Below are 72089 nucleotides of genomic sequence, written 5' to 3'. Positions count from 1 at the left end.
AAGTAATGCAATTTTTTATTTTTCTATGCAATAAGGTGAAATGCAAATGAATAATATGAAATGTATGAATCTATACAAGATGTTTATGTATGTAGCTAACATCTCAAAACATACATACTCGATCAAAGAAATGATGAAAAATAGATGACTTATCTAAGAAATGATGATGCTTTCAACTCTCATTCAGAAGATAAAGAGATCATTATTATACCGAAATCACTCTAAATTCACAAAATACAGAATGAAATGCAAAATGAGATGCAAAGTGAAATGCAACCTAAACCTAGTCACTGGATTTCAATGCTAAAGTTTCATCACCGAGCATAACAAACATAACAAGCAGATTAGAGTTCCTTTCTTTTCAATGTGCAATTTTAATTATCTTGTCCATAATGACCCTTTTTTTTGTTCATATCCTTGGACAAATTTTGTAGGGACCCGAATTGCATGATAAAGAAATTCCCTCAAAATAGACAAAGAAATGACGTGGACCTCCCTGTAGCATTCAAATAAGTGGAGTCGAGGTATGTGTGGTGATTTCACCTTGATGTGAAGGCTCTTATCATAGACACCAAGATAATTAGATGTTTCCAGATCATTGGGATCATTCCTACAAGCAGAAAAGAAAGAAAATATTATGCCCCCAATCCTTGCCCCTCTCAGTCACGATAGACTTCCTCGAGTTACTCAGAGGGATAATAAGTGAAAACCAATATAAAAGACAACACACAAAGAAATTTTCATGCATAGCTAAAATTGTTTAGTGATTGTTTTTCGTTATGTTGTTTTACTTGTGTACTCAGTGATAAAACTCTTCAGTAGTTAGGAGACATGTGACTGACTCAAAGTGGACAACCAAGTTTCACTAACAGAAAGATGACTTGGTTGATATTGCTTAGGACACTTAAATTTCTCAGTCAATTACCCTAAGACTAGGACATTGATCAGTTCCAAGCCATGAGGGTTTCAACGAACCAGAATGTCACAAAAAATGACTAAAATATATGTAAAGCGAAAGCGTAGATGCAGGAAAACGAGAATGTCAATGTTGCGTTGATAGATGGAGCGCTTGAGTACAAGAGGCGCCTGTTTACCAGGTTTTCACCTACTTGGCAGAGATTCTTTTTTTTTACCAAGGTGCTTGTTTACCAGGTTTTCACCAAGGCATTTTCTCTCTCTTTTTTTTTATTATTATTATTATTTATTTATTTATTTATGATTTTTAGGACATTTTCCAGTTATATAGGTTGCTGGAGCAAAGAATGCTAAGTGAAGAATTTATTCAAGTGGATGGTGTTAATCGGTTCACGAAGCTATTCTCCTTCTGATGTCAAGAGCTGATAGGCACCAGAGCAAAAGACTATAGTAACGATGTAGGGACCTAACCAGTTGGGTTCAAACTTCCCTTTGTCATCTTGAAACTGCTGATTTTTTTGGATTTTCTCTTAAAACTAGGTCACCAACCTAAATTCTCTTTGTCTAACCTTCTTATTATATCCTCTAGACATTCTCTTTTGATATACTCTAAGATGATCGAACACCACTTGCCGACGTTCATCCAGCAATTCAAGTTCTTGCAATCTAGATATTCTATAGTCTTCATCAGTAACAAGACCTTGCAAAGAAACTCTTAGAGATGGTATTTCCACTTCAATAGGTACTACTGCTTTGGACCCATACACCAAAGAAAAAGGTGTAGCCCCAGTAGGTATTCTGATACTTGTTCTATAAGTCCATAATGTAGGATTGAGCTGTAGATGTCAATCCTTCCCAGATTTGTTTAGTGTTTTGTGCAAGATAGTCAATAGGTTTTTGTTGGATGCCTCGGCTTGTCCATTACCTTGAGGGTAATATACTAATGACCAATGTTGTTTAATTTTGAATTTCTCACAGAGCTCGTCTAGGTCTTTATTCTTTAACTGTCCTCCATTATCAGTCATGATGGATGAAGGTATCCCATACCTGTAGATGATATACTTTAGGATGAAGAGAGCTACTTGTTTACCAGTTGCTTTGATGAGCGGAACCACTTCTACCCACTTAGTGAAATACTTAGTGGCAGTTATGATAAATTTATGTCCATTAGATGATGCTAGATATATCTGACCAATGAGATCAAAGGCCCATTGCTGAAAAGGCCAATGTGTAATGAAGGGTATGAGATCCCTTGCTGGAGCATGTATGAGATTTCCATGTAGCTGACACTTCTCACAAGTCTTAGCAAATTTAATAGAATCTTTCTCCATGTCTGGCCAGTAGTAGCCAACCCATAGTAGTTTCTGAGCTAAAGTAAGACCATTCAAATGAGATCCACAAATACCTTCATAGACTTCCGATAATGCACAATTATATTCTTCAGTTTCTAGACACCTAAGCAATGTATCGTCCAAATCTCATCTAAATAAATCATTAGCAATGATAACATACCATGAAGCATTTCATGTTAGGTTCCTTTTCTCATTACGGGTAAGATTTTTTAGGTATAATTTGGTCTCGTAAATAAGAGTAAATGTGGTTGTATCAAGATGAGTCATGTCTAATAATAGAACATACTATTTGGGTCTTAGGAGAATCATAGGTGGGGTAATGTAACTCTTCCACTAGGAATTCAAAGCAAAAATTGGATTCTTGTAACTCAGGTATAGACGCCAAGGTGGCCATAGCATCTACTACTCTGTTTGCGGATCTGGGAATCTGTTGGAATGATACAAAAGCAAAATACTTCTTAAGATCATCAACCATTCTCTTATAAGGAACCAGTTTCTCATTTTGAGTCTGATATGTGTCATTGATTTGATTGATGATCAACCGAGAATCTACATAGATGTGTAATTCTACAACCTTCCATTCAATAGCTAGTTTTATCCCATTTACCAAAGCTTCATATTTTACAATGTTGTTTGTGCAAGGGAACAAAATATTATAAGACTTTGGGATTGAATACTTATGAGGAGTAATAAAAAAAATTCTAGCACCAGAACCATTTTGAGTAAAAGACCCATCGAAGAACATCTTCCAAGGTTGTTGAGTAAGATGCATTGTTGATTCATCTAGAAACTCTATATGCAGTGGTTGAGTGTCTTCAAGTAGAGCTTCAACAAGTTGATCAACAATTACCTGTCCTTTTATGGCTTTGCATTCCACATATTCAATATCAAACTCTGTTAGGACCATGACCCATTTTTCCAATCTTGTTGTAAGTGTTGCTTTGCTGAGAAGATATTTGAGTGGATCAATTTTAGCCACCAGCTTGACTGAATGTGCTAACATGTAGTGTCTCAATTTTTGTGATGCAAAGACTAATGCCAAGCATGCTTTTTCTATTATAGTGTAGTTCATTTCATAAGACACCAATGTTTTGCTGATGTAATATATAGCTCATTCCTTTTTATTGTCATCCTATTGTGCCAGAAGTGCCCCTAGTGATGAGTCAGTTGTTGATATGTATAAGATTAATGGTTGACCCTGAATTGGTGGCATCAATATTGGTGGATTGGATAGGTATTCTTTCATTTGTTGAAGATGTTGTTCACATTCCTGATCCCAGTTGTATATTACTCCTTTCTTCAATACCTTTGTGAATGGTTGAGCTTTGTTTGCTAGCTGAGAAATGAAGCGTTTGATTGATTGGAGATGTCCCTGTAAACTTCTCATTTGACTGATGTTCTTCAGAGGTGGCATTTCCATTATAGCTTGGACTTTCTTAGGATCAACCTCGATTTCTTTCTTTGAAATGATGCAGCAAAGTAATTTTCCAGATGTCACTCTGATTGCACACTTTTTTGGATTTAACCAAAGTTTGAATTTTTCCATTCTATCTAGTATAGGGCCAAACTCTTGAATATGCGTGGATCTCTTCATAGTCTTCACTAAGGTGTCATCAACATAATCTTCCATATTCTTATGCATCATGTCATGAAAGATAGTAGTTACTGCTCTTTGGTAGGTTGCTCCTACGTTCTTTAGCCCAAATGGCATGACATTCCAGCAAATGGTTCCCCATGCATAGGTGAAAGCTCTCTTTTCTTGATCCCCAAGAGCTATTTTGATCTGATTATATCTGGAGAATCCATCCATTAGTGAGTACATCTCATACCCAGCAGTCATGTCGACTATCATATCAATGTTTGGTAATGGAAAGTCATCCTTCAAACAAGCTTTGTTGAGGTCTCTGAAGTCACTGTAAACTCTGATAGATTTTTCTGCCTTTGACACAGGTACTTTGTTTGAAATCCATTCGGCATAGTCTATGGCTCTGATGAATCCAACTTTTAGCAGTTTTTCTAGCTCAGCCTTGACTAGCAGTGCCACATGAGGGTGCATCTTACAAAGTTTTTGCTTGACCGGTTTAACTCCTGGTGTGATAGAAAGATGGTGCATGATAAGATCAGGATCCAAGCCTAGCATATCAGAGTATGTCCATGCAAAATTGATCTTCTTTTCTAAAAATAGATGAGTGAAATCTTTCAATTCTTCTGTCGATAGTGATTGAGCTACATGAATGATGTGTGGTGTCTCTTGACTCCCAATGTTCACTGGCTGAGTTGGCTCAATCAATATAGAAGACCTTTCCTGAAAATGACTTGGTAGTATATCAAAAATCTCACCTTCAGGTGCCTTAGAGAGGTTTTCACCCTTAGGTACAACCTTTATTTTCTCTTTTTTAGATTCTGACACCACCACAATATGGTTTTCGCCATCAGATCTTTTATTTTTATTTTTCTTATTTTTGCGACTAAGATACTTGATATCTGTTTAAGTCATGTTTTCACTCTGTTCACTGGTGGAAGAGTCCATAGGTTCAACTCCATTGAGATAATAGGATAACGTATAGTCATTGCCAAAAGTAGGTATATTCATGGGTTGGTTTTGTAAAGTACAGTCAATTAGTTCTAGATGTAGTAAGGATAAATGTTGGACAGGTTCAAGGGCATTCACGGTATTGTCATCACAATGTCAGATTGAAAAGTCGAGTTCCAGAAGAATACCTTGCATAAATGTCTCGAGACCAGGAAGAGTCAGAACATGATTATTAAAGTGCATGTTAATATTTAGTTGACCTAATCCAATAGAAATACTTGTAGCATTGTTCCCTATGCCAGACTGGATGTCATATCGTGGTTCGACAATAATAAGATCAGTAGACAAATTTTCATCAGATGATTCAAAATTTGATGCTTAGTAGATATTATCATGAATAGGACTATTGTCAGAGTCATCAGAGTCATGGAATGAAGTTTTCGAGTCTTCTTCAAGTGATTTAGTGAGTATATGTATGGTATCAACACCAACATATTTAATGTTGCAAGTTCCTTCAAGCTCTGGCTCATTTGTCATTTGTATTTGACACACGTGTTGACATGATCTTGATGTTGCTGTGATTCCTTGTCGTCTACTCCATTCAGCTTCTTCTGGACTGATGACTGGTTCTGCTTCTGTTGCTTCCAATTCTTCCTGTGTAGTGCTATACCTGATTTGTTCTATTTTATTAGAGGGGTACATAGATGAAAAGTTTTCTGGTATTCTTCCTTCCTTTAGTCCTTGTTCATAGTTTTCTTATCTCTTTTGTCTAATTTCCTGTATTTCCTTCTCTAGTTTTATGCGCATCAATTATTGAGTATCATCTGTGGTACTAGTAGACTCTTGTGGAGTTTCCGTAGTGGATGTATCTAAGAGGTGATATGAACCCCATTCATACTCATTTGATTCAGTCTATAAATCTTCTACTTGTTGCCTACCAATGTATGTAACTGGGATTTTCAGTGGTGTAAATAATTCCCTAATTCTTTCTACTTCCTTTTGCATATCTTCTGGACCTCTACTTCTTGTAGTATTGTAGCTGATACCATCAGAGCTTGAGTACTAATTGTTTCTTCTCCCTTGATTGCTAGCTCCTCTTGTTCCGTTTCATAGCTTGCCTTGAATGTTTACTTCCTGTAATGTTAAAGGCAATGTCTTTTTCTTCCACTTTGTCTTAGAAGCATGCTTTTCATCTGATGTTTTTCTCAGATTGTATCCCAGTCTAGCTTTATCATTTGTGGACTTTGTTTGCAGCTGAATCGGTTCAATGATACCCTCTTTTTGTTTGCCTAGGGTACTAGTACTTGAATATCCCATGTGTTGAATCATTTTGTAGCCAGGACCGTATTGGGTTGGGGAAATCTCACAATGTCGTACTTCCTCATTTTGACTATCTTCCTTAAAGAGCCAGTTAAGCACATCATCCTCTTCTATTTCATCTGCCAAGGAAGTAGAAGACTGTACAAAGAGACCATCATATATGACATCCAGAGTTGAAGTTTGTGTTCTCATAGCCTTTGATGGTTTGCCCAACTATTTTGGTGATGGAGAGAGAGAAACTAATGAGAGTACCGGTTCTATTTTGAAGCCATCCATGCCAGTATTTGTAATCTTCAATTTCTTTTCCAAGTCTTTCATCAGAGCTTCTGGACTTTCAATTGTAGAGGTTTTCCTATTGTGAGGAATAAAAGTATCAACACCTTTTGTTAATGCATTACAGTGGAGATTTGTATCAGCAGGAATACTGACTTCTGTTCCATTATAAGGAAATTTTAAGCATTGATGGTATGTTGATGGAACTGCCTTCATTTCATGAATCCATGGCTTGCCCAGTAAGATATTGTATGACAAAGGAAGATCAAGTACCTAAAAAAGGACATCTCTTTCTACAGGTCCCACCCTGATTGGTAATGATACCAGACCTTTAGAGGTCCTTTCTTCTTCATCATAGGTTTTAATTGTTATTTTCTTGGTGGGATCAATGACATTTTCAGAGAATCCTAGTTATGTAAGCAAACTGTAAGTACATAAATTCAACCCCGTGCCTCCATCTATCAAAACATGTTTAACTCTATGTTTATGGATCATGGCTTCAATATGCAATTGCTGGTTATGTGGATGATTTAGCAAGTTGTCATCTTCTTTAGAGAAGGTCAGATAGTGAGGTGAAGTTAGATGACTCACCATAGACTGACACCGATCAATATCTAAATATTTGGGAACATTAGTGGTGAGAAATGCTTTTTCTAGGATCTCTTTGTGAGAAGAAGAGAGTTTTAGTAATTTAAAGATTGAGATTTGAGCATTTGTCCTTTTTAGTTGTTCAATAATGCTATATCCAGAGGATGATGTTGAAGTTAGCCTTTTAAATTTATCTAAGGTTGATTCTTTTTGTTTATTTGACGAGGCTGGTGTGTTCAATATTTCTTGAGTCGAGTTGGAAGAACTAGCTCTTTGGAGAGTGACTTTCCTTTGAGAACGGGTCAGACTCTTGCATATCGTGATTCATTTGGTTGGTCTTGGACTATAATCACATTGCAATATTTAGATTGGGAAGGCTCAATCATGTTGATGATGTTGTCATTGCTGGTATAAGTATAATTTACTTTAGCACCTCCTTTGGTCTTTGAAGAATCACCTTGTTCATAAACAGGTAAAGGGTCCTTAAATGCTTTGTGATCAACATTGGTTGGGTGATTCCTAACAACAATTTTACAAGTGTCTATGAGATATTGAATCTCATGTTTGAGCTTCATGCAATTGTTTGTGTTATGACCTTTATTTTGATGGAAGTCACAGTATTCATTTTCTCTCTACCATTTTGGTTTGATTTCTAGATCATATGGTTTGGAGTTATCTGGTAGCATTATCAGGTTGTTTTCCAATAGAGTCTTGAAAGTGGATTCATATGATTCTTCAAGAGGAGTGAAATCATGCTTAGGTTTGGAAAGCCAAGGCTTCTCTTTGAACCATTCTTTTGTTTTCTTCGGAGGGTTTTCTGCTGCAGCTTCAGCTGGTTTGAGTGCTTGTGTGCCACTAGCCAAGTTGAATATCGTGGGCTGTGAGTTGGTTTTAACAGTGTCTACTACTTCGTCATTAACAATGTTCTTGTTGTTGTCTTTGCCAAATTTCCAATACTTGTTCTTCTCTTTAGAGCTAGATCCTAGTTGTGTTTCTTTCCAAGGTGAGATATCCTCCTTCTTTATGAGCACATCTTTCATTTGAATAGCATTATCTATCATTTTGTTAAATGATGGGTGTACTTGCATTTATATACTATATTTTAGTTCTGAGACCAAGTTATTGATAAATATATCCATTTTCTCAGAATCTGGGATAGGTCGTGAATACTTAGAGAACATATTTCTCCAAAGTTAGAGGAAAGTAAGGAAAGACTCCCTTGTTTTCTGTTTAGTATTGCAAAGCTTGATCATAGTCACAGGATGTCGAATGTTGTATGAGTATTGTTGTAAAAATAGTTGGATTAGCTCTTCAAATTTTTTTATTCCTTTAGGTAGACTTGAGAACCATTCCATGGCTTTTCCTCCCAAACTCCTTGGGAAAAGTTGCATGAGATACGTTTGATCGTGCTTGAACTTCATACAGGTAGCACAAACTTCCCTAACATGATCTTGAGGATCTGAGGTACCATCATATTTGTCAAATTTTGGGATCTCAACTCATGAAGGAAATGGAGACATGTATAGATTCTTGTCAAATGGAAAGGGGCATATTGTCTCCAGAGAATATTGTTTTGGGGACTTATCCTTATTCTTCAGTTCTATTATCTCAGTCTATAAGGCTTGTAATCAACTGTGTACTGCGAGTATAGGTGATTCTTCCTTTTTAGTAACGAGTGTCTGAACATCATATCCAGTAGCAAGTTTGGCACCTTGTTTTGCTAGTTCTAAGAAATAGTCTTCCTTTTCTCAAGCCAGGATAGCTTTCATCATTTTTTGGAAGTTTTTATCCTTTTGACAGTCACAAATATCTTTTTCTAGAGGTTTAGTGTCTTCTTCAGCTTCACTTGATGAGGAGTCATTATCAGTTTCGTGAATACTAAGGTTGTCTTTCTTATTGTATTCTGTCTCATGTATGGTGGGAGATTCAGGTTCATCAAAAACTGGTACCCTTGATGACGAAGGTTTGTCAGTGAGTGGGTCCTTCATGTAGTATGGGTTCTCTTGATATGTGAAGGATTGTCCTTTGCCTTTGGCTTCTTTCTTACGAGAACTCTTGGTTAGTAGGCATTTTTATGGATTAGTGTGACTTAAAGTTGTTTGTGATGCAGAGGTCAAGATCAAATTCAGAGCTAGTTGTTCGGTTAACATATTGTTTGAGAGAAGCAACTAAGACTTAGTCTGGTTTCTGGAAAGATCTATCCTGTATAAGATGTTTATCTAAGTTGATTCTAGAGTAGTGACTAAGAGTTCCGTTTGGTTTCAAGAATGATCTATCCTGTATAAGACGTTATCTAAGTGACTTAGGTTTGATAGGTAGTTGATTGAACTAGTTGAAAGATGATCGACCAAATCGTGCAAAATAAATGGTAGGGGTACACTATCTTGATCTGTTCATGCTTTGAATGATGATAACCAGTATTATGTTCATTGTAGACTATTTTTAGGCAAGTTTGACTGCTTTGTACTGACAAAACCAAAGATTTGTACGACATGATTTACTGAGCCAGATGACAATTTAATAGCTTCAAGATGATAACAGTTTTGTTTCGTACGAGTTGTTGCCTAGTATCATATGACAAATGGGTATGTCCAAGATGACAAAAGATTCAGTGCGATCATGTATCGTACAACACATTATTTAGCTTCATATGATATATTGTTGGGTTTTGTACGACAGAGGATTGAGCTCAGACGACAAATTATCAGGCTCATATGACACAGGATATGGAACAGGACAATAAATGATCAGATTCGTATGACTGTTAATAGGATAGAGACAAAAATTCAGAGTTTTTCAATAGCTGAGTATGACAACTGAGTATGATGAATTCTGAGATGGACTGAGTTTTGACTAGGATAGACTAGTTTTGGACCGAATTTTGACTTAGGATGGACTAGTTTTGACACAGACAGAGTTTTTGATCACTAAGTTGTTTCTTGTTTTCTCCAATTTTGGTATTCTAGTTTTAGTTTGAGGAATGAAAACACAAAAACACATAGTATGAATAGTAACTCCAATTACAACATGCAAGCCCTATGAAATTTGGTGAGAGAAGAAAACCTTTGCTTGTAGACTCAGGTAACACCCAATAACTAATTAGAATACGGTCGCTAAGTCTCACGCAATGGATTCTCAACGCCATATTATCCAACTCCAAACGTTAATGGGGGTACAAAATGACAAGTATCTTGAGAGAGTTACTATCTCTCTTGCACAAAGATTATCCCCCTTTCAGAGTTGAACCCGATAGCTTCTAATTTAAATTAGATCTAATAAGGGGTCTGTTCAATGCGTCGAGGTATAAACTCAATTAAGAGGTCTCTCAGCCCTTGAAAACCAAGGTTTAATATACTTGAAGGTACGAAGGAGAGCTATTCCTGAGCACTATCGTTGACTTGATTTTCATCAAATAACATTTATTTTATAGTGGGTTGGAGTACTTGGCATTTAGCCGTTCCCACTTAGGTCGTTCCCCTCACACCAACCGTAACAGCTTTAAGAGTTTTTAAACTCCTCAGGAGGGCAGGCCTGCTAAAGATGTACACATCTCAAACAAAGAAAAAGCCTCAAGGGTCTGGATTTCTGATTTTCTAGAAAAGGACAAGAGCATACTCTCCTACCTCTCAGAATCTTCTAAAAACATGAAATACAGATTTGTTCTTTAACCAAATAGCAATTTAGGTGCCTAAAAATGAACTGAAAGAATACATGATTTTTGGTTGACTCTCCTCAAGCAACTTGCAAAGACAACGAATCAATAGTCATATTGTCTTTGTGCGACAAGCATATTCTTCGACAAGCATTCTACAAAAACTGATTAGGCTGTGAACAATTCTAAGATAGATAGAGAAACAACTAGGGTCAGTCGTCAGAATAATCAATTTGAATAGAAAAAAAAAATCATAAAATTTTCTTTTTTGTCTTTTTAACCAGAAACGTACAATAGAGTTTAAGCTTGTACGATACAAGATTCAAGTTCGTACGATATAGGATTCCAGTTCGTATGACACCTGCAGTTTGTCATTTTGGCCTATGAGAAATGTCATACGATATGACGTAGAGACTATACAAATGAAAATCTGAAAAGTCAAAAATATGAAAAATAACAAAAATAAAAAAAGGCAATCTTGGAGGCCAAAAAATGTAGTCTTCGGCCCCACGGTGGGTGCCAGAAATGTGTGTGTGAAAAGTGGAATAAGGATCTATATTTGCAAGACACAACACTTCAATTAAGTCATTACATGTATGGTTAGACAAATATAATCAATAAATAATAAAACCATAACAAATCGACCAATTGCCTTCTAAAAGATGCGAGTATAAGATTGCTCTCAGATTTTTTATAAACAATACCAGTGACTAGACTACACCAAGACGAAGGATTTAATATATATGAGCATGCTATTAAGCTAAAATGGATGCAAGATGGATGAATAATTCAAGCAATAATGGATTCAAGCAATATGGATGCAAATAATCTAAAAAAGCACAATATATTCAATGACTCGAGAGCAAAAATCAACGTAATAATAATCTCCAAGCGTATTCTCAAAAATCTCTGGGGTGATTCTCAAATAACTCTGGGGTGATTCTCAAATATCTCTGGGGTGAATTGGATGAGAACTGAAGGCTAAATTTATAGAGAATTACAAGAGAGATGATGAAAAAGCTCAATTTAGGATTAATTGAAAATAATTGAGAAATCAGGTTCAGTTAACCTTGAGATAGATTCCAATCATAGTTTAATTGAAAAGCATTTAGATAGGAAGTTCAAGTTGCATTAGAAATAATATTAAATTAATTCCATGCATTTGTGATAAAAATAGATAATTCTTTGATTTATTCAAGAAAAGAGTCTTTTCAATGCAACTGAACTTCTTTTTCTGAAAAGCTTTGAGTTTCAATTTTAGAGAATAATCAATAATTCAATTAATTGCTTTTTTGATTTCAAGTTCTCAATTTAGAAAAAGAAATAATATCTCAAGTTTGATTTCTCTCTCAATTCAATTCTTTTTGTTTTATTTTCAATTCAATTCTTGCTTTGTAATTAATTCCTCTTTTGTAATAAATTAATTCCTTTTTTTGCATGATTAATGGCAAATTTATTAATTAATTAAATATGCTAGGATATTTAATAAATTAAAATAGGATAATTGATCAAAATGATATCCTTGAAATGATTCAATTAATTAAATAAATATTTAATTAATATAGAATAATTGATTTGCCATGTGATATTTGATGATTGAAGAATTAATAATGTGTTCAAGATTGATTTAATTGCCTTTGGTTAGGACCTTGGTGATGTTGTCGAGATTAGGGGCCCATGGTTTAGATGACCAATTTTAGGGTATTGTAGTACCCTAAGCTAAATCGATTGTCCTAAGTCCATTTTCGAGATTGAAATCAAAATTTGACGTCAATTCTGTAGTCAAAATTTCACGATGTTGACCACTTAGCACTTTCATCCTCAAGTCAATTTTTGAATCATTTTGTGCTCAATTCTAATTCTCAAAATTCTCAAATCAACTCTGATTTTAATTCTTCAACATCAATCTTCATGCTTAAATACTTATCATCGCTAAAAATTGCCTACAATCATTGTACCCTCTCTATCTTTCGATTTCTCTTTCGAGGGGGCATGCTCATAACACCTTTTCAATGATTATCATCATCTAAAGTCGAGAAATTTTTTCAAATCATCTTCATCCAAAGCCGAGCAAAAAAATCTTTTCAAACAAAGAAAATCAACTAAACCTTGTTACTAGGGGCATCTTAACTAAATCACGTTGTATCAAGTTGAGATTCTTCGATGTCAAATAAAGCAATCTCTAGGGGCATATCAATCTTTTTCCTTCTCTGAATCAATCTTCAAATTGATGTTCAGTTTCATCACATCAAATCAAGATGGACATTTTCTCTTGCTAATCAATTCTTATTCAATCAAGTTCATAATCAACTGCGTCTCTTGCTCAATCTAGTTCAATCAAGTTCTAGATCGATGCTTGTTTCTTGATCAATCAAGTTCAAGAATGGTATCTTTCTCTTTGTCGATTCTTGTTCAATCAAGTTCAGGATCAATATCACTTTAATCAATCTATTCAGCTTCATTGCTTCAAATCAAGCTGAAAATCCTACTCTTCATCGGTTTGTGATCCATCAAGTTTAAAACTAATATCTATTTGACATCAACTATTCTTTGAACCAACGTGCTGGTCACACATTAATTCAAAGAGGGGCAAATGTAATACCCTAAAAATGGTCACCTAAACCATGGGCCCCTAATCTCGACAACATCACAAGGTCCTAACCAAAGGCAATTAAATCAACCTTGAGCAACTAATTAATTAATTCTCAATCATTAATGTTAAATGACAAATAAATCACTCAATATTAATTAAATATTTATTCAATTAATTAAATCATTCCAAGTAAATCATTTTGATCAATTATCCTATTTATTTGATTAAATATCCTAGCACGTTTAATTAATAAATAAATTTGCGATTTAATCATAAAAAAAAGGAATTAATTTACAAAAAGAGATTAATCACAAAAGGAGGAATTAATCTGCAAAAGAAAGAGTTAAATTGAAAACAAAAGAAAAGAATTAAATTGAAAGGAGAAATCAAACTTAAGATATTTCTTTTTCTAAAAGTGAGATAACTTGGAAAATCAGAAAAACAATTAAATTGAATTAATCATTTTCTCTAAAATTAAAACTGAAATCTTTTGAGAAAATAAGTTCAGTTGCATTGAAAAAGCTTTTTCTAAATAAAAATCTTGAGCAAATTAAAGAAAAGTGCATGGAATCACCTATTTTTATCTCAAGTGCATGGAATCAACTAAATTTAATCTCCAATGCAAACTCAGACTTACAATCTGAATGCATTCAATCAAACTATAATTGGAGTCCATCTCAAGATTAACTGAATCTAATCTCTCAATTATTTCAATTATCCTAAAATGTGCTTTTTCTTGAATAATCTCAACTGCTCATTGCTAATTGATCTTGACCGTTGGTCTCTCTTTTGAATCTCTATAAATTTAGCCTTCATCTCTCATTCAAAACTGATAGACTTATAAAGCACTGAGAGTGGGGGGGGGGGGGGCAAATCAGTGACACAAAAAACAATACTACTTTAAACATTAACCGATAGATATACTTAACAAGTTTTCTCAACACTATGCATGCAATCCAAAATGATATTAAAGCATCCACACAAATTAAAACATCCACCATAACATGTGTTTATACATGGAAAACCCAAATGGGAAAAACCACGATGAGATGAGACTCACAAGTTAACTATCTGCAGTAATAGATAACTGACCGGTTAAGGTCTACAAAAGTGCTCTGCTAGGAGCGAATCCTGTTAAAGATCCCAAAGCTCTGTTAGGAGCTATACCATGTTAAAGGTAGTAGCTTGTTAGGAGTAACCTCGATAGAGGATTTCTAAATCCAAACTAATGGATCACCTTGTTAAAGGATTTCTACAATGAAGCTTGTTAGAGCTTACCCGGTTAGGGGATTTGACTGTTGTAATGATTCTAAAGAAAACAACAGGTGGTGTGATCTAGAAGTAGCACAACTTGCTAGAATAGATCCTCTTCTATGCACTCAAAACTGCATCACCAACATACTCTGCAATTTAACACTTCTATCTTCGGATCAAATCATCTCATATCATATCACATCACATACATAGAATAGTTCATCATAATGTCATTATATAGACATTTAGATTTCATGTAGGCCTTATAAATTATATCACAATTTCCTAGGTGTAGTGTATCTGGACAATCAAACATAACTCATCACAAATTACCGCTAAAATGTCAGTTAGGATAGCTCATCACGATTGGTGATAACTCATCACACAATTAGTGAATACCGGTTGGAACATTGATACCGATTGGAGTTAACCTATGTCAACATGTAAACCGATTGTCCTTCATTTCTTCTTAGATAATCTCTGCTGGATCTTCAGGTTGATGTCAAGTTATCTCCTGCATATACCGGTTGACTCCTTGTACCGGTTTGACACCATCATAAGCTAAAATTCTAATAACAATTGCAATATAAGTAATCTTTAGAAGTAATACTGGTAGACAATGTGAACATGTGTGTGTGTGCATGTTCCATCAATGACAATATATGAATTCATTCATTACAATCATCATCAAGACAACAATCTCCCCCTATGGCATTGATGACAACACTTAGAAAATTTTCATACTATACAACTAAGTGTGCTTACAAAAAAAATATACCACACATACCACAATACATGCTCCCCCTTAATGGGTACAAAATTTTCACAACACACACACATATTACTACTCCACCTTTGACAATAATGCCAAATTGAAAAGTAAAATATATACATATATAGCAAAAATTTGCATCAAAAGTTTGCATATACAAAAAATTGAAAATCTAAATCAAGGATTGTTCATTGCAATTCTCAGAAAAAATGTCACTAAAATGACGCTTCAGTTGAGAAAAATTATTTTCCCATGTCTCCAACAAGGTTTCAGTGATCTTTATTGTAGTCATGACCTGTGTACATAATTCTTCCATGGCATCAAGTGTACACATCTCGGGAGTAGCCAAAATTGCTTCTGCATTCTTGTATGCTTTTTGTAACATGTCCACTTTCGGTCTGAGTAACTTCTTCAACTCCTTTAGGGATCAAATTCTTTTTGCATGTTCACAATCATAGACATCTAATTGATTTTGCAAATCATCCATAGATTTGGCAAAAGCTAAGATTGAGTCTTGTAAAGGTATGTAGGCACTACATATCTTTTCTAGTTCTTGCTCGATCTTTGTTCACCTTTGATTGATATCCGTATAAAAGAATGAAACATTAGATGTAAATGCAAGAATTTTTTCTCCTGTTTCAATAGCTTTTCTTAACAGGTCTTTATTCAGTGATAGGTCAATTCTCCCTATATCAATATCCTTTATGATTTGTTCTCCTCGCTTCTTTTTGTAGCTCTTCTTTGCATAGGTCTGCGTTGCTTCTTCAAGGGACTTAAGTTGGTTAGAGGCATCAACAACCAACTGGCCAAGCTTGCCAATGGGAGTTGACAAGTTCCCTATAGCATTTTCTTGTAGAAGGCTTGACAGAATATCTATGACATTTTGAATGGTTTCAACTTCCATTCTCCATTCCTTAAGCCTCTTCTTCTGATCTCTGGATTGCATCACATTTGCAAACTCCAGTCATTCCGATGCACTCATACTATCAATATTTATAGGCCCTTTGATGTCAAATGAGTCATCATCATCATCATTCTGTTGTTTGACTAATGCCTTTTCTAGTTCAACAGATTTCTCCTTCTCATTTTTCTCTTCCTTTTGTTCTTTTTTCTTCTCCTGTTCAGAGGTCTGTTCAACAAATTTTTTAGCAGGTTCCTCCTGAGTAGCTTGTGAAACCGGTGGGAGTTGGGGTTTCACTAGATGATCATTTACTGGTGGGGGTGGAATATCCACACTTGGTTGAGTTGTCGGTACCTCCATTGTATTAACCTGTGAAACATTAATTTTTGGTGGTTGCATATTTGGTACAATGATGTTACCAAATAGATCCATTGTATCCTAAATATCATCAACAAAAATTACTGGTTGGGAAGTAGTGACATCCTTCTTCTTGATAGGATAGACAATATAAACTTGCACTATTTATTCCTCATCCATTTCTGGTATATCCATAATATCTTGTTCATTAGCCTGTTGGGACTCTATTAGTTTACACATATTATGATTTCCTTTGCTATCCGATGAGTATCAACTTCAATAGGTTGCATCTTCCCACTAAGTAACTTCAATCTCCTTGACTTATAAGAAAATTGAACTTTGTGATTGTCAAGCAATGCAATTAACTCATCTTTTGACAAATTAGGAATATATTGCAAAAACACATTATCAATAATTTCTTTTTCTTTCTGCACAACTTCTTCCCATTTATTCAAAAGAATAGTATATAAAGAATTAGATATATCCTCCTCAAGATCATGAGGTAATCGATTGTAATGACACAAATAGATGATTACTTGTTGAACAATTTGTTCCTTCTTATTTTCATCAAATAAATCAACATATTCTTTGACATTATCAAATCTATTCCTTTCCAATGTCTTTACCATTCTCTCAAAATTAGTCATAGGCTTATAAGACAAAGCATTAATCGGAATAGTCTACTGAGAGGTGGCATCAACTGGTATGGACTTCTTGCCAGTTGCCTTTACCTTCTTTGGTTCTTCCTCAGTATCAGTATCATCAGATTCTGCTTGAAGAATCAGTTGTCGACCTCTTTTCCTTGTTGCAGTCTGCTTCTTTATGTATACCTTGGGTTTCGGTTCCTTTTTAGTTTGGACACTTCATGTCACTCTATTACTTTTTGACACCGGAGGCACTTGCTCAACCTTCTTCTTATTTCCTTTACCACTACTGGTTTCAGCTTTTGCAGTTTGCTCCTCAACAGTATCTAGTCTTTTCTTCTTCTTGTCCATTGGAGATGCCAATAGGTTATTGGCATAACCAATCAATAAGTCATAATTGACTTCATAGCTCATGTCTTCCATTTCATCTTCTCTAGGTTCAATAGCTTCCATCAGATGGAAATCAATGGTGACTATGAAAATGATGTCCTTAGCAAAAATTTTCACCACATCCTCAGGTAACCTTACCCTCATACTCATTTTCTTCTGAAATTCATTGAAATATTTATTCATTGCAGTCAAGAAAGTGTTCTTAACAACTTTAATGTTGTTCTTGATCTGAGCAGTTATTGATAGGTCTTTAGACCATTCAAGATCACCAATTCCTGGTAGGAAATTCTAAAAATAAAAGAATAAACCAATCAATAACTGACCAAATTTGAACTTCTGACTGTTGTCCTTCTTGATTGATTGTAGATTCAACATTAATTGACTCTTTATGGCCTCACAAAGGTCATAATCTGCATTCTCAACAATCATTTTATAGGCAGTATGCACTGCTGCAGATGGTATACTATTCATTCTATTGGAATAGAATATCTTGTAGCCTATAACCATAGTAGCCAATTTAACTATTGGGTCCTTAATGTTATTAATAGAAAAGGCATGCCCATTAGAGGTAGATGAGGTTAAAGTGGTTACTATCTTTTTATAAATTTGCCTTAGGTTGGGAACTTCACCGGTTGACCAAAAACCAGTCATAGCTTGAATAGCCTCCTTGGTTATAGTGTGTGTCCTTTCCAAATACATATTCTCACCATGAACACGACTCAAAATAATTTGGATATGTTCCTCTTCAAAATCCTCAAGAAAATAAGTTGCATTATGAAAACCTTTCCCATAAACCCTAATATACTCAGGTTGAATCTTTCCGCTTTTATCGCAAAGGGATTTCAGCTGAGAGTAAATTGACAATGATCCTAAATCTTCACTTTTACAATCAATGTAGCTAGACAAATCACCTTTTACAATGAAACGGTTAGGAACTTGAGATAAAGCATTATAAGACACAATTCGTTCTGACTCCACAACCTCCATAGGTTCTGATGTGATCATTAACCTCTCTACTTGCTTAGATGATGAAGCCATTTCAAATAAACTAGATTCAAAGTGGGATTTACAAAGAAATACCTCAATTCACATGCGCTACCTCGATTACCGGTTGATCTCTCAAATGCACACCATTTCAACCTTCACTAACCTTCGAATTAGCTTCAATCACGCAAATCACAACATGAATTCGGCTAATACTAGCTAGCAATTCTCTCTTCGCTCTGCAAGTGCTCAAGAATTCTCTTTTGGATGCATTTAGGGTAAAAATAATATAGTAAAACTCGCTTTTATCCTTTTTACCTACTGCATTAAATGCTTGACCACAAGGTTTACAAAACCTAATACATCGCTTAACGATGCATACAATATTAACAAGTGTAAAACCGGTTGATAAACTTTTGGAAAACCGATTGACAAAAGTTATCAAGATTTCACACATAACAACTCAAAATTCAAACTCTCTTACCATTCATCTTTCAAGGGGTCCGAAAGTAGATTTACAGCTATGCTCCCCTTAGCTTTGTTTGAAAGGCTCAGTTTACCAGTGCAAGATTCTCTACACTGGGTGAGGGATTAGGTTCTTCTACAGGTATATCATCACTCTTCTTTTTCCAGATTTGGTTCATCTCTTCTCTAGTTTCCTCAATATTTACCTTTTGTTTTCCTTTCTGATCTTTAGAATAATTAACCGGTTTGTTCTTTCTGGATCTATAGAACTTCACCATGTGTCCCGGTTTATGACAATGATAGCAGGCCATTTCAAATGATCTCCAAGGTCTTGCATTGCCTCTTCCAGTTCTCCTTCTGCAGTTCATAGCCACATGACCATAATTGTTACAAATGGTGCAAATGACATTAGTTACCTTTTCCATCTCAAATGAACTAAACTGATTGATATAGGGTCTTTACCAGTTCATGTTACCCCGGTTATCATAGGTTCTCATCCAATTACCATTAGGTCTTGGATTCATGTGAGGTACTGGATTATTTTCTCATATTTGCATTCAATTGATCTATGTCCATACATTTTGCATGTGAAAAAATGAACTTTAAATCTATTAGATACATACCTAGTATTTGCATTGTAGCTTGTATTTCCATTGGGTTTGTTTCTACACACATTTACAGTATGTCTAGGTTTATGACAGACAAATAAAACAGGTTTAAAAACTTTCTTACCGGTAGGCTTGTTAGCCTTCGGTGCAGTTTTGTCCTTGTGAATGTTGCTCTTTGTACCAAAAGACTCTCCTTTCTCAGATGTCTTAAAACCTAGTCCAGATGTATCACCTTTCATCCTCTATGATTGAATCTACTCATCCAACATGGTAGAACTTTTGTTGAACTTTTCCATCTTTCCATTAGCCTCAGTGAGTTCTCTGGTAAGATCTTCATTGTGTTTTGAAAGGGTCTCTCTCAGAGATGATGCCATTTCAAGATCTAGCTACAAAGCCTCTTTTTCTTCTTTTTCAGCATGCCAATGCTCATACAAAGTTGCATTCTCTTGTTTGATCTTAGCAATCTCATGATCTCTTTCTTTGACAAGATCTTCAGCTGCCTTCCTAGCTTCCATCTCTTGACTCATGAGATAGTTAGGTGATGCGGAGGGTAGGAGGATCTTACTCAAAAAAGTTGTCATGTTGACACATAAAGTTGTCAATATGATCAAACTTGAACTCCAAACCTCCTAACCTATCAAAATGGTCTTCAAATGACCTTATAAACATTTATAACATGTTTTATTGACTAAAAACTCAAACCTACCCTTAAAAACCCAAAATTAGCCCTTTTTTAGGCCTAATTGCCAACATTTGACAATTTTACACTTTTTGATCTTTTCATTACATTTCATTGCATATTTAGGCTCTATTGGCCGTTATTACATTGTTTTAAGACCTTAAAGGCCTTTTATACTTCATTGTCCTTTGATTTTCTATTAGGGCCTATTAGTGACCCTACTCCACCTTGTCTTTAAGAGTGCTCCTGCACCATTAGGGCTTCTAACTCTCTTCTTAAATTTAGTTTCTCACCATTCGATTTTTCAACTTCTTTAGCTAATGCATCAATGTTAGCTTCATCTGAAGAACTATTATTATATATTTCTAATAGTTCTTCAGTCAACTCTCTCCTTTTGACTTGTGAAGCTTTGAATATGACCCTTAGGGTTTCAAGCTCATCCTTGGTAGCTTCAAGCACTCTAGCCATCTCAAAGTAGCTCATATCCCCCATGGTGGCTTTAGGGTTTCCTTCCAAGTGATTAATCTTTAAAGAAGTTAGGATCTGATACCAATTGATAGACTTATAAAGCACTGAGAGGGGGGGTGAATCAGTGACACCAAATACAATACTACTTTAAACACTGACCGGTAGATATACTTAACAAGTTTGCTCAACACTATGCATGCAATTCAAAATGATATTAAAGCATCCACATAAAGAAAAACATCCACCATAACACAAGTGTTTATATATGGAAAACCCAAATGGAAAAAACCACAATGAGATGAGACTTACAAGTTAACTATCTGCAGTAATAGATAACTGACCAGCTAAGGTCTACAAAAGTGCTTTGCTAGGAGCGAATCCTGTTAAAGATCCCAAAGCTTTGTTAGGAGCTATACCCTATTAAAGGTAGTACCCTGTTAGGAGTAACCTCGGTAGAGAATTTCTGAATCCAAACTAATGGATCACCTTGTTAAAGGATTTCTACAATGAAGCTTGTTAGAGCTTACCTGGTTAGGGGATTTGACTGCTGTAATGATTAGAAAACAACAAGTGGTGTGATCTAGAAGTAGCACAACTTGCTTGAATATATCCTCTTCTACGCACTCAAAAATGCATCACCAACATACTCTATGATTTAACACTTCTATCTTCGCATCAAATCATCTCATATCATATCACATTACATACATACAATAGTTCATCATAATGTCATTATATAGACATTTAGATTTAATGTAGGCCTTAGAAATTATATCACAATTTCCTAGGTGTAGTGTATCTGGACAATCAAACACAACTCATCACAAATTACCACCAAAATGTCGGTTAGGATAACTCATCACAACCAGTGATAACTCATCACACAATTAGTGAATATCGGTTGGAACATTGATACCAGTTGGAGTTAACCTCTGTCAACATGTAAACCGATTGTCCTTCATTGCTGCTTAGATAATCTTTGCTGGATCTTTAGGTTGATGTCAAGTTATCTCTTGCATATACCAGTTGACTCCATGTACCGATTTGACACCATCATAAGCTAAACTTATAATAATGGTTGCAATACAAGTAATCTTTAGAAGTAATACTGGTAGACAATGTGAACATATGTGTGTGTGTGCATGTTCCATCAATGACAACATATGAAGTCATTCATTACAATTATCATCATATCCTGAAATGTGCTTTTTCTTGAATAATCTCAACTACTCATTGCTAATCGATCTTGACCGTTGGTCTCTCTTTTGAATCTCTATAAATTCGGCCTTCATCTTTCATTCAAAACACCCTAGAGATTTATTGTTATTATGCAATTTTTGCTCTGGAGTCATTGAAGATACTGTGCTATGATATTATTGCATCTTAGTTTAACTTTTTGCATATTTAGTTTAATTATGATTGCTTGAATTCATATAGCTCATTATTCATTCATCTAGCTTAATATCCATTCATCTAGCTTAATCTTGCATACATTTAACTTATTCTTGTGCTCATATAGATTAAATCCTTCGGCTTGGTGTAGTCTAGTCACTGGTATTTCTTATACAAATTTGAGAGCAAGTCTATACTTGCATCTTTTAGAAGGCAATAGGTTGATTTGTTATGGTTTTTATATTCATGATTATATTTGTCTAACCATGCATACAATGTCTTAATTGAAGTGTTGTGTTTTACAACTTACAAATATTTATCCACTTTTCACACACACAATGTTGAAAATTTTATGAATGCAAATAGAGAAACAATGTCCATATGGTACACAAAAAAGACCATGCAAAGCATTGGAACCTGAGACAAATGACAGTTTAGAAACAATCCAACAAGTCCAAGCAAATAGAAAACAATTCAACAATGAGTGTAATGAGCAGACCAATTTACATAAATGCAAAGGCAATCACTTATGGTAAGGGAGTTTCTATTCCATTTAAAGAATTAGATGGGAATTCACTAAAAAAAACACATTGTGTCAACATAAAAAAATAGATTCAAGGAGGCAAATAAATTACAATTATGAATAGTGGTAACTTGTAACAATTATTTCATTCTCTTGGAAAAGAAAATTAGACAACTTTCACATTTAAGTTGCAACAAATTTATTCAAAGCTCAGAATAGTAGTCTTCTTTAAGCTTGGTAAAAAATGCATCGTCGACACAAGGACTATTGACTTCATAAAGAAAGTGGAACAAAAGTTGCCATATAGAAACAAGATATTTCAAGAAAAAAAAATACTGAGAGTTTAAAAATGAATTTGATATCATAGTTCTATTAGCCATACCAATAGGTTCTGGTAAAATAAGGTGTTTTTGCAAGCCATCTATTTTAACAGCTATAATTGTTGCAATGCCCAAATAATGCTTTGATCTCAAAGTTGCTCACAACTCCACTTGAAATGCCAAGAGGGCATGCTTTCCAGATTGGAGATTCTCGATTTTCTCTTCGCCAACAATGGTATGCTCCACTCCATGTATTTGGCTGTAATCGGTCATAACTGCAATGTTTATCAACAAAAGTGTAATTAAAAATATGAATCATTACAAAAAGGCACACAACTAAATCAATAATTTGGACAATCTAGAAAACAATCACAAAAAATTAAGTTCATGTTGGATTCCACAATTGGAACATATGCTCACTTATTGATTACTTGAATGATTATGAACTTTTTATGAACAACAATTGAAGAATTATAAATTTTTTATGAATAACAATTGTAATAAGAATCGTCACCTGAGTAGATTTTTCTGTCTTCAATGGCGGAAGTGGGAGCAGCTGGCGGTAATGGGCGAACTCAAATTTCAAATTCTTAGCAAGGCGGGAACCCTGGTTCCAATGGTGGGAGCGGCCAGATCAAAGCTGCTGGTCTCATAGGCGATAAGGATAAGCCTCCGGACATCCTGGAGGCTGTTGTTGACTTACAGTCTGATGGTACTCTGCTAGAGGAGACAATGGGTTCATCTGGGCTTCTGGGGGAAGGGTCCAATGGGGGGCCCATTCCATGTGATGATTCTATTGACAGCGGAAGGGAAAAAAAGAAATGGTCATCCCTTTTTGGAACTAGACCTATTGGTAAATCCTCCCTACCTCCTGTTAAGAATATTTCTGACCCTTCTGGTGGTAAGTTCGCTATCTCTATCCCTGACCAGAATCTAGACCATAATATCAATAGTATGTCGAACTCCTTGGTAGGGAAATTTATGGGTTTGCGTCCTAATATTGAAGTTGTAAGGGCTTTTGTCAAACGAAAATGGGTTCTCAAGGGAAATGTTGAAGTATCAGCTTTACCTAAAGGCCTTCTATCTTTTTCATTTTCATGTGAAGAAGATAAGGTTAAGATTCTGTGCAAGAGCCCCTAAATGGTAGGAAAGACAGCTTTGGTCCTTAGAAAATGGCATCTGAACCTAAACATGAACGATTCTCTCTTGGCGCAAGTTCTAGTCTGGATAAAGCTACTAGAATTGCCTCTTGAATATTGGGCAGAAGGTATTTTCTCTAGAATAGCAAGCTCCTTTGGCAAGTTTCTCTCAATAGACCCAGTCACTGCTTCAAAAAGAAGACTAACTCATGCAAGGTTTTGTGTAGGAGTAGCCCCTGAAGTAGATATGCCAGAACAGATAGATCTAGTTTCAAAGCTAGGAACTTGGAAACAACACATCGAATATGAATCTATCCCTTTTGCTTGCTTCCACTGTAAAAAAGTAGGTCATTGGGCAAAATCCTGCCCAAACAAGCCAAAGGTGGAACCTAAGCAGCCTAAACCCCAGATGGAAAATCAAAAGGTGCCAGAGAAAATGGTGTGGCAAGTTAAAAATCTAGAGAATAAGGAAGAAAATTCCAATCGCTTTAATCCTTTGGGGGAAAAGAAGGAAGTCACCTCAAATTCTATCTCTAGTCCCTCAACCTAGGAAGTAGTGAGAAATGAACCAACCAAAGTCAGCCCCGTGGGTAGAACTCAAAAAAAGGAAATGAAAGATCAGAATGATCCTTCAAATGAGATAGTTGAAGTGGTTGTTGACACTTATGAAAACAAGGAACTGGAAAAAAAAGATTACCAACCTAAGGAAGGAGAGATCCCTGACCCCCAAGAAGAAAGGACTGATTCTTCTCTAGCCATTCCAAGTTTTGAAATTCAAGAAGCCCAAAAATGTGCAGTTTTGGGTATGAACCTCTCAGACTCAAAATAGAGCTCAAGAACAGTGAACAATGTTTCAACTGATTCCAGAACTCCTAACTGGGGCAATGAAGAAGAAATCTCCAAAATTCTAAACAACATGGAAGCGGCTCCTGTGATAGAAACTGAATGGAAGCAACTAAAATACAGGAATAAGAAAGGATCTACTCCCTCGACTTCTCTACTAAGGAAATCCAACAAAATAGCTCAAGTTGATGTGGGGTATATTTCCTCTTCCCCAGGACGACCCTCTAACCACAAAGTCAGAGACAAGGAGGCCAACAAGAACATTGCAAATGGAACCCAAAACACTCTCAAGGAGCTGGGAATTGGTAAGTAGCTATGAAGATAATCTCTTGGAATATTAGGGGACTCAATAATCCCCATAAACATGATATTATTAGGAATATGATAAGAGATAGTAATCCTGATATTTTTTTAATTCAAGAAACCAAAATGAGTAGAGAAAAAGTTGAATCTTTGAAGTTCTTAAAAAATGGTAATGTTAGTGGTGGCAGTTCTGAAGGTGCTTCAAGAGGCATTGCTACCATCTAGAACCTTAATACTGTTAAAGGTCAGGTCATAATTGAGGATAGTAATTTCTCTTGTATTAAATTTGAGCATTTAAAAGATGGTACTTCATGGGTTCTTACCAACATTTATGCTCCTAATACCTTAAAGGCTAGAAACTCTTTTTGGAAAAAAATCATTCAGGCTAGGGACAACTTAAAAAATCTTAGTTGGATGGTTATAGGGGACTTCAACACTCCTTTGAGAGAGGAGGAAAAATTTGGAGGTAGTCCTCCTCAATTGGAAAGTAGGATGGCCCTTATGGATTTTATTACTTCTCAGGCTCTCAATGACTTGGAAATACAGGGCTGTAATTACACTTGGACTAACAAAAGAACTGGTAATGACCTTATCCAAGTGTAACTTGATAGGACCCTCATCTTTGATGACTGGTATAGTCAGTATTTCTGTTCTTTGTCAGCCCACATACGAGTTGGATCTGATCATTTCCTTATCACCTTCATTGCTGACTCAATCAATAGAAAGAGAAACTTTAACTTCAGATTTGAAAAAATGTGGACCCTCCATCTCGAAATCAGAAGAAATATTCAGAAATGGTGGAGCATCCAAGTTGAGGGAACGACTATGTTTAAAGTTGTCAAGAAACTCAAAAGTGTGAAGGACAATATACGACTCTGGAACAAAACCAGTTTTGGAAATATATTTGAGGCTAAGAGTAAAATTCAGGAAGACCTTGAAGAAATACAAGATCAGATCCAGAAGGATGGTTTCAGTACCATGTCTATTGCTGATGAAAATGAGACTCTCAAAAAATACCATGATATTATTGCCAAAGAGGAAACGTTCTGGAAGCAGAGATCGAGATGCATCTGGCTTAAGGAAGGAGATAGGAATACAAGATTCTTCCATATGTCGACTATCAAGCATAAAGCAGTTAATAGGGTGAACAAGCTAGTTGTGGAGAATGGGGAGCTGGTCAAGGAGGATGAAATAAGGAATGAAGCTAAGAGGTATTTCTCAGACCTCCTCAAGAGGGATCACAGTCTGGATGCTGAAGCCCAATCCTCTTTTCTTTAGAACATTCCTTGTCTCATTGATGCTCAAAAGAATGCCTCCCTCTCCTCCATTCCCTCTAACTTAGAAATTAAAAATGTTGTTTTCTCCTTTGATGGTAACAAGGTGCCTGGTCCAAACGGCTTCCTAATGTTCTTTTTTCAAGATTTTTGGGAGATTGTTGGAATTGATGTTTCCAATGGGGTTAAGGAATTTTTTGGGGCTAGAAAACTACTGAAAGAAATCAATGGAACTTTTATTGCTCTCATCCCCAAGATTCAAGGTGTTGATTCTTTGGACAAATTCAGACCTATTAGCGTCTGCAATTCTTTTTACGAGATTATCTCCAAGGTCCTTACCTCTAGAATTCTGGTTGTCCTTCCTGCATTAATTAAACACCAGCAAAATGGGTTTGTTCCTGGAAGACAAATTCTTGACTCCATTATTACGGTCCATGAGAACATTCACTCTCTTGTTAGAGCAAAGAAGCAGAGTCTTATCCTAAAGCTAGATCTCTCCAAAGCCTATGATAGGGTTGACTGGTCTTTACTTCAGAAAATCCTCACTTCTTTTGGGTTCTCCTCTAGAGTTGTCGACCTTTTCTCCCAACTTACCACCTTTGCTACTTTTGTTGTTCTTGTCAATGGTTCTCCTTCTACTTTTTTCCAAGCTTCTAGAGGTCTTAGGCAAGGAGATCCTATTTCCCCCATCCTCTTCATTATTATGGCCGAATGCTTTGGAAGGACCATGGAAAAAATGGTGTTGCAAGGCTCCTTTAAGGGCCTCCAACCATCCTCTGCTGACCTTATCTGCTCCCACCAACAGTTTGTTGATGACACTATTATTATGGGGGAATCAAGTATTTTAGAAGCTAAAGTTTTGAAGAGCACCCTGTGTAAATTTGCCTTTGCTTTGGGTCAGCTTATCAACTGGGCTAAAAGTGAAGTCTTTTTCATTAATACTCCAGAGAGAAGACAACAAAGGATTAGCAGAATCTTGGAGTGTAGGACTACTGACCTTCCTGCCACCTACCTTGGTCTCCCCATGGGAATTGCCCCTCCTGATCCCTTCTGGAGTTCTCTAGTGGACAAATTTCATAAAAAACTCGCTGGTTGGAAAGGGGCCCTCTTAAGTCAAGCTAGCAAGCTCCAACTCCTTAAGGCTACTCTTCAAAGTATTCCAATTTATGCTCTTAGTCTTTTCAGAATTTCAGTTAAGTATGCTGAAGCAATTGAGAAAATTCAAAGAAGATTCCTATGGTTTGGGGTTGAGGATAAGCAAAGAATGTCCTTGGTGGCCTGGGACCAAGTCTATAGGCCGAAAAACAAAGGAGGTCTGGGCCTCAGGAGGATTCGTACTTTAAATGAAGCTCTCTTGTCCAAACAAGTCTGGAGAATGTTTCATTCTAATTTTGAATGGTGCAAAATTTGGTGAAGTAAGTACTCTCTTCTGTCCTCCTCTCTCTCCTCTTTTCTCAATTTGGATCTCAGTATTAATGGATCCCACATTTGGAATCATGCCTCTAAATGTAAAGAAAGTATAGCTAAAGGAGTTATATGGAAACTTGGAAATGGTAGGAAAGTAAAATTCTAGGAGGATCCTTGGCTTTTTGATAAAGCTCTAATGGACTTCAACGAATGGGCTCCCCTTTCTCCCTCCTGTATTAGATCTTTTGGCTCCTTAGTTGCTGAGTACTGGGATGGTAATGAATGGCAGAACATTGAAAGTATCCACCCTAGCCTTTCTAAGCTCAAGATCCATCTGTCTGCGGTATGGCTGAATAATGAAGAGGACTCCCTTATTTGGAAACATGATCCCAAAGGAACTTTATCTGTGTCTTCTATGTATTGTGTCCTTCCCCCCCCCCCCCCCCCCGCCTCCTATTAACCCTTATTGGTCTAAAGCCTGGATTAAGGGTCTTACCCCCAAAATCAATTTTTTCTTCTGGACTATCCTCCAAAATAAGATCCTAACCCTTGATAACCTCAAAGGCAGAGGTTTTGCCCTCCCTAATAGATGTGTGTTATGCCTTTAAGAGGAAGAGTCTGTGGACCATCTTGCTCTCCACTATTCCTTCTTAGCCTCTGTTTGGGAAAGCTTCCTCAAAAGCTTCAGTATCACTTGGGTGTTTCCTAATAACATTAGAGATATGTTCTCCTCTTGGAATATTCAATGGGCTAACCCTTTTTTGAGATGTTTGTGGCAGCTTTCTCTTCTTCACATCTTGTGGGGTCTATGGAAAGAAAGAAATAACCGAATCTTCAGAGATGTCTCCCTCAATCAAGATATTGTATCTCAAAAAATTCAATGGTCTATTCAGGAAAATATAGGAATCATTGAGGGTCCTTGTTACTCGAATAATCCACTAGAATCAAATATCTTAAGGGTATGGAATATGAAGATCACTGATGGTCCTAATCTCAACCAAGATAAAAGGCTTGAAGCTAAGTGGCAAACCCCTCCTCAAGGTTGGCTCAAAGTTAATTTTGATGGTGCTGCCAAAGGTAACCCAAGTCCTTCAGGTTGTGGAGCTATTCTTAGAGATCATAGAGGAATTTGCAAGGAAATGGTTGTTGTCCCTATTGGAACCCAAACCAATCATAAAGCTGAAGCAATGGCAGCTCTTCAAGGCATCATCCTAGCCAAAAAATGGAAATGCCCCTATCTATGGATAGAAGGGGATTCAAATAATATAATAAAGTGCTTTAATGGGACTTCAAAACCTTCTTGGTTGATTCACAACATAATCACCTCTGCTATTGACATTATTAGCACCTTTAAAAAATGCCATATCTCCCACATCTACCGAGAGGCCAATGACTCTGTTGACTGGGCTGCCAATGCGACGGTTAAAAGTGAGGCAATTACCACGTGGATGGGTGAAAGTGGACTCCTCAAAGATGTCAGACAAATCATTAGCAATGAGCGATATAAAAGCACTCCAAAGACTCTTGATGGACGGGATAATTATGAAAAGTACTGACGTGAGTACTTCGAGTTATTTTAATAATGAGAAAATCACTCATTATAACATCAATGCCATAAAATCTCATGCTTTTTGGGTAATTGTTATAGTTCTGAAAAGCTCTCAGTTTAATCAGCTCTGTAAGTTTCAAAATTTGGCCATGAGTAGCGACAACATGGGTGGAAATATGAGGCAATATGAACCAAGTAGTTGTAAAGAATGGAAATAGAAGGAAGAGGTTTGGGGTATTCTGCAACAAGGTGGTCTCTCGAACTTCATGGAGAGACTCCACGATCGAGATGGTATGGTAACCAGTCTTTTCTGCAAGAACTGGAAGAAGGGCATGTTAAAAATGGGTGATCAAATGGTTGAAATCGACGAAGATTTAATTGCTCAAGCTACGGGCCTCACCAGGGAAGGTTGCAACTTCTACAAAGATAGGAAGGTTAGCAGGGAAGCTATTGAAAGGTACCCGGTAACTGAGAAAGAGAAAAAACGACTGGTAAAGTTGAGCAAAACCTACTACCCGCCTAGGGCTTTTTCCAAACCCTGGCGGGAGATTCTTTTTGTTTTAATGTGATATATCACTCTAGATGGTAGGTTTACAAAAGTTTATGGGTATCACTTTGTTCTATTAAATCACTTTAGGCACAATGATAAGGTTAATTTCCCTTATTTCCCAGCGTTGTTCGATGAAAGCATCCCTTAAGGTTTACGAAGAGAATCCTCTGGGTGATACTGCTATGCACCAAGGTCTAATGGTCCTAATTTATGACCATTTAAAGGCCACTCAAATTGCTCGTATGCAGCACTTTGTGGATTCTGAGGAAGAGATGTCTGATTCTGCTTTTTCTGAGGAGGAGGAATCCGATAGTGACTCTTCATCTGATACAGAGGACAATTTTGATGACTCGGAGTATGAAAGCGGGAAGAAGAGGAAATACAGAAAAACAAGACCCTCTTCATCCAAGGGCAAAAAGCCTCAAAGCAAACCCCTGATTAGCATCTCTTCGGAAGGGGAGGATTCAGATGATTTTGAGAAGGAGAACCCTAAAGGGCTGCTGAAGAAGAAAACACAAATACATACCCAAACCCGAAAAAAGCACAAGAAAAAAGAGGAGACTGGCGAGGAACCAGAAGTTGACAAGCAAGCAAGGACCCTGGAAGTTGAGCATAGCCTGGAAAAGGAGACTATGGAAGAGACTCTCAGGGCTGCCGACACAATTTCTGCCCTCCACATCCCCAAAGAAGAACAGGTTACTCCTGGAAAAGCTGCTCCCTCATTTGGCCCTCCTCCCGAGGGTTTGCATGGTTTCATGGAAACTATGGAGTGGCTCATTAATGGTAACAAGAAAGCTGTGGATGAATAGAAGAAGCTTTGTAACAAAGTCTTGATTCTGGAAACCATTAATATTGGGGAGGGAAATACAATGGCCGACTATATTGAGGACCTGAAAAACACCATCGCCAAAGTTGAAGACATCAAAGATGCTTTCAACCCCAGGTTTGAGAAGATTGAAAAGGAGATGCTGGACAGAAAAAGCCTTGTGGACACTAGAGAAAAAACACTCTCGAACACTGTTACCAAAGTTGATAAAATTGAGGAGTGCCTGAAGAACATCGCTGAACAGAGCCTAAGTATTTTGAAGATCTCGGCCAACAACACCCACACCCTCATCAGCAAGATGGATGATGAAAAGGAAATCCAGGACTTAGAACTGGAAGTTGAAGGAACAGGGGAAGCTCAAGGTCCTAGAACCCGCACCAGAGGCAAGAGGAAGGAAAAGAAACCGAACAAGGATCTGGAAGACCTGAAAGCTGTCGGGGCCACCTATGACGAGCTGGTGACAAAGGCGAAGGATCTGCTAAAGAAAATCGCTGTGTAGCGCTTTCCCTGTTTCTTTGCTATTTTTTTGTTAAGCTATTCTTTCTGTTCGCTGGTCTTTTGGCCAGTCTTTTTGTCTGCGGACTATTTTGTTTTGTTCTTCTTGGTGGTTTTTCTCTATCTTTGATGTAAAAGTTTCAGGTCCTGAAAACCTGTTTTTTAATTAATCAAAACAATTGTAATAAGAAATTGGATTATTCTAATATTTCCAAATTCTCATCTTATCAATTCAACTAAGAATTACAGATGCCACATCACTCTATTAAAGATCTTCTAATAAAATACATGCCAAGAAACCATACATCTGATACCTAAGGAACATTCTATTAGTTGTTGAAATTTTCCATTTTAATAGGCATAGTCATAGTTCACTCTATGCTTTGATTATTAGGTTTTTCTTTGCCGTTTTACACAATGATCTGTGATTTCTAAGGGTATGCTTTTGATATTGAACCTTTATCACCGCATTGAATGACTTTTCTTTTATTTATTTTCTGCTCTATGTCTATGACTATCCAAGATATGGTTGCGTCTTGATGTAGGGTTGCATTATTCTCAATCCCTAGGTTATTCAAGTTTTGTTACAAGCACCCCTGCCTTAGAGACATTATACTTTTCTTTGTAGATGGGTCTCTGTATCTTCTCTGGATACATTCTTATGTTGCTATCTTGTTCTTATATGCTTTTGATAGTATCTACAGTGATTCATTAGTCACTATACTTCTTTATTCCTTTAGCCTTTGACACTGCTCAAGGAGGCTTCCGTCAGGATACACTCACATGACAGTCCTTCCTACTGTTCTCTGTATCATGCTTTCCTTTCTTTTACACTTTGTTCTAACTCACTATTTTTGTATCCTTATGATTTGATTATGTTCTTTTGTTTGGTGTGCCCTGTCCTTTCACTAAGTGATGTCTCGGTTTGAATCCACAGTTCTGATCCTTTACTCTCTGATTTGAGCCTATATTCTTTGTATAGAGGACCTCTATGACTAACTTCTAACTCCTAATGAATGTGCATGATAATAATACTCACTGGTATTCAACGTGTAAATGCTAATCTCTTGGAATATTAACTAAAAGAATTTGAACCATAAGAACATAGTTTAGATTCTTTACTTTGATCCTATTTGTGTTGATGCTTTGAAGCTCTAATTTTACAAACTTGTGTAGGGGACCAAAATGAAAAGCCAACACCTGAAACATAAACAGATGTTAAAAGCGAAGATGAACAAGAAACAAAGCTTGAAGGTTTTTGGGGAAAACTGAAATTTTTTGTTGGGTGAGAAATCTTTCCTCTCAAATCTTAATTGTTACCATGCCATGCTATTCTAAACATAGAAATGTGATGTAATAATATAAGAAGAATTCAATTTAGGTGTTTATTTTATAAAATAAAATCTCAATTAAATGTGTTGGTATCTATCTAATGCCATGCTATTCTAATGACACAAAATGAATGTGGCATGATAACGAAAGAGTTCATGGTAGGTTTTTATCATCTTAAATACAAATTTCAATTGAATCTTTTGATATCAATTACTGAGGGGACTAAATGTGTGTGATCTATTTAGATGCCCACAAATAGACCCATTTTGCTATGATACTGAGATAATCAATTGAAAAGTCAATAATATGGTAGCTTTTCTTTTTGCATTAGAGAATCCTTTAAAATGTGCACCAAAATTTATGGATGATGACTTAATTATAGAGGTTATAATAGAGTCACATGAATCTTGTTAGAGGATTATCGAAGAATAATGGTGTTATATATCACATCTTAGCTGTTGAGGTTTATATTGAATAACAAGGGAGTTAAAAAGGATTGTGGCACATACATTTCCAAATATATCAAAGAACTTTGCAACCACTATCACCAGTATTTTAACTTTTAATTGATGATCGTTAAGAATTGTGAAGACTAACATAACATGTTGAAGTTTAAGTGAACCATGCAGACTGTCTCCAAAGGGTGAAGATTCTTATCCATTTTTTTTGAAAGTACAGGGATATCTGTTTAAGTTGGTATTTGGTAAAGCTTTCTGTCTTCTAATCTATGGTGGACCTACCAATCCCTCCCAAAGTTCATCAAATCCCCCTTCTTCCTTAGTCACAAAAAAGATATTTTTTTCTCTCTTAGGATAGCTAGAAACACACAAAACTCCACTTTGGAATATATGATACATATTACTTAGCAATTGAGATTCAATAAGTTACTACAGGGTTGTGTGGTATTGTTGGATGTATTGTTGGACAAGGGGGAAATCAAACATTACAAAGGGAAATTATATGATATATAGTTAAATGTTTTGATATACAAAATTATTCAGTTGCATGGTAATCACCTGGATTTTGAGAATGTCCCTAGCCTCTAAAGCATGGGACATCTATTAACCACTTTTAGTGACTACCTCAATTTGAGATATTTCTAGTGTTGATTCTACCTTTGCTCTATACATTATGGTCTGTTAAAGCTGGGCACCTTAACTTCTGGGGATTTATTTGGTTATTTTATTATAGTTATGAATTTGAAAATTAAACCTATGATTATATCATTATGGATTCTGAACCTATTGTAATGTGATCCTGCACGTATCTGAGAATTTATCTGAGTGAATATTTTCAAAAAATATTTATTAGATTATATTGGATAGTAATTTTTGTCATTACATCTTTTGCATTCCTTTATTTTTTGGTTGGTCTCCCTACATGTTACCTTCCCTTCTGAAGGTTCCTAAAATGCAAATTTTAGTGCATCTTCAGCAAAGACTCGGAGGTTTGATAGAAGGAAACATTTCAAAAGCTGTTGAAGATCATACATGTATGCTTTATTTTTATCAAAGCTGCAATATTATAAATCTGTGAGTGAGCTATTTGAATTTCAAGAGACCCTTTCAGATTACATGATAATCAAATGTACAGGACACTGGCAAATGGGGCTGCAAAGTGGTTGAATGAGAACCTTTAGCTTGTGATCCCAGACAATGATATAAACACCATATTACATGCTTGGAGAATGTGAGTTCTATCAGTTATTTATACCATACATGTTCATTTCCCTTATGGGACTTTTGATATTTGTTATGGATCCATTGTGTTTACTCTTAGCTGGGTGGATGGCTTACCAGAAGATAACTTTGATTCACCAAGCAAGTGGTACCTTATCAGAGTATTGCACTTTTGGTTGTGAAGTTGTTGCTTTAGAAGAAGATACATTTCAAATTAATCATTTAATATGCGGTTCAGTAGCAATGGATTTCTTTTACAACATATTCTTGGCAATGTCTTCCTTAGGCAAAGAAAGCCTTTATCTTTAGGAATTTCAATCTTATCCTATTATCCATGCATGGTTATACTTATGGCTATAATTTTTTCCATATTGTAAGTAAAAACTTTCAGGACATGAACTAGGGTTGAAAAGCTGCCTTTTTATTTCTGTTTACTTGTTCAAGAACCCGAGCTCATGTATCTTACTTGCCATGGCTACCATTACTGTGAAAAGTCTTTCTTGAATATGTTCTTGGTTGTCTCCAACTCTTGACAGTGATATTAATACCATAATATCCTCAATCATGAATGATGATGACAGCTATGACAGTGAATTATTATTTTTAAACCCTAGTTCTGTTATTACTTGAGCACTATTAAACTATTTGATAAAGGCCTGCTCTAATTTGATGCTCATTAAGTCTAAAGACTTGACCTGATTGGGAATCTTGACAATCAATGTATGACTGTACTGCTGCCACTGTGAATATATTCTTATTTACTGTTTGTGATTTGTGATAGTAGTTGCTAATATTTCTACCTTATCTGGAACAACCTCTTTGCTCAGTGATCTCATTAGGGCTACTTTCCTGTAAATCTTTCAACAATCCCAATCTTTATAAAATGGACTGCCCTTATTAATTCCTTTGGTACTTGGGCCCTTATAGGTTTATGGGCCATATTAAAATTGCTCCTTCAATCCTCTAACTGTCATATTGGTCTTCTTTTTTTAATTATTGTAACATCTGAGATCTCTGCTACTATGCCTTATGCTCATGTTTTGCGTCTTTAAAACAAAAACAGTCCTTACTGTCAACAATCCATTAAGGATCCTATTGCTGTCTTTGCTCTGTGAGTGAAGATCTTCACCTTTTTTATTGATTTGGAAGGCTCTGACAATGGATTGCTCTGTCAACTTTGCTCTTATAATGACTGCAACAACTTCTGTGACCTCTTATTCATTGTATTTTTACTTCTTTGGCTCTGCCCTCAGCCACTTGAACTTTTATCATTTCCAATACTGCCTTTCAGACCTTGCTGAAGGTCTGCTCATTTACTGTGACTGTTTAGGCAGTAACCCTGTCAACATGGATGGTACTTTCACTGCAAATAGAAGCTCTTGGTTGCTGCTAGACTGCCTTTTGACTGTCCTTATACTTTGTATTAATTTGGACTCTATTTGCATACTTTAAAGGGATTGTCCTCTCTGTTTTGGTATGATCCTTTCTAGAAGCCCTTTTCTTCATATTCTTATCATGCTCACTATTCAATGAAGCCCTTTGACTATGCTTATACCATGCATTAACCTCAAGTCTATGCTTTATTGTCCCTTGATGTTCTCTGTCTGCATTGAGTCTCTGTGATATTGAGTTACATATCATAATTTCCTCATTATATTCCTTGACCACTTCTCTTTGCTTGACTGCACTTTGATATACCTTTTCATACTGAGCATCATTTTGCTATGACTGTTTTTAATACTACCTTGAGCTGCTAATCCCTTCTTCACCATATGACTATCCTAGTCTAATAGCTCTGGACACTGTCACAAGCATACTATATGCCCAGATTTATGACTTATCATCAGACTGTACTCCTTTCTTGAGACTTTGTGACTGCATCTTTTATTGCACGATTGTATTTTTCTATATTGTGAGTGTCATGACTGCTCTCATTACCTTGTAAGGCTGCATCTCTTCAAAGACTACTCTATTCTTATAAGCTATTCCATTGTTTTTTGCTTCTAGGTCACTGTGACTATTGCTATAAAGGCTTCAATGGTCATGACTGTCCTAAGGCTGTTGCATATGCTTTCTAGGACTGCAAATGTGTCCAATAAGCTATCAAAGCAAAACTACAACTATATTTTGAAAATAAAGGCCAAAATCTTTTGGCTATAGCTTTACTTTAACACCATTGAGTGCTTGCATCTTTTATTGGACAATTGTCTTTTCTCTTCTATGTGGACTGAGATATGCAATATTTACATATTGAAGGGGTATATTTAATGTTCTATGACTATCATGGGGCCTTTAAGATTATGAACAAAAGAATTTGTAATATTGTTAAGGTATCATGAGAACAAATGATTCATAAAGTACACTCAAACACTTCCAATGACTGTTTTTTTAGCTTTGGAGATGATATGTGGCTTATGACTGCAACATTTAAATTGTTTATTGCCCTTGTTCACAGTGCTACCACTGTCATCTTTACCAAAACTCAAACCAAAACTCAAACCATTTATATGACTCATTGCCTCTATGGGTCTGCTAATAAAAGATTCTTGTATGATTATTGATTTTGCAGTTATGAGTCTTTGTTGTATTCTAAGTGTGGATAGTTAATTGTAAACTTTTTTCGTTTGACAGTTATGCTACTGCCTTTCTCCTTTTTATGTACCTCTCTATGTTTGATTGAGCTGCTACAAAAAGCATCTCATCATTGTCTTTTGACTGCATTATCGCCCCATGCACTTGTAACCCTATTCTAGGTTCTGAATCAATTTCATCTCTTCTTATTGACTTGATAGACTCCATTGATCATTGTCTTCAAGCTGCACAATAACCTTGTATTGCATGCATGTTGACTGTGTTTGAGCTTTCTATGATCTTCAATCTCTGCAAATATCCTTATCACTGTTGTTTGTTCACTGTTCATTTGGTCCTCTTTAATCATAAGGTTATCAAAGCTGCCATTCTCACTTCTCCTAAAGCAATTACAGCTATTGTTACCGCTTCCAAAAGACTGCACACTGCCCTCACTGTATTCTTTGTACTTTTAATGTGGGTAAGGCTGCCATATAAACTTTGACAATGTCTTTGCTTCATAATAGAACAACGAATAGAAAGGAAAAGGTCTCAGAATAGTGAAAAGAGACTGTTCTTATCATGAGCTACCAATGACCTTTTCTCAAAATTTTAAGAGAGTAAAGGTATTATGAAGAGTGAACATATTTATAAAGCCTTTGACAATGAATATACCTATGCTTTTCTCAAATGTCATGATCTCTTAATAACCTCTCCCATTGTAAGCTAAAGGATGATTTGAAACATGTTCATTGGGTATGAAGGTCGCCAATATTGATTGTCCTCTGATATTATGACTGTCCTCTGGCATTTGTGCTACAACAATATTCAATGAAGATGATTTTTCTCTGCTCTTACATCTCTTTTCATGATAATCCTAACAATACTGTCATTTATGACTGTATTTTGCAATTTTCATGGCTGACTGTATTAATGCCCTTTGTCAGACTTTGAGTGTGATATGTATATCTCAGTGAATCTCTAGATCACTGACCTTTTCTAAGTGGAATGCTCACTAATACTCTTGCCTTTATCAATACTTTGTCAAGGGTTGTGTTGTTAGGCTCAGAATTTCGTTTTGTTTGTTTGTCTTGATTCCCCTGCCGTTGAAACTCCTGATCACTGTGTGTTCAAAATAAGTAGGCCGCATTTATAGAACCATTGTAGTTCAGTTATTTTTATATAGTGTAGCTACTGATGAAATCCAAGATCGGTTTCCTTGAAGATTAGAAAGATACCAAACTCCTATTACTATTAATCACCCGACTATTTTTTTTATCTGATGCCCACAATCTCCCTGGAGAAAAAAATACGAGCTTTGAACTTTATCAATGGACTGTTCCTGTATTGGAGGCAAAAAAGGGAGCAGATTGTGAGGATCCTATTATCCCATTAACACAACTGAGTCAAGTTTTAATAGAGGAATATAGTCCATCCATGAGGCTGAGGACTCACAACATAGGGCATTGGTTACAATGAAGAAGCAATCTACATTGAATAAGGTTGCAATAAAGGACAATGAAGACACTGTGAAGAGGCATGAACATAATTCTGATTTTCCGAGTCTGATCTGTAGTCCTCTAGTACCTCATGAGCATTGCATTGAGGACACTCAAGAGTGGATTGATAAGTATGAGGTGAAAGCTGAAAGTTTAGATCGTTCACAGTCTGATTTTGTATTAGCATTGGAAAAGAACGTTTAGTTGTGTATAAACAAGAGAAGAGATTGAAGTTGCGATTATAGTGAAATCGTGGTGTGTGATATTTATTAAGCCGGTTTGTATATTGTTTTCCTAAAGTTGGGTATCGCTGAGAATAATTATTTGAGATAAAGCAATATTAAAGATTGACCCTATTTGCATTCACGAGAATATCGAGTTTGGTATTTTCTCTTAGCGGCTGGCTGTAGGAGCATGTCGGATGATTTGAATCAGAACAGAGTTATCTGTATTTTCGAATCCCTTTGTTTGATAGCTAGCTAATGATGTTCGAGTCAGATAAAGCTATAGGAAAAGGAGTTCCAGAAATCGTAGCATGTTATAAATTACGAGGTTATGAGTGCTTGCGCCTTGGAATGCAAGCTCTATGATATATCATCCCATTAGTTAAGACTGAGGAGTGGCTTCTAAATCAAAGAAAATAGTATGTTATTCTTATCACAGTACCATTATATGAATTCATGAGCTGCAGGTTCTAAATGCTATTTTGTTAGATAAATTATTGCAGACTGCATATATCAAAATGATTTTATAAAAGGGACTGGTTATTCTTGTGAACCAATATTCTAAATCAATTGTATATTCCCAACTGATATGTAAGCTGAAAATTAGTTTAGAGATTGCAAACAACCGTTATGGCTTATGCAAACAATCTCATCCATTAGATTGTTTTAATCTCTACAGTTGGATCTTTATAAGTAAGGCAAAATTATGTTCCAAATTTTAAAGTTTGCATTTAATTTGTCAAAAGGAGGTTTTCATTATTTATCCAAAAGATGACAAATGTGCTTCATTATGGTTTTATTTCTTTAAAGGGGGAATTATTTTCCAAAAAGAAAGAGAGGGAAAGAAAAATCACGTAGGAGGGAGTTTTAAACTTTATTTTGTTCAAAACTCTAAAGGATGCCCTAGTTTCAAGCAAATGACTCATAATTGCCGCAGAAAGGGAGAATGGTGAGTTCAAGAGGCAGATGGAGATCAATGGAGAGGAAAAGCCAAGATTCATGAGCTTGAACCAATAGAAGCAATTAAGAAGAAGCACATTCTCATAATGAAAGGAAGATATTGAGGAATTACTGGCAATCTTTGAGGCAATGACACAAAGTTTTTAGGGAGATGAGGTAGAGTTTTGAATCCTAGAGTTTCAAGATTTGTGGTTGATCTTCAGATATTGTGGTTTTCCTCTTGTTTCCTTTCAAATATTTCTTGTTGTCTCCTCAAGTTCATTCATTGATTTGGAAAGGCATTTCTCTGTTCATAAAATATAGATCCATTTCTTGGGATCAAATTTGATCAAAAGTCATGCATAAGAAGGCCTGAAACTGTTGCAAATTAACTATAGGTGGGATCAAATTCCCCCTTTATCCATGCACCATCCATATGGGAGTCCAAACTGATGATAAACTACCTCATTTGCTTCAAAACTTCCTCATTTTTAGGCTTCTAACTACTTTGTGATCTTAGAACTCCACCTTGCTTTTGAAAACTGGTGTTTGAATTGATTTCTTCAACTTGATTGCATAATCAAATCTGATTTAGTGGATAATCCTTTAAGATGACTGCATAGTATGAGGAGTTATACCAAATCTCTTAACTGATTCTTGTCATTGGGCGTAGGTTTTCAATTGGCTACTTTTGAATATTACTATTCTCTATGCTTCACAAGGTCTTTTTCTTTGAGGCAAACAATTCTTTGTCTCAGGTCTACCCGTTGCCTCTATTCTCATTAATAGCCCTTATGAGTATGGGTCTTATATGTTTTGGCTTCCTTGTGATAGTATTGGGTTGACATTTCTTTAGATTGTATTTCTTATCGTACCTCCTACACTTAGAATGATCCTCTTTTGTTTATAAACATACTTTGAACAGTGTTTTCTTGGACTGCATTCTTTTCAATGCCATTGTCTTGATCTTGCTCTTAGGTTATCATTTTTATCCCCATTGCTTTTGAATATCTTTTATAGGCTTTGAGACTTCTTTTTATCTCTATTTTGATGTTGTACTTGAAATTTGTTCCTCTAGTGTCTATTCTTGATGCTTTGATAATATCATCTCTTCTCTTTCTATTAGTACCCTACCTTAGTCATTGTAATCATTGTGCATGCCTTATGACTGTGCTCTAGAAGAGTCTTCAAACCTTCTACTATCCTCATGGTCTTTGTTGGCTCTATTGGAAGCCTTGTGAATGTTGAAACTGTGGGCAATGAACTTTCCTTCTTTGGACAAAGGACTATCTCATAATTGCCAAACAAACACTCTTTGGTAGATGTGACCAAGTTGAGACAATTTTTTTTGCCTAATCTCTATTATTACCACATAATACTCTTGCACTTATTTGGTTCTTGAACCTTTCATTCTCATGTCATAAGATATTCAGGAATATTCTCATTGTTCTTTAATGCTTACCATTAATTCAATCTTCACAGTCCTAGAATTATGTCATGTTTGAATCTATAAATATTTTGACTAGACTATCTTATGCACTATTATGGATTTACTTGTAATCGTCATGATTATCAATTTTACAAACACTATTCTCATTAAGCTCAACTCCTTTATCACACAAGCTATTTCTTTGTGCTCATCATTTGGGAAGAGGTTTGATGTTTACTTTGTTTCTCTGAAAATCTACCTACTTCTATCTACCTTATGACAGTCTGCTGCAAATAGAACTTTCAGTATTTACTGCCATCTATCTTGTATATATGCTTGTAAGCTTGAGGCAAGGCCCACACTGTTTTAAAATCTTTGTTATGACATCTTGCATATTGAACTTTTGACTGGATACATCATCAATATAAGCATTACCTATAACATATCTTTCATAGAGTTTTTTCCTTTTGCTTTGGTTGATTGTCCTGACCAGTAAATTGTCATATGTGGCACTATCAAATATTCTCTTGTTTGCCCTAAGAACTGATCTTCTTGATCACTGCCTTTTGTCAGGTTTGGGACTGTGATTTTTTGTGACTATCTCAATGTTGTTGTGTATCCTCCTTTAACAGTCATAGGACTTTTTTCTTGAGCTATTCCTCTGTGAATGTTGTTCATTCACCTATATTATTTTATGGAGTCCTTAATATTGCCTTCTTTGCAAACATATTTTATGTTGTTACTGTCAATGGTCCTTCCCTATCATCTTTTCTCTTGGAACTGACAATCTTTGGATGCTAAAATGACTAATTTTTCTCTATCACAGGTCGGTCATGATTGAATAGATGCATGGGATAGATGATAGGTTGACCTTTCCATGGTAGGGGCTTTCATCATCATTTGAGTTGTACTTTCTATGACTAATCAATGTTATTGTCTTTTCTCTTCACAAATTTGACAATATCTTTAAAATTTGTACCTTGTGCTTTTTGCCTGTCAAAGATGGGTTCTAATACACTATCCTCCTAGTGTCCTCTATCACATGATTATCTTTATTGCCTTAGAGGTCCGATAATTAGGGTTTGTATCCTAGTTGTATTTCAAACCGTGTTTAAACTCCTTGATGACTGACTGGAGTGTAAGTTCATGGCTTTCTTTTCTTTTCTTTTTTGTCACTGACTTAAGGAAGAAATCACTATCCTCATTCCTTGATGATTGCCATTACTGTCTCATGTCGCTGTATTTTGTATTATGGTTGTGATCCTTCTTCTTTTGTAACTCATTTGATCCTATCATATGCTTTGATCCCATCTTCTTCTATCAAGATCATTTGTTGCTATTGGTTTGACTCTTAAATCTTCTTTCTCCATAACCTGCTTGAAGGTATTCATGTATTGGATTCATTGACTGTGAATCCATTGACATTGTCCTTTGTTGTATACTAACTTCTCATGTATTATGGATACATATGAAATTAGGTATAATTGTCATACATATTGCAGTCCATATTAATAATTACTACTAAATTATGTATAAGAACATTACTAGGCTTCATATATTAAGCACATCCCAATGCATACCACCAAGAACAAGGATGTTACTGCCAGTAACTTAATAAATTTTTTGATCTGATTTCTTCGATGGTGGTGTCATTGGATGCTTTGATTACTTTCCTTATATCCCTCTTCATCATATATGCCCTTTGGCAAGAGATATACCTGTTCAACATTAGCACCCTTTGAAAGAGTGCGACTCTTCATTGTTTCTATCCTTTGAAAGGGACACAAAGGGCAATTGACCTTGTCTCTGATTATTTCACCTAGTCATGCACTCTGCTACATTTTGATCCATTGGCATAAATTTAGATGATGAAATTTCTTTTGGACGTCATTATCACATATTCTTGGTGACTTCTCTTAGCTCTACCAATTATTCTAAGAAGGCTCTTCTCTCTATGCTCACTTTTTTTTACTGTCAAAGGACTTTAGGCCTTCTATTATTGGTTGCTACTGTCCTAAGACTATCTTTTGACACTTTGATGCTTTTCTCTTTTTAATAGTGAATGGATTCATTACTGTAATTTGACTGTCTTTTATAATGCTCTTTGCTCAATACTTTTGGTGACATTATGCTCTTTGATGGGTTTCATGGCTATGCTTTGGCAAGTCATTGTGAATGACAAAGATACTGTCTCTTTGGGCTTTGGCTTTGTGAATACTGCCCCCAAAACTTGAATCATTATGGTTGTTCCTCTTAACCGTACTCACCATGCATTTTGATCTTCTTTTTTAGACTTTATAGTTTGTACCTTGCGTGGCAGTAAAATCATTTTTTCTCACTATTATATTCTCATGTTACTATTTCTGAACTTCAACCCAAAATCAGACACAATTGTACATTCCTTTGAGGCTACTGATGATCTTGGGTATTCGCTGCTCATTGTGGCATGATTGCTCATTTTATGACAGTCAATAATTACTATAGCTAGCCTTAAGAAATGAATTCTCTTGACTTTGTATGATCAACTCTTTTAATATATACCTTTACCCTTTGCTTTATTGTCAAATAACTCACTGTATTGACTGAGATTAGCTCTATGATTGTAGCTATGGCATTGGTATTATGGATGACTTCATCATGTGTTGCATTGATTTTGTCATTGATGTCAACACTTATCTTCTTGGAGGTCTACATTATTGATTTGGCACTATGGTTATATTGGTTTATTGTTGAACCAACATGGTTAGTGGCTTATGCACAGTCACCGGTATATGTTCACCAACAAGTTATATGGTTCACTGGCAGTGATGATAACTTGGTATCATCTGGAGATCATCTGGTTATATCGAAGACATGGATTGGAAGTTTGGATTTGGTGTTTTGCTTATTGGTCTAATCGGGTTGACAAATTTTTCTTAACCGACAGATAGGTCTAGGTTATGGACCGGTACATGATATCTATTCCAGATCAAGACGACGTGTTTTGGAAATGGTTTATTGATTAGATAATGTGGTAAATGTATTGAGCCAACATATTGTATCGCATCAAGACTTATTTGTAATTGATTTAATTGTAATATCTTTAGTGAGCCGACTTCATGTATAGGTCTTAGGTTTTGTATATATGATTATAAGATCTTATTGAAGATCATAGGATCATGATGTGTGTGCGAATATTGAAGAGCAAAAATAAGTAGATCCTTGTGTGAATCACACAAACATTATTTGAAGGTTGAAGGAAAGGTTATGAAGGTGTTTGACACTCATGTTCAAAGCTTAAACCGGTACTGAATCCAACATTGCAGATTCTATTTTGAGCAGTACATTATCATTGGATTTAACCATCCAATTGTAGTCAGTGTGACTCCTATTTTGTGATTGAGCAGTGAGCTCTAGGCGGTTGGCCTTTCTGTATGTGCAGACCCCATTTGTATACACTTACTATCTGAGCAGTATCATCTGATTGTGGGTAAGGTTTCCCACTGTGGTTTTTCCCCTTGCCGGGTTTCCACGTCAAAATCTTTGTGTCATGTGTTGTGGATGTTGTTTCTCTTTTTGTTTCATGGATTAAGTTATACCGGTACTGCTATAACTGCTAATCTGTTTTACCGGCACTAAGTTTAAGTTGGAATAATTTGCATTTAGATTATAATTTATATATAACTGGTTCACAACTGATTCACACCCCCCCCTTAGTTGTCCTTTCCGGTTCCTAACATATGATACCCTGAAACTTGCTTTGGTCCTCATCTTGTTGCTTTTGATTGCTTACAAAGATGCCCCTCTGATTGTCTTCTTACTCCGCTGTTAAGAAATCTTACTTGTCTTTAGACTATTTTGAAGCTTCATTGATCTATGACACCATTGGATGGTGCTTCTATGACTACCACTATTTTGGCTTGTGGTTGTGTTGAGATGCTTTACCACTTTGAATATGTTTGCCCATACAATCATATATATGTCTAATAGAGCATTTCCAACTATAATATCTGAAATAAATCGTCTTAGTATTTTGCTTTGATGGATGTAAATACCCTATTTCAAAGCTCCAATTTTGACACAGGCAGGGAAGACGTTGCCAAAAGATATGTCTTTACACCTGCCAATTGTGTTTGCTTGAAAGTTTGTGAAGCCTTTCAACAAATCCATTATTTACATATCCTGCATCATTGCATTCTATGGGATGACATCTCTTTGAGGCATTTAAACAGTCCACATGCCTTGTCTGTGCTTCCACAATTTGCATACATGTATACCAAAGCATTTCCAATTATAGCTGACAAAAATCCACCTTCCATATTGCTTTAATGGATATCCGTACGCTGTTTTAAAGCTTTTATTTTATCACTGGTAGGGAGAATGTTGGCAAAGGTTGTAGAATCTGTCTTTACACCTGTCAATTGCATTTTCTTGGAAGTCTCTAAAGATTTTTCAAAAAGTCCGTTTTGTGCATATCCTACAATAATTGCTGTCCTTAAGACCATATTTCTTTCAGGGATACTGTTGTGCCTTTTTTTCTTCCATATTTTGCATACATGTCTGCCAAGGAAGTTGCAACTACAACATTTGACAAAAAGCTTCTATCCTTTATGCTTTGATGGATGTCCATACCTTGTTTTAAAGCTCCCGATTTTGCACAAATAGGGGGGATCTAGCAGATTTAAGAAAAGAAAAGAAAATCTTAGAAATTGAAATAGAGCCAAGGTGTTCGAATTATTATTTGTGTGAAAACAAAATTTTTGTGTTGGAATATAAGCTACTTATAAAAGAAGAAAACAAAAGCCTTACAAGTCTTCAGATTTTTATAACTGGTCATTTAAAGAGATATAAGATTTATTGTTCTATTTTCCATTTAGTTTATTAATCTTCTTTTTACAGTCAACTAACTTTAGTCAACTATTATTCAAAAGGGATAAGACATTACTAACAGTTGTAAAGGCTTCTAATTACAGAGAGATCAGATTTGGCAAAATGAAATAGATTGATGGGTTGGATCAGAAACCTATTATTTCCTACTAGCTGATTTATGTAAGTTATTTTTTAAATGTTCGAATTCTCCCATCTTAAACAAATGAAAAGGCTGATACTTACCAAAATTAAGTTATTATGTTGACATTGTATTCAAAACAATGTGTAGCAAATTCAATATTAAATGAGGACCATTTATTTCTATGCCGACCATTTCTTTCTACAACCAAGATAGTCACCATTGTGCATTTTATTCTCTTTTATTTTGTACAAGGTTGTTAAATTTTTTTATTTGACTACTATACTTTAATAGAATTCTTGGATTTGTGCTCTTAATGTAATGAAAGGGTGAGATTTCCCATTCTATGAACGACTATGATTTTGTAAACATTAAAGTGTATTTTTTGCTTAATCTTCTATTATAGGTCATTATTTAGAAACCCAACTAACAAATATAAGAATTCATTGGATAGAAATGATATTTCTATAATTGAAAAATGAGTGGAGAATGTTAGGCAGCATTTCCATTATCACATAAGAGGAAACTAGCAGATCTATTATGGATAATATGGGAATGTAGTTATATTTATTTTATCATAATTTTTGTGAGACAAGTATAAATGGAAAATAAAACAAATATATTGCATTCTCAAATGATCCCTAACAGATCTGGGCATATTTCTTATCCTCCTCATGTGATAATGAGGAGGCCTGGTTGACATTTCTCACTCCATTTTAAATTGTCAAAAACATCACTTCTATCAATTAATTCTTTTATTTGCTAATTGGGCCTCTCAATACTAATCTTAAAAGATGACTAAGATAAAATTTACATTTATAATAGAAAATTATAGCTATTTACAATGTAGGTGATCTCACACTTTTATTACATTGAGAAAACAAAGCATAGAATGGATCTATTAGTGGCCAAACCAAAATATTTCATAAAGTATACACAATGGAAGATCATACGTCTATATTTTTATTCCTATCTTGACTATCTTAGCTGTAAAAAAGAGTAACCAATTAATATTGAATTAGTTAAACATTGTATTGAATAAGAATAGAGAATTTTAGAAAAAAAAGATAAAAAAGATAACATGAATCAGTTAATAAGAAGCATGAAATATATTTTAAGTTGTTACTAATCAAATCATTAATCTATTTGTGTTATCCAAATTTGATCCCTATCACTAGAGGCCTCTGAAATTGTTTGTAATGTACTTTACCTTTTGAATATCTTTTTCACTGTAATGAGGGAAATTGTTGATTGGAGAGGAGATTGTTAACTTAAATGGAAAACAGAACAGTAATGCTTTTATAACTCTTCAAGTGTCTATATCTTTTTTACTGCATTAAAGAAAGCTAATTGGAGAGGAGAGGAGATTTATGTCTGGAAGAACAACATCCACTGCAATTTTGAATGTATTTATAAAATTAGATTGTATCACAATATAATATCCATTTGTTTGCACATAATTTTTAATCAATTTATTGTTATGTATTTATAAAATATTACTAACAGTTGCAAAGGCTTCCAATTACAGAGATATCCAATTTGGCAAAATCAAAGAGAGCTGGGTTGCATTAGAAGCACAAGGTATTCTTCATGCCTTCTATTAGTTGATTAACAAAAGTATTTTTTTAATTATTTTATATTGAAATTTCCAATCTTAGAGAAAAGAAAAAGGTGATACTTAAGAAAATTAGGTTTATTGTTCATATATTCTATTCAAAGCAATGCTTAACAAATTCATTATTAATTGGACACAATTTCTTTCTATAGCCAAGATAGTGACTGTCGTAGTCTTTATTCCTTTTTACTTCTAATAGTCTATTAGGTCTTTATGTTTGTCTACTGCACTTTTATTAGATCTGTTTTTTTGTTTCTCCAATTTTACACGAAAAGAACAGGCTGATACTTAGCAAAATTAAGTTATTATGGTGACATTTTATTCAGAGAAATGTGTAGCAAATTCAGTATTAATTGAAGACCATTTCTTTCTATGTTGATCGTTTATTTCTACAACCAAGATAGTCACTGCTATACTTTCCGTTCTCTTTTATTTTGTGAGTTTGTTAAGTTTTTTGGTTTGACTATTGCACTTTTAATAGAATTCTATGTGAGATTTCCTATTCTGTGAAGGACTATGATATTGCATTACATAATAAGTGTTTTTTTTTAATAAAATCTTCTATTTTGTCCCTCACTATTGAGGGACCCAAATAACAAATGTATTAAATAGAAATGATATTTCCGTAGTTCAAAATTGAGGAGTTGAGAATGTTAAGAATCCTCTACATTATCAGGTAAGCAAAGGGATGGACAAATATTTTATAAATAATCTGAGAATATAATTATATTTATTTTATCTCAATTTTTAAGGGACAAATGACATAAATGGGAAATAGAACAAATTTAATGCATTATCAAATGATCCCTAACAGAGCTGGGCATGTAAATCCTATCCTCATTTGGTAACGAGGAGGTTGGTTGACATTCTCCACTCCTCCATTTTAAATTGTCTAGAGCATCACTTCTATCAATTAAATTCTTTTATTTTTTAACTAGGTCTCTCAATACTAATCTTTAAAGGAGGATTAAAAAAAATGTACATTTATGCATAAAAATCTTAGTCATTTATAGTGTAGGAGATCTCACATTTTTTATTACAATTAGAAAATGAAGTGGAGAATGACATCTATTAGTGGCCAAACCAAAGAATTACACTTAACAAGTAAACACAAAGGAAGATGATATATCTATATTTTTATTCCTCACATGACTTTCTTGGTTGTGAGAAGAATGTGACCAATTAATATCGAACTAGTTAAGCATTGTAATTTGTATTGAATAGGATATTTCATTACTATCACTTTTCCATTTCTATAAGAATAGAGAATTTAAGAACACAATATGTATAAAGAGATAAATGAATTAGTTAGTAGTAGGTATGAAGTATATTTTAACCTACTACAAATCAGATCGTGAATCTGTGTGTGTTGGCCAAATTTGATCTCTGCCACTAGAGGCCTCCACAACTGTTTGTAATGTCTTTTCTCTTTTGATTGTATTGAGTGAAGCTGTTGGGTAGACAAGTTGTAAGATTCTGAAAAGTTATTAAGAATTTATATTGGCCAAATGAGTATGGCCCATTATAAAGATGCTAAAGTTGTTTAAGGCTTCTACTCTTGCAGGCTCTATGCATCTATTAGGACTGCTAAAATTTCATTACTATCTCTATTTTTATTAGTATAACCAGGCCAAAGCCCTAAATAACTTATCTTATTCTTGTAGACCACTTAATATTATTCCTGTACAACAATTAAAATGCTGTATTGATTGCATGTAGTATTCACCTTAGCACATGTTTTAAGGAGATAAATAATAATTAAGCCTGCATTGAGTAGTACGAGTGCAAAAGCCATAAAAGACAATACACATTGCTGGTAGCCTGCTTCTTTCTTGCTTGTTTCCAGTGCTTGTATCTGTGGGTTTCTCATGAATGAAGCATTAAACAATTGACATAAAATCAAGAATCCAAACTACAAGGGCAAATGGAAGGCTCCAATGATTGACAATCCTGGTAAGCATTTCTTTATAAATGACACATTATTTGGGTTTCAAATCTTTAAAAGCTTATGGTCTCCAATACTCTAATATCTGACACTATATTGTAACATTATTGTGAATAGAATTCAAGGATGACCTCAAGCTCTATGTATACCCTAATTTGAACTATATTGGAATTGAGTTATGGCAGGTTTGTATACATATTTCATCTTTAAAGTTGTCAACTCAACCTACTTGCAGTGTCTTGGCTGACTTTGAGTAATTGATTCCATTTGAAAATCTGTGTTCTTCTATTTTCTTGTACAACAGGTCAAATCAGGAACCTTTTTTGATAATATTTTAGTGTCTGATGACCTTGAATATGCAAAGAAGTTAGCAGAGGAGATACGGGGCAAAAAAAAAGATGTGAGTCAATCTTGTTGTTTTGAAAACCTCTCTTGTAGATATTTTAGCTGATTGTAGAGTTGGTCATTATAGATATTTTAGCTGAGTGTAGAGTTGGTCATTGGTCATTGAAATCCTCTTTTACAAATATTTTAGATAGTGATGTGATGTCCTTAGACATTGATTCTTTGTCATCAAATAGTTGATTTTGTATTTTGTAGAAATGTATGTTTATAGGCTAACATAAGATACATGGTATGATTATTCTTTAAAGGGTGCTAGCTCAATGGAAGAGCACTTGCTTTACAAGCAGGAGGATGGTGGTTCGATTCCATCGTGCCCTAATATGACTAAATATATGACCAGTTGATGGAAAAATAATGACTAAATCAATGACTAAATAAATGACTGGTCAACAACAATCAATGACTAAATAAATGACTGGTTGACAACAATCAATGACTGAATTAACGACTAAATCAGTGACTAAATAAATGACTAAATCAATGACCAAATTAATGACTAATTCAATGACCAAATAAATGACCAAATTGATCAATCAAAACAACCAATAAATGACTAAAATAGTTTAGTCATAAATTTGGTCGCGTGATTAATGATTGGCAATAAACTACTAATGGTCACGTGATCAAATTTAGTCATTTATATGCAATTTTTGGTAGTTTTTTAGTGATATATTGATGTTTTTGTACTAGTGAACAAGACAAAAATAAGACTATTCCCCAAGTCAAGCATGACTCAGACTGAGAATTATTTGACAGAGATCATAGCTCAAAGATCAATTCATCTTGTGGCAGAATAAAGGGCAGTCATGAAGGAGCAAACATAAAGGACTTTTTTGAGTTTAGGAGACATGATTTGAGAAAATACATGTTGAAGACAAAGCCAATCCTTCATTAATGGCAGGAAGTGACACAACCCTGAACAGTGAGCAACCAATAATAGGCTCTGTGCAGCTTTTTATCATACTATAACAAAGTATTAACGACCACAGAAGGGATAGTGCTTCTAATATCATAGATCCTGAGAAAGAATAATGTTAATTCTATAGCTGAGAAAGCAAGGTTCAATACATTGAAGCCTTTCAATGGCAATATAACAATGATTGACAAAGGTAGATAACCAAAACACAGTCCTAGGGTAACTGTGTCATATTATAACAGTAAACGAGATTAATGATCTCATTAGGAGGACTATTTGAATCCAAAACAAGGGTACCTTTAAACAATATAGAGACATTTCATGACAAAGAACAATATAAGAAGATTGCAACCAGGAAGCCAAAGAGTTTTGATTAAGACAGTGAGTATCACAGATCAAACATAGTCAAGAAACTTTTGAGTGCAAAGAGATATGAACATTAAGGTCCAACCAAAAAATCAGTGCCCAAAAGGGTTAGAAGCAGTCACAGCTCTATTAGAAGCATTCACAACTCTGACAAATATCACAAGCAAAACACAGTCTTCCAAAGACTGGTTCATTGTCTCATGAATCTAAGTCATGAGAATGGAAAAGACTTGATTTTCACATAGCCTATTTGTAGTCTTGAGAAAAGATAAGACATATGTGGGGTTAAGACTTCCAATGATATGAAGAAGTGTAGTCCAAGGCCGCCATTATAGTGATATGTAATCACAAAATAGAGCATTCTAGGCTTAGAAGTGCAGTAATGTGATATGAATAGCACACATAGCCATGAATAGTAAACGCCTTTTCAGACCTAAAGATAGCGCTAATGCAAAATACAATGACATTCAAAAGATCAAAGGCACAACAAAGCAGTGACATGGAGTCTTAACTCATAGAGCCCTAAGATACAATGTTGCAAGTCATGAAACAAGAGTGCTGGGTGTGCATTAGTGTCTGTAGCAGGCAGAGACAATGAGCAACAAAGGAAACATCACTTTAGCACACCCTATCCATGGTAGGGTTTGGAGTTTTCAAACCGTTGGCAATTTTAGGTGACCTGCAGCAAGCTGCACCAGGCATCGGGCAATCTTTAACCCTACGGTAGTCTGCCATGAGGCCTGGGCATATAAGGTGACAAGTCTGAAAGGTACACTAAACTTGAAGACTATTCACTGCAACCAAGATTGGAGATAGTAGGCAACTGTTCTTTGAGAGTCTCATGCTTCAGATCTGCAGATCCACTTAATAGAGGGGTTCATCTCTTCATATATTAGAGTTGTTGTAAGATTTATATCAATTTTAAATATCATTATTGTATGAGTAAGATGGGTGTATAATATTCTAAGAGTAACCACTAGAAGCCTCAACATTTCTTGAATAAAATACTGCTGTGTTAAGTCTACTGAGTAAGATTTTGTGTTTTGTTGGGATCTTTGATCTAAATTGGATGTTAATGAGTTTCAAATACCGAGTTGTTAAAGTATCAATATAATTGGCAAGTTGTATTCTGTGATGTCCCCTTCTAGTTGACATCTGTCAGTTGAGTAGATTAACCTATCACTGACCCTCGTAGGTTGATGAGGTTGGGTAGAGGGCCCTCCAGAGTTTGATTCACCACCTTCAGAGCAAGCACTCCAGGTTTGGTCTTCGTTTGAGGTCTCCAGGACTCCGTTTGAGATACTTTCTATTTTTAGCAGTCCTGCTATTTATAGCTAGTAGGTTGGGCAAGGGCAAATTATGGTTTGGCAGTCTCCAGTTCAGACGGAAGGCATTTCTGATGAATACTTAGAGAGATATTAATATTTAATTATTTTTAATTAAATATTAAATGGTGAACTTTAATGTTTTAATGTTTTAAAAGTCACTTTAAGTTATAACTTAAGTGAGGGTCTATTTCTCATTAGATGGGGCTAGTTTTTATATTAAATGGAAGATGATTTATTTTTTGACACTTCAATAGTCAAAAATAAATAATAAGAGTTAAAAAAACCATTAAAGGCCAAATCGCACCTTTCTTGGGAATCGCGCCAACCCTAAATGGAGAAGATTAAAGAAGATTTTAGGTCTTCTTTTGATTATGCTAAGTTTTGATATTTTTTGTTTGGAGCTTTGAGAGGAGTTTTGGCCAAAGGTTTTAGCAGAAGATTATTCTGCAGTGATCAGAGGTATCGGTACAAGAAAATGTGGGATTTTTGTACAACAACATCAGAGGCTGTGAAATATCAGTTGATCTTACTCTTACAGTTGGTTTCATTCAGGGACCAAGTTTGTGCTTATTAGTCAGAGAGGCACCGTTATTTATCAGTATTTTGTTGCTGCAGCAAACAAGGAAACAAAGATACTCAACGGAGATATTTTTGATGGCTGTATGGCTACCTGGGGAGTAGCGCCAATCACCTAAGGGGCTGCGATTTGCATGTTGGAAGGATCCAAAAAAATAAACAAAATAAGGAGAAGGTGCGCCTAGCCTAGAGTCATCCATTGAGCTACCATGCAAGTTGTTTGGGTCGGTCTGGAGTGAGTTATAGCGTGCTGTCATAATGGACTGTGTATGACCAGCAAGGAAGAAATAAGGGTTTCCAACAATTCTTGGTATTTTTCAATTCCTATCTTTTATTGTTTGATTATGTATTGAGGGTAAATAAAGGTTGAATACATGTAATAAGGGTTTGATCAATTTATTACTGAATTAGAATTGATTTCTAACGTTTCCCTATAGTTGCTTTTTGTGCTTGAGTTTGTCAAAATTATATTTGCTGCTATGAATTGGCAAAGAACACACTTGAAACACAACAGGTTCAGTTAAACGTCAGTTGTCTCAATTGAGGACCTTTTAAGGTTCTTACAGTGGTATTAGAGCTAAATCCTGCCATGCTAAGGGTTTAGCAATTTCATGTAGTCGCAGGAAACGGGTTCACATAGGTATTACACACGCATCAGAGCTTTACGTGAAGGAGAACAGAGTTTTAACAGGCAGTTAGATACCATGGGTGAAAGGCATACAGGCAGTCCAACCAGAGGTCACAAAGCTGAGGATGAGGAGACAAGGGAATTCTTTAGGACTATGGCCACTGGGCAGCAGCAGGTTGCTTAGGCCTTACAGGAACTCACCACCATGATGGAGCATATGAATCCTCCAAACCGAAACAATCAAGAACCAGAGGACAATAGGAGTGTAGCCAATATTCCTAGACCTCACAAGGTAGCTACACGCACAGTTGACAGGCCTTCAAGGCCTAATTTCTTGGCAAAAGAACCTGAGGATGTTGCTAGAGCTGAGGCAGAACCTGTCTTTGTTGATAATGTTATGATGGTACATGATGAGTGGAGTCTTCTTCCCCCTGATGTGAGGCAGAATCTGAATTTTGATCAATTCATGAGGCAAAAATGGGAGGTAGAGAGAAACAGGCAAGAGAGGAGGCCTCGTTTCCAACATAGAGATCTTGAGTTTGCCACAAGCAAGCTCACCCCACCTTATTATGATGGCAGCGGTGCAGTTACAACTAGATCTTGGATCCATAAACTGGATACATACTTCACACTAAGACCCATGATTGAAAGGGATGCAATTAAGTTTGCAACCTTACACTTGGACGGTATTGCACATGAGTGGTGGCATAATGGACTCATCACTCTCCAACATGATGAGATTACCACCTACCAGGAGTTCACTGATTTGTTAGTAGAGAGGTTTGATAAGAAAGACCCCGAGTCATATTTCCGGGAGTTAGCGCAACTGAAACAAATAGGGAACTTGGAGGTGTATGTTTCAGAGTTTTTGAAGTTGTCATGCATGGTAAATAACATGTCAAATCAGCGATTAGTAGTTTTGTTTATAGAGGGACTCATGGAGCCTTTGAGAGGCTGGGTAAAGGCATTTGATCCCCCAACACTTCTACTTGCCATTAAAAAGGCACGGAGTATGGATGTGACAGCCACTCAAAATAAATTTGGGACAAAAGGGTCAACATCTTTAAAAGATAATAGGAATTTCAGCAAAGGGAAAGAAAAATCAGACTTTAGAAATGATTACAAGCCAAAGCCAACATCCTCTCCCTTAGATCAGGAGACATTTAACGATTTAAAGCAAAAGAAACTCTGTTTTTATTGCAAAGGTCCATATGATGCCAACCATGACTGTCCTTTGAGGCTTAAGGGCAGGGCAAACAGAGTAATGTGGGCATATTATGAAGATTCTGAATCTGATCATGAAGGTCAGCCTGCTGGTTATGAGAATTTAGAGGCTGAAGATGACACACAAGAACCTCTAAGACTTGACAAAATGGATGCAAAAGGTGATGAGCACCTTAAGGAGGCACTTCTCACGAGTATTCAATAGGAAGGGTCATTTAGAATGAGAGGAGTACTTGCTGGTTAGAAAGTTATTACACTGCTAGATACCGGAGCCACACATAACTTTATTGATGCCAGGTTGGTGGAGAAGAGAGGAATCCAAACATAGGAGTTTGAAGGGCATTTGTGTGAGGGTGGCAGATGGTTACACTTTAAAGTGTAATAGGATGATTACACAACTCCCATTACGTGTAAACAATTATGAATTCAAGACTGATTTCTATGTGGTTCAGATGGGAGACACATATTTGGTCCTTGGAATGAAGTGGTTGCATGAACTAGGCAAGTTTACAATTGACTTGCAGGAGATGGAGATGTCTTTCACCATTGATGAGAAAACACATGTGCTGAAAGCGATTAAGGCAACAATTTCAGAATGATTACACTCAGGCGGATGGAGAGGCTTGTATGCCATGATCAGACTGAGTGGGCAACAGAGTGTATGATCATGCCCATAGAGCAGGATGCTCAAAAAGTTGAATATCATCCAGACATTCAAATACTGAGAACCAAACATAGCAAGGTTTTCAGTGACATACCATCAGGGAGGCCACCAGATAGGGGTTTTGAGCACATCATTGAGCTAGAGGAGGGAGCGAAGCTAGTGATGATTACTCCATATAGACATCCGAAGCGCCTAAAAGATGAAATAGAGAAAACCATACAAGAGCTTCTGGCCATGGGACATATTCGGCCTAGTAAGTCCCCCTTTGCTTCTTCAATTGTTTTGGTGAAGAAGAAGGATGGCACATTGTGGATGTGTATTGATTACAGGGTCCTTAATAAGCGGATGATCAAAAACAGATATCCCATTCCGCGTATTGATGAGCTCATAGATGAATTACAAGGGGCCTATTATTTTTCAAAGATTGATTTGAGATCAGGCTATCACCAGATCAGTGTTCGTGAGCAGGATATTGAGAAGACTTCTTTTCGTTGTCATTATGGACATTTTGAGTTTGTGGTTATGCCATTTGGGCTAACCAATGCTCCTGCTACTTTCCAGTCCACAATGAACAAAGTCTTTAGACATTAGTTGAGGAAATCAGTATTGGTGTTCTTTGATGATATACTGGTTTACAGTCGTACTTGAGAGGAGCACCTCAGTCACCTAGATACAGTTTTGAGTATTTTGAGCAGGGAGTCCTTGTATGCCAAGGAATCCAAATGTGACCTTGGAATGACTGAGTTATTGTACTTGGGCCATATTATCAGTGCAGAGGCAGTGCAGATGGATCTCATGCAGATCTGTGCTATTGTAGATTGGACTACTCCAGTGAACCTCACTCAGTTGCATGGGTTCTTGGGCCTATGTGGTTTCTACCGCCGTTTTGTTAACAGTTATTCGTGCCATGTGGTACCTTTGACAGACTTGATGAAAAAGGGTGCCTTCTTATGGACTCCTGAGGCCTAGGAGTGTTTTGAGAGGTTCAAGGAGCTCATGACTTCATGTCCAGTACTTGCTACACCTAACTTCTCAAAGTCTGGTGAAGGCATTGGGGCGGTGCTTATGCAGGACAAGCATCCTATTGCTTATGAGAGTAGGAAATTCTGTGGACCTAAGAGAATTTACAACATTTATGATAAGGAAATGTTGGCCATAATGCATGCACTGGCCAAGTTTAGACAGTACTTAGTGCGCAGCAAGTTCTGCATTAAGATTGACCACAATAGTTTGAGACATTTCCTTGGGCAACGTGACTTAAATGACAGGCAACAAAAGTGGGTCAGCAAACTTCAGGCTTACAACTTTGATATTTCCTATATCAAAGACACACAGAATGTAGCTACAGATGCCTTGTCATGTCGTCCCCACCTAAATTCTATGATCCAGATAGCAGCGGATTGGCCGCATATTATAGTGGCAGAGTATGCCAAAGATAGCTGGGCTGCAGGAGTGATAGAGGGGTCAGTAGCGGACAATAGGTATACAATTGTTAATGAATTGATCATTTACAAGGGGAGTGTACTTGATCCTAGGATCGGAGTTGAGGAGTAGGGTACTGCGGTTCTGTCATGATGAACCGATAGCAGGACATCTCGGGTTTTTCAAAACCTACAGACAGGTGCGTGAGCGCTTCACATGGAAAGGGCTCAAGGCAGATTTTCTACAGTATGTTAGAGAGTGCCCTAAACAGGAGCGTACATACCCTACTGGTTTACTTTAGCCACTTCCAATTCTTGATAGGAAGTGGGAATGTTTGTCTATGGATTTCATCACAGGGTTACCGAGAGCGCAGGGACGTGATTGCATATTTGTGGTTGTGGATCGTTTGACGAAGTATGCTCACTTCTATCCGATCACCACCACTTATTCAGCTATTCAAGTAGCAGAGTTATTCTTCAGAGAGGTATTCAGATTACATGGGTTGCCTCGGACTATTGTCAGTGATAGGGACATGCGGTTTTTGAGCCACTTTTGGCAGGAGCTTTTCAAACTCTGTGGGACTGATCTTATACCGAGTACCAGTTACCACCCTCAGACTGATGGCCAGACTAAGATAGTTAACAAGTGGGTGGAGGGATACCTCAAGAACTATATTTTAGGGTAGCAAAAGGCATGGGTGAAGTGGATTTACCTCTAAGAGCACTGTTACAATACCACTCACCACATGTCCATTCAGATGACTCCATTTATAGCACTGTACGGGTATGAATCTCCCAGTTTCAATGACTTATTGTTGAGTGACAACAGGGTGCCTAGTGCGGGAGACATGATACAGGAGAGTCAGGATATTGTGAAGACTTTTAAGGAAAATATAGCCAAGGCACAAAATCAGCAAAAACAATATGCTGATCAAAAGAGGACAGAGAGGTCATTTGAGGTAGGAGACATGGTGTATTTGATGTTGCAGCCTTATCGACAGTCTACTCTCAGGAGGAGTGGAGTAGAGAAGCTCAAGCCTCGATATTATGGCCCTTTCAGAGTAACCAGGTGTATAGGTGAGGTGGCTTATGAGTTGGATTTACCGGCAGATAGCAGAGTACACAATGTGTTTCATGTGGCATGTCTCAAAAAGGCGTTGGGACACTGTATTGTTCCTTCCATGGTCTTACCACCCCTGGACGATGAGGGAAAGTTGATACTCGTACCTGAGGCTATCATTGAGTTCAAGGAGATGAATTTCAAGAGACGAACTATCACAGAATACCTGGTGAAATGGAAGGATTTGTCGGTAGAGGATGCTACTTGGGAGAGCGAGGAGATTTTACAGCATCCAGAGTTGAGATTGCTTGAGGACAAGCAATTTTGGGAGGGGCGGACTGTGATGTCCCCTTCTAGTTGACATCTGTTAGTTGAGTAGATTAGCCTACCACTGACCCTCGTAGGCTGATGAGGTTGGGTAGAGGGTCCTCCAGAGTTTGATTCACCACCTTCAGAGCAAGCATTCCAGGTCTAGTCTTCATTTGAGGTCTCCATGACTCCGTTTGAGATACTTTCTATTTTTAGCAGTCCTACTATTTATAGCCAGTAGGTTGGGCAAGGACAGATTATGGTTTGGCAGTCTCCAGTTCAGACGACAGGCATTTCTGATGAATACTTAGAGAGATATTAATATTTAATTATTTTTAATTAAATATTAAATGACAAACTTTAATGTTTTAATGTTTTAAAAGTCACTTTAAGTTATAACTTAAGTGAGGGTCTATTTCTCATCAGATGGGGCCAGTTTTTATATTAAATGGAAGATGATTTATTTTTTGACACTTCAATAGTCAAAAATAAATAACAAAAGTTAAAACATCATTACAGGCCAAATCACACCTTTCTTGGGAATCGTGCCAACCCTAAAAGGAGAAGATTAAAGAAGATTTTAGGTTTTCTTTTGATTATGCTAAGTTTTGATATTTTTTGTGTGGAGCTCTGAGAGGAGTTTTGGCCAAGGGTTTCAGGAGAAGATTCTTTTGCAGTGATAAGAGGTATCGGTACAAGAAAACGTGAGATTCTTGTACAACAACATCAAACGCTGTGAAATATCAGTTGATCTTGCTCTTACAGTTGGTTTCATTCAGGGACCAAGTTTGTGCTTATTAGTCAGAGAGGCACCGTTATTTATCAGTATTTTGTTGCTGCAGCAAACAAGGAAACAAAGATACCCAAAGGAGATATTTTTGATGGCTGTATGATTGCCTGGGGAGTAGCGCCAATCACCTAAGGGGCTACGATTTGCATGTTGGAAGGATCCAAAAAAATAAAAAAAATAAAAAAAATAAGGAGAAGGTGCGCCTAGCCTAGAGTCATCCATTGAGCAACCATGCAAGCTGTTTGGGTCAGTCTGGAGTGAGTTATAGCGTGCTGTCATAATAGACTGTGTATGACTAGCAAGGAAGAAATAAGGGTTTCCAACAATTCTTGGTATTTTTCAGTTCCTTTTTTTACTTGTTTGATTATGTATTGAGGGTATATAAAGGTTGAATACATGTAATAAGGGTTTGATCAGTTTATTACTGAATTAGAATTGATTTCTAGCATTTCCCTATAGTTGCTTTTTGTGCTTAAGTTTGTCAAAATTATATTTGCTGCTACAAATTGGCAAAGAACACACTTGAAACACAACAGGTTCAGTTAAACGTCAGTTGTCTTAGTTGAGGACCTTTTAAGCTTCTTACATATTCCTAGAACTTCCCCTGTGTTTTATTGTTATTTCTGCTGTAATATCCAGCTAACCCCAAGTCTCAGGAAGAGGGACATTTCACTTTCAAAAACTACTAGCAATTCAAGCTCAAATGCCAGGAATAGGTGAAACTAGAAATCCAGACCATAAATAAGTGGGAGCAAAAAAACTTGCTTCTAACAAAACACCCCGACAACTGATTCCAAAGGAGATTAAGAAAGGTGACTTTCAGAAGTCAGCAAATCAGGCACAGAGGATCATGCTTACAATCAATCTGGATTTCCAATTAGATAGAATATTAACTTAGCTTCAAAATTCCATAAGAAGATTCAAATACTACTCATAGCTCAACCTCAAACACCGAGAACAGGTGAAACCACATGAATTGAAAGTGACAAAGATGCCACCAAAAATCAAGACATATATAAGTCAAAACAAAAAAACAGTACAAACAAAACACAATGGCGATTGATTCCAAACAAAAAAGAAAAAAGAGTTCCAGATGAAAGAGGATCAGGTAAAGACAATCATGCCTATGGTCAATGTGCATTTATAATAAGATGTTATATCAAATAGACTCAAAATTACCAAAGGAGATCCAAACATATGTTGAGAAGTTTAATACTTTTAGTTTTTTGTATATTGATACACTCAAATCCAACTCTAAAAGTAACACTTTGTTGGCACATTATCATAGGGTGCATAAGCCTACAGGATATCTAACCTTGTGTGAGTAAGAGTTCCTAAGCACTATTATGACATAGCCATACAAAGAAACCATGTGTTCTTTTAGTACCCCAAATAGCGAAGGGTTAAACTACAAATTATAGTTTTAAACTTCCAACTATTTTTGGAGGTTTGAGTTTCTTGCCTTGGATGAAGCAATGATTCTAGCAATTAAAAATTCCCTCAAGTTGAATAAGCCCAATCATCTGAAAATACAATATTATTATAATATACACATTAGTGACAAACGGTTCAATTTTTAAGTTTAAATCATGCTCAGAAAGAACATGTGATATCAATATGTAGACATCATTAAGGGTATAGAGATGTAATTTCCATTTAAGGTGTAGAGATGAGGACACCATTTTGAATGAGAGTATGGGACACAGACACAATTTTGAAATAGGGTAGTGTGTAGCGTGGGGGGTAGCATTTTGAAATAGGGTACACGTATCGGGGCATCATTTTGAAATAGGTTACAAGGATGGGCACCAATTGAAATAAGGTACAAGGATGTGAGCGCCATCTGACATAAGGTACAGAGATGGAAGTTCTATTCAAAATAGGGTATGAGAGAATATGAATAATATAATAGCTGTGATTCATTTAAACATAGTTACCCATAGATGTGTGCATGAGAACAGTGACGAGGTCACGTCCTTGAATGGTATTTACCTAATTTACCATAGAAGAATGCATTGCTGCAACTTGCTCGAGCAGGCGCTTGTCTCTCCTCTCCATGGATACATCAAATCTATCATTTCTTACATGCTTCAGCCTACCATAGGCAACTTTTTGAATGAAATATTGACTGGTACCCATGATAGACAACATGCCTGCGATGATGCCCAGTGGCAACACTGCCTCCGCCCATAGGGAATTCATCTTCGATGCTTCCTTCGTACCTTCAACTTCTGCTAATTCTTTTGGCAACCATTATGAGTCATTTGCTTGAAATTAGGGCATCCTTCAGAGTTTTAAACAAAATAAAAGTTTATAACTCCCTCCTACATGACTTTTCTTTTCCTCTCTTTCTTTTTGGAAAAAATTCCTCCTTTAATGAAGCACATATGCCATCTTTTGGATAAATAATGAAAACTTCCTTTTGACAAATTAAATGCAAACTTTAAACCTATAAGAACAAAATTTTACCTTACCTATAAATATCCAACGATAGAAATTAACACAATCTAATAAATGATATTCTTTGCACAACGGGCCATCAGGGTTATGGCTGGAGGTTTTTTAAATGGGAATTAAATATATATATATATATATATATATTGTTTAAGCATAAATTTGATGTTTAGTTGTGTATTTTATTCAATTATCAAATTAGTAATTTATTTAGGCATTCTTATTTGTGTGACTGATTATTTAGTTGTGTTTTCTTACCCGATGACCAAATTACTCATTTGTTTAGTCATTTATAGTTGTGTTGCAAAAAATGACTAGAATTTGGTCATTTTTACTTGTTGTGACTAAAAGTTTTAGTCACTTGGTCATTTATTTGCCATATTTCTACTAGTGAATACACAACATACACAACCATAAGAGAGACACCAAATTTTTATACATGGAAAACCCAAATAAGAAAAACCATAGAGAGGGTTAACTCTCGAGATAATATAACTAGTTATATGGGATTACAAAAAAGGCTCATTGTCAGAGGGCTCATTGCCCAGATTACAATGGCTCACTACCAAAAAATAGAGAAATGAGCTGGGAAAATTGCATCTACATATGTATAGGATTAGTTCCTATTAAGCTCAAACAACACACCAATTATTTGTAGTAGATCTAGTTAAGAAACTCTGCAAATCACTTCGCTATCTATCTGGTCCAAAATATTGTTGCACTAGATCTGTCCTTCTTCAACATCAACTTCCTTGCTTTATCGCTCACTACCTTACTCTTCACTTACTTCATCACAATTCATCCATCTCATGCTTCTCTCTTATATATAAAGCATAATGTGATCATGTGTGTGTGTGTGTGTGTGTGTGTCAGTAGGAATATACATCAAGTCGACTTCAATAATTTTTTTTCCCAAAAGATACTTTAAAGGTGAAATCACACACTACAATCACCAGAGAAAAACATCAACATAATCTTTCAAGGTTGGCTTGACCCAGAATAAGCATATCCTCGAATTTCCATAATAAAATGCTACAAGAGCACAATGATCATGATCCAACTTAGTACTATGAGTGACGTAACCATAACCCGAAGGATCCTCAAAGAGAACAGTATGGATCATGCAACAAGAGTAACACAATGGAAACACAAACAATAAACATAGAAAAATGCAATTAGTGGCATCTACATCATCATATATTCATCATGGAACATCCGGTAACATCTGATTACATGTAGGCTCACATGCCCAATTTTAGACTACATTCTAGAATACAATTCATCTGGATATTCAAGAGATATCCAGATTACAAATTATGAATCTAGATCATCATACTACTTCAATATATCCTAAAGGATCACATACAATAATATATAAACCATCAGAACACATCCGGGTCAGCCACAAAAGATCACATTCTCCAAAATAGGAAAATGAAATGTGTAAAAAAATAGGTCAGCCTGAAACGCAAAGATCTTCTTCGCCAAGAACGCAAATGAAGTGTAGACCACCAAGGAAGGTTGGCCAAGGGCCCAAGAACATTGATCAAGGCACCAAATAGATCTACAAGCCAAGAAATCACTCCACACGAGAAGAAATCTCCAACTGGCCGTTAAGCTCAAAACTTGCTCTGAGAACCAAGTTAACAACCAATCCGGAAGCAATAAATCACCGAAAAAGAATCCAAATGGACAACAAATTTGGAACAGGAAATAAGAACACATCTGGAAGCCAACAATTTGATCCACAACAGAAAATAAACAACTACTGGAGAATGCTAGAAGAAACATAAAAACTGCAACACAAAACTGAACAAAAACAAAAACATATTTTTTTGGTTGATGCAAGATTGCTCATCGATCGGGGATGCTCTTGCATCAAACACCCCGAATAGAAAAAGATGTTCCATGAGATGCAACTCATGAACATCAAAAAGGATTCAAGATATATATCCCATGCTCATTTCTGATCCAAATGTCCTCTTTGTTTGCAAAGTTATTCCTTCCTAACCCTTTTGGTAACTCATCTAAATTCTCCAACTTCTTTTCCACTTCTCCTCTTTTTCCTTGCTTCATATCTACACACTGTTTCTTTTTACCACTCTCTTTCTTCTGCAAATTTTATCTATTTCTTCCTCTAAAACTCTTCTTGTTTGCCACCATAAATCTAGCCTTGTTCTATTTGGTACCACCTTATTAACATATCCATCCACAAGATCCATCTTTAGATACATACCATCATTTGGTACAACCTCTGCAACCTGTTTGTCAGTGCTGCAACTCTTCTTAAGAGTCAAATTATTTGCTTCCTTCTCTTTCTCCTTCAAAGAAGTCAAAGTGAACTTTTGCCTATTGTGACCAAGTTTCTTCTATAATCATAGATAGCCCCTCTATCAAACTGCCAAGGTCTACCCAGCAAAACATGACAAGCACTCATAGGCACAACATCGCACAAGACTTAATCTTTGTAAGGCATAATATTAAAATTAATTAGGCACTTCTCTATCACCTCTACCACATGATCATCTTGTAACCAACTCACCTTGCGAGGACAAGGATGCTTAAGCCTCCCCAAATGAAGTTTCTCTACCATCTCCTTTGATACCAAATTTCAGTACTTCCACCATCTACAATAACCTTACAACACTTGCCTCTCGATTTGCAAACAATCTGAAAAAGATTTTTTCTCTGAGTAGGTTTGGTATCCTCATTGTTATGCTTCATCAAGACTCTTCTAAACATAAGGGATTCTCCCTGCTCTGGTGCTATCATGCTTTCACCTGACTCCAATTTTTAGATCTTCATATGCTAAAAAATTCTCCACCTTTCCCTTGTTACTCTAAGGACATTCATAAGATCTATATCCAGTTTCCCCACACTTGAAACACATACCCAAGAATTTCTTACTGCTACCTCCTTTCCTATGTGTCTTTTTCTCTGATTCTTTACTCCATTTAGATTTTGGTTCTTCAACAGTCTAATTCTCCATACTGCCACTCATTTTCCCTCTATCTGCATGCCTCTCTCTTCCCTTCAGGTTATTCTATTGTCTTCTTTTCATTTTAGATTTTGCCTTCAATGCATATTGATAAGCCTCCTCAACTATAGAAATCTTCAGCATACTCATCTCATTTTGAATGTTAAATCAAAGTCCATTTATGTATCTAGCCACCTTCTCTCTATCCATCTCTTGATCTCCGGATCTAATTATCACCTTGTAGGATTATTTAGTATACTCCTTCACACTCCTATCCTTTTACTTCAAGTTCTGCAACCTCATAAACAAATCCAACTCATAGTCTCTCAGAATGAATTTAGCCTTCAATCTCACAACCATCTATCTCCATCGGTTGATTTTCATCTCACTGTTCTCCACTCTATCCCTCTGCAATCCTTTCGACCATAAAGCAATATGCCCTTTCAACTTTGTTTGTGCTAGCTAGACTCTCTAAAAGTATTTAACATCTTCAAACTCAAAGTAGTCCTCCAACTCTCTGATCCAGTCTATCGGGTCTTCCGGATTCAATGAACCTGAAAAAGTTTGATACCTCAACTTTATGAACTCTTCTTACTTGCTCTACCGCCCTAAGAAATATTTCTTCTCCTTCATCCATTGGTCCTTAAACCTCTTTGGCCTCAATATCTTCTCCTGCCTCTTCAAATTCATCCTTTGATTCCGAATTCCTCCACAAGCCAACTAACATGTTTCAAATCTCATTCCTCATCTCATTCTTGAAATCCTCCATCATCTACTCTACCCTTCGAGGGTTCATCCTTCTCAGTGACATCTCCTCCCTTTCTCTAGTGCAACTACCTCAACTCGGTGATTTGACTACAAGGTTTCAATTTCCTCTCAGTCAATGATCTATCGAACACACTTATAGCCTGCCTCAATTCGGCGATCTATTCACCCAAGGAATGCCTCAAGGTTCGTAACTAGCTCTAATACCATCTGACACAACCATAACTTGGAGGATCATCAAAGAGAATAGTCTGGATCATGTAGCAAGAGTAACACAATGGAAGCACAAACAATAAACATAGAAAATTGCAATAAGTGCATCTACATCATCATATATTCATCAAGGAACATCCGATAACATCGAGTTACATGCAGGCTCAGATGCCCAGTTTCAGACTACATTCCAAAATGCAATTCATCTAGATCTCCAAGAGATCCAAATTACAAATTATGAATCCAGATCATCATACTACTTTGATATATCCTAAAGGATCACATAAAATAATATATATACCATCAAAACAAATCCAGGTCGGCCACAAAAGATCACATTATCCAAAACAGGAAAATGAAATGTGTAAAAAAATAGGTCAGCCCTGAAACGTGAAGATCTCCTCCACCAAGAACACAAATGAAGTGCAAACCACCAAGGAAGGTCGACCAAGGGCCCAAGTGTTGGTATTTTGGATATGTTGGTATGGTTTTGTCATTGATGTCAACACTTGTCAACACTTATCAACACTTGGAGATTCTTGGTTATGTTCACCGACAAGTTCAGTGACTTATGCACAGTCACCGGTATCTGGCTCACCGACAGGTTATATTGTTCACCGACACTAAGAATGACTTGAAGATTACTTTGTTATGTCGAAGACATTGTTTGGACACTTTGTTTTGGTGATTTGGTCATTGATCTAATTGGGTTTGCATATTTGTTGTTACCGACAAATAGGTCTAGGTTTTGCACCGGCAAACAATATTCATTCAAGATCAACACGACACATTATGAAGATGATTTATTATTAATGTAAATGCATTGAGTCGACATGATGCATCGCATATTGATTCATTTGTAAATGATTTTACTGTAATATCTTTAGTGAGCCGACCTACACATTTGTGATAACTCAATGATGAATGGATAGTACTAACCCGGTACTGAGAAGGGGGGGTGAATCAGTACAGACAAAAATATAGTCCTAAACCGGTTTGACAACAGACATTTCAAATGACTAGCAAACAGTGACACTAATTTGAAACAGAGTGCAACCGGTAAAGCTAAGAATGACTAAGACAAGCATTAACCGGTTACTCACTTAGCTTTTCACTCAACTCAAGACTACACTACCATTTCACTTTTATGCATAAACAGGTAATCTATCATTAGATTATAATAACAGCTAGTTCAACATGTTTTAATGACAGGCATAAAACACAAAACCATCATATGCTTGATAGACAGTAGGAAAGCATCACAAGATAAAAACATCACACATGACACACATAATTTTCACGTGGAAACCCAACTGGGAAAAACCATGGTGGGGATGAATACCCACAAGCTATTTTTGAACTCTTTAGAAGTCCACTTTGTTAGGAGCCTTGTCCGGTTAGAGACATTACAATAGGTTCTGCTAGGAACCGATCTTGTTAGAGATCACCCGGTTAAGGGTTAAACCCTATTAAAGGATACCTTGTTAGAGGATTTCAAGAACTCAATAGTTAAAGGATTTCGAACTCAATAGCTTTAAATTACCCTGTTAAAGGATTTATAGCAAGCCAATTATGGCTACCCTATTAAGGGATTTTCCAACTGTTGAGGTGGTTAGAGATCAACATGTATTACAATGATCTGGTAACAGCACTCAATGCCAATGCAGATCTGCTTAAGCTCCTCTTCACCTTCTGCACTTACACTTTGAAGGTATCACTTCTCTCCTTTTGGTCTGGCAAGAATCACGTATCCCTTCTCTTGGATACACACACAACTTTTGCCAACAACCTCAGAAAGAGACACAACATCGACCTTATAGGAAAATAGATAGGTCGGTAGCATAAACCCTAAACCTTAAACCTATTAGGTTAAGGAATTCAAATGGTTCAATCCTGATTGTTGAGCACATTGTATTAAATGCAGTAGTTCTTGATCCAATCTCAAGACATTCTCCATCATCCATTTCCATCGATTTTATGGTGGCTGATAACCCATCACATGTTATCACTATTTTACAGACTTCTCACATTCCCGAGGTAGATAGGAACAATCTCCTTCATGCAAGATCCTTCATGCACACAAGGCTTACATGGAAACATGATCTGTTCTTTGTTATCATGCTAACTCATCACACAAAGTCACCAGTTGAGCCACACAGGCTTGAAGCACTTCAATCGGAAACCCTAAAGTTGAGACTACCAACCGGTAGTCATACAACGCTTCCATGTGCCGGTTCCCATAACCATATGTCGGTTCACCTTGAACAAGCACACCGCTTCACTTTGGCACAAATGTTGGCTCATAGTGTTATATCGGTTCTCTCATATGCCGGTTCTCACCTCTTCAACATATTGACATCAATGACAACATACAATGTCATTATGTCCTCATACTAGTTCACATAATGCCAACAATCTCCCCCTTTGGCATTGATGGCAATATACAAAGATATCTCTCTGCTTCACATCTTCTCCCCCAATTTCTGCAGATATCTTCTCCGCTTCACATCTTCTCCCCCTTTGACAACAATGCCAAAGTGGAGGCACAAGCTTCCTTGTTCCATTATGCTGCTCCCCCTGAGGAGTAGTATCCTTCAACATATCAATCCAAAATAAATTTGACTATGCAATACCTGACTGATGTGGAGCATATGCTTTTAGTTTACCTCTTGAAGAGGCAACACCCCTAATTCACCTCTTAAGTACATAAATGTAGTCTTTGGGAGAGGCTTGGTGAATATGTCTGCTAACTGCTCCTTACTGGAAACATGTTCCAGTGCAATCTCTTTGTTCAGAACCTTTTCCCTTAAGAAATGATACTTAAGCTCAAAGTGCTTGGTTCTAGAATGTAAAACCGAATTCTTGGAGATATTAATTGCACTAGTATTGTCACAAAATATACTTACCGGTTCGATACAGGAACTTTGAAGCCATTTAATACATGCTTCATCCAAATTGTCTGAGTGCAGTTCATGAAAGCTGCAACATTCTTTGCTTCCACTGTAGATTGAGAGATACAACTCTGCTTCTTACTCATCCATGAGACCAGTCTACCACCGAGAAAGAATGCACCACCTGTTGTGCTTTTCCGGTCATCTATATTGCCTGCCTAATCAGCATCTGTGTATATTTTCAAGTTGAAATCTTTGCTATAAGGATACCATAATCCATAGTCAACGGTTCCCTTCAGATATCTAAGAATCCGCTTGACTGCAACCAAGTGAGATTGTCTTGGGCTTTTCTAGAATCTTGTAGTAATGCCAACTACATGTGTGATATCTGGTCTGCTATGCACTACATAATGCAACTTACCAATCATTGATTGGTATTCCTTCTCATCAACCAATTCTGAGTCATCTTCTTTAGATAGTTTACAACTGGTCACCATTGGAGTACCGACCGGTTTGCTATCTTCCATGCTAAAGGTCTTCAACACCTCTTTGACATACTTGGATTGTGTGATAAAGATTCCATCCTTCATCTACTGGATCTGCAGTCCAATGAAGAATTTAATCTCCCCTATGAGTGACATTTCAAACTCTTTCTTCATCTCATCTACAAACTTATGACTCATCTTGTCATCTCCACCAACGATAATGTCATCAACAAATACCTCACAGATCAGGATCTGATATCCTTCAGACTTCAAGTAGATATTATATCTTCACTTGTTCTCTCAAATCCAATCTTCATAAGATGAGAATGCAGACCTTCATACCATGCCCTAGGTGCCTGCTTTAGTCCATATAAGGCTTTATGTAGCCTACATACCACGTCACTGTCTTCAAATAGGGAAAACCCATCTGGTTGCTCAATATACACCTCCTTTTGAAGTACACCATTTAGGAATGCAGATTTTACATCCATTTGATATACTTTGAAACCTTTAAAAGTTGCATATGCAAGAAGCATACAGACTCCTTCCAATATGGCTAAAGGAGCAAAGGTTTCTCCATAGTCTTCTCCTTCTTCTTGAGCATATCCTTTGCACAATAATCTAGCTTTGTTCCTAATCACTATGCCATCCACATTTAGCTTATTTCTGAAAACCCATTTAGTACCAATGACATTTTTGTGCTTTAGTCTGGGTACCAAAGACCATGTACCATTTTTCTCTATTTGGTCAAGTTCCTCTTCCATTGCCTTGATCCAGTCTTCATCCTTATGTGCCTCTTTGAATGATTTAGGCTCAAATTCAGAGATCATACAAGAGTTTTCTCTGACCTTTCTTCTTGTAAGGATTCTTGCATCCTTATCTCCTATGATCTACTTAGGATCATGATTCAACTTGACATACCAAGGAATGGTCTTGATAGATTCCTCTTGCTTTTCTTCTTCATCCTCATCTCCATCAGTATCAACATCTACATTTTCCGGTGTAGGAACATTGTTACTGGTACTCGGTTGGCTGTCAACTGGTTCGTTTACTGCTTGCTCACTGTCGGTTTCCTCAATTTTCTTAGAGGTTTCATCAACTTTTACATTGATGCTTTCCATAACTCTCTGAGTCTTATTATTGAAACACTTGAGAGCTTTTCTCTTGGTGGAATATCCTAGGAATATTCCTTCATCACATTTCGCATCAAATTTGCTTTGGTGTTCACTCTTCTTGATGTAACATTTGCTACCAAACACTCTAAAGTAGCTGACCACAGGTGTCTTACCAGTCCAATACTCATAAGGAGTTTTATCCTTACCTTTCTTGATGAGTACTCGGTTCATTGTGTAGACTGCAGTGCTCACTGCTTCTCTCCAAAAGGTGTGAGCTACCTTTCCTTGAATCAACATGGTTCTAGCTACTTCAACCACAGTCCGGTTATTCCTCTTTGCTAGGCCATTATGCTATGGAGTCCGGGGGGCAGACAATTGCCTCTTGATGCTATGTTCTTCATAGTACTTGTTGAATTCACCGGAAGTGAATTCCCCTCCTTGATTAGTTCTCAGGCACTTAATCCTTTTACTGCTTTCCTTCTCCACTAATGCTCTGAAAGCTTTGAACTTTACAAAGGCTTCAGACTTGTCTTTCAAGAATGTGACCCACATCATTCTTGAGCAGTCATCAGTGAGAATCATGAAGTACCTATCACTCTGCACACTTCTAGTTTTCATAGGACCACACAAATCAGTATGCACAAGATCAAGCAAGTTGTCAGCAGTGAAAGATTTACCTTTAAAGGTTGAGGAAGACACTTTCCCCAATTGACACTCTCTACACAAGGTATTATCTAGTTTGCTTAGCACCGACAACCCTCTAACTGCCTTGATCTTACTAGCCTTCACAATGTTATCAAATTTTACATGGTAGAGTCTCCTATGCCATATCCAACTATCATCAAATTTAGCCATAAGACATGTATTTATATTTGCATTCAACTGAAATAGGTTACCTTTGGTCTGCATGCCGGTGGCCACCAAATCACCATTCTTTCCTTTGATTCTGCAAACTCCATTCTTGAATTCTAGAGTGAGGCCACTGTCATTCAGCTGGGCAACACTCAGAAGTTTGTGTCTAAGACCATCAACCCAATACACATTGTCAGCACTACTCTTTCCATTGAGAGAGATGGACCCTCTGCCTTTGACCATGCATGGTGCATCATTACCAAAGAAAACCACACCACTATCATACTCCTCCAAGGATAGAAACTTGCTCTGGTCACCAGTTATATGGTGAGAACAGCCATTGTCAATGATCCACTCATTGGAATTATCAAACCGGGAGACAAGAGCCTTCTTGTCTGACACATCTTCCTTGACAACAACAAACACAATATCTTCATTTTCTTCATCCTCTAATTCTTCATCTATGACACCTTCATCAACTACCACAAAATAGTTTCTTCGGTTTCCTCCTTTGAATTTCTTGAACCTTTCCGGTTTGTCCTTGTTGTTGCCATTAGGATAGTTTACATCAATATGTCCTATCCGATTACAAGAAAAACATTTCAAAGGTAGCTTACCTTTGCATTTGCCGGTTCCTTTAGGAAGTTTCCTGGAAAGGAGAGATTCAAATGCCATCAAAATCTCCTCATCATCCATTTTTCTGCCCTATCTTGGTTCACCACTAGTGCTAGCTTCTTTTCCTTTTCTGGATGGTACTGCAGAAGCTTTAAAAGCTGATTTAGTCTTTTGAACACTGCCATCAAAACTATTCAGCTCATAGGCTATCAACTTTGCAATGATGGAGTCTAGGGATACCTTAGTCTTGTCTATTGATCTTATCTCCTGAATAGTAGCAACCCTTATTGTATAGACCGACAATAGGGATCTCAGGACTTTGCTTACCACAGTGGAATCTTCTATTTTACCACTTGCACTCTTGATATCTCCAACAACTGTTTTGATTCTTATTCCATACTGTTGAATGGTCTCAGCTTCAACCATCCGCATATCTTCAAACTTCTCTC

The 72089-nt window shown here is 36.3% G+C and overlaps 2 protein-coding genes and 1 non-coding gene across 3 annotated transcripts; 2 read left to right on the top strand and 1 right to left on the bottom strand.

The window, feature by feature from the left end:
- The first annotated feature begins 30290 nt into the window (after positions 1-30290).
- On the top strand, positions 30291-53989 carry LOC131857575 (uncharacterized). Its single transcript, XM_059210257.1, has 4 exons — positions 30291-30789; positions 49704-49771; positions 49891-49986; positions 53795-53989. The coding sequence occupies exons 1-4, from the start codon at positions 30291-30293 to the stop codon at positions 53987-53989; spliced, it is 858 nt and encodes a 285-aa protein (XP_059066240.1).
- TRNAV-UAC (transfer RNA valine (anticodon UAC)) lies at positions 50238-50309 on the top strand. Its single transcript has one exon. It is a non-coding gene; the product is annotated as a tRNA-Val (tRNA).
- A 6765-nt stretch (positions 53990-60754) lies between the features above and the next one.
- LOC131857570 (NADH dehydrogenase [ubiquinone] 1 alpha subcomplex subunit 1-like) lies at positions 60755-61484 on the bottom strand. The gene is made up of 2 exons (XM_059210249.1): positions 61275-61484; positions 60755-60796 (listed from the first exon to the last, which is right to left on the bottom strand). Exons 1-2 carry the CDS (start codon positions 61473-61475, stop codon positions 60755-60757), a joined length of 243 nt encoding a protein of 80 aa, XP_059066232.1. The 5' UTR covers positions 61476-61484.
- Between the last annotated feature and the right edge of the window lie 10605 nt (positions 61485-72089).

This window comes from Cryptomeria japonica, chromosome 1, assembly GCF_030272615.1.
Source record: "Cryptomeria japonica chromosome 1, Sugi_1.0, whole genome shotgun sequence".
NCBI classification, from domain to species: domain Eukaryota; kingdom Viridiplantae; phylum Streptophyta; class Pinopsida; order Cupressales; family Cupressaceae; genus Cryptomeria; species Cryptomeria japonica.
Note: the sequence above shows the minus strand (reverse complement) of the source record. Positions and strands in the feature narration are given on the sequence as shown.

Bases quoted from the DNA above. Each gene is read 5' to 3' on its own strand.
- LOC131857570 (XM_059210249.1), bottom strand. From the start codon at position 61,475: ATGAATTCCCTATGGGCGGAGGCAGTGTTGCCACTGGGCATCATCGCA. The intron at 60,797-61,274 runs GTAAATTAGGTA...TTGTATTTTCAG, and splicing joins CAGCAATGCATTCTTCTATG to ATGATTGGGCTTATTCAACT.
- LOC131857575 (XM_059210257.1), top strand. From the start codon at position 30,291: ATGCAGCACTTTGTGGATTCTGAGGAAGAGATGTCTGATTCTGCTTTT. The intron at 49,772-49,890 runs GTTTGTATACAT...CTTGTACAACAG, and splicing joins TTGGAATTGAGTTATGGCAG to GTCAAATCAGGAACCTTTTT. The intron at 49,987-53,794 runs GTGAGTCAATCT...AATTTCATGTAG, and splicing joins TACGGGGCAAAAAAAAAGAT to TCGCAGGAAACGGGTTCACA.